At 44.9% G+C, this 60,948-nt stretch overlaps 1 protein-coding gene and 1 long non-coding RNA gene across 2 annotated transcripts; one reads left to right on the top strand and one right to left on the bottom strand.

Moving 5' to 3' along the window:
* Positions 1-1,295: 1,295 nt before the first annotated feature.
* Positions 1,296-47,991, top strand: LOC125396186 (uncharacterized). Its single transcript, XR_007230741.3, has 4 exons — positions 1,296-1,352; positions 39,334-39,445; positions 47,089-47,198; positions 47,757-47,991. It is a non-coding gene; the product is annotated as an uncharacterized LOC125396186 (long non-coding RNA).
* Foxq1 (forkhead box Q1) lies at positions 14,488-17,242 on the bottom strand. Its single transcript, XM_085699334.2, has one exon. It carries the CDS (start codon positions 16,531-16,533, stop codon positions 15,331-15,333), a length of 1,203 nt encoding a protein of 400 aa, XP_085555460.2. The 5' UTR covers positions 16,534-17,242; the 3' UTR covers positions 14,488-15,330.
* Positions 47,992-60,948: the final 12,957 nt, after the last annotated feature.

The raw sequence follows: 60,948 nt of genomic DNA, 5'->3' as shown, positions 1-60,948 counted from the left end.
GGAGGCTCACAGGGCAAATGGAAGGAAGACTGTGAGAAGGAGATGGACGTTTTCTGGTGGCACAGAACTACAATGAACAAAATCGGACGGAGGTGCCCTGTCTTAGGACTTATTGGGCCTATTTCAACTTTAACAGTATGAACCTAAAGGCACAGTTCTTCTGCTGAGAAAAAAAGGTAGTTAGAATCTGCCTATGTTGGGTCCATTGAGCTTGCTGAAGAAAGAAATAAGGAAAATAAAGGACTCTATAATATTTCCATCTCAGCGGTATTTCTTCAATGCATTCTCTTCTCTCAACAGACAAAAATTCCAATGGGAGGCTCAAGACATCTCGTGTAGAGCCTAGAGTTTCTGGTGTCCCTCCCATAGTTCCCTAAGTATGTTGGGTATTTTCCTTAAAGACCAAATGAGTTAATTGCACAATCAGTAACACGAGAGGTTTATATTTCTTGGCATGCTTGATGTGATATGCATGTTGGCAGAGTCCTACACGGCTTTGATTTGCAGCATAAATAATATAATCCTCTAGATCAAATTCCAGGTAATTTAGTTAAAAGGTCCTGAAGGACTGTTTCTTCCAAGTGTCTACCTCGTGGTAAATTGTGTAATTTGTATAATTATAAGTTGATTTGATGAGGATTGATTTCTTCATTAAGGGTGTAGTGTTACTAATATTAATGCTGATTACCATTTGTTGAGCATGCGGTCTATACTGTGTAGTGTGTATGTGTGTTTGTGTGTATGTGACACGTACTACATTACACATAAAATTTGTATGTATATCTTAATGTGGTTCTTGTGCCTCTTGTAAGATCTACAGCCTTGGTTCATCTTGTACTCACCACCTATGAAAAAAAAAAAAAACAGAAGTCCAGGTGGATCAAGTACCTCATGTGGCACCAAACAACCATCAAGTATGGGTTTCAGCTCTAACTAGGACCGTCTCATCTTAAATTCTATTTCTGCTCTCTCACCCTATCTCCTCCCCCAAAGCAGCCCAGATAGTGAGCACCAGGGCATAGCAGATTTTGAGACAGAGTTCCTCTGTGTACCCCTGGCTAACCTGGAATTCCTTCTGTAGATCTGGCTGGCATAGAATTTACAGGGAGCCACCTACCTCTTCTTCCTGAGTTCTGGGATGAAAGGCACGTGTCACTGCATTCTGCTGGAGCGTTAGTTTTATGTCAGCCTATGAGTATCGGTCTCGTTTGTTTTCCCGCTGCCTCCTCATGAGGTCGGTTATCTAACTGTTGTCATAGAAACCATAGCTCTAAGGATTCCGCAGATCTCCATTCCTGCCCCTGACTGCTATTCTTGCTGTTCTAAGATGTCCCCTGGAGAGCCCTGGGAAGGTAAGGGCGCTCTCTCTGTGTCTCTGCGTGGCAGCCTACAGTTAAGTCTGAAATGGAGAGATCAGAAGGCCAAGAGAGTCAAGAAAGAGGTCTCCCCAGGCTCCAAGACCTCCCAGCTGCCACCCTAGGCTACTGCTGACTGTTTTAGTCCTCTTCTTAGAGGACCTTATTCCTTGATTGTCGTGCTGCCCTTCTCGGGCTTCTGGATGTTGCTACTCTCCTGCCTCATCTCAGTATCCATTTCCAAACAGTTTTAGATGAGTACCCTAAGTGTAAAGTTTCATATGATGTCTTCAGACATTCATGTCGTGATACTTCATTCTCATTTTCTCCCACGCCGCCATTGTGCCCCTCTGCCCATCTCCTGTGAGTTCCCCTCCTTCTTGTGATAACTCTCCCTTGCTGCTGTCTTACCAGTGTATCATATCCCGAGATTTTCCTTAGTAATACCACCCTTCCCCAAATCCTCTTCCCCAGCGTCTCCTGAGTCCTTCTGTGTTAGTGCTCCCGAGAGGGCTCCCCCCACCCCGTTCCCTGCTCCTGTCCCCAGCCCAGCCTGACCCTTATCTGCTCCCTGTCTGGTTCTGCTCCTGTCCTGTTTCTCTGCAGTGATTTCCCCAAGGTCACTGTGGATCTTGCTGCAGATCAGACTGATGAAGGATAGGGACCTGGTTAGGAACTCCTGGCTGAGACCCTGGTTCTCTCACCGTGCGGTTTCTGCCTGGTTTCATAGTGTCCTCTCTTGCTTCTCTCCCTTCAATCATTATTTATTTGTTTATTAATAGATCCTAAGGATGGTACACTCTCATCCGTTACTCAGGTCTTAAACTCTTGCATGCCTGGCTGTTCTGGTCTCTCCAGTGCTCAGGAGCACCGTCTTCATAGTTTCAGCAAGGATATTAATCCCCATCACCTGACACACATGTGCATATGTGCCCAAAGACCCCCCTTTGCACTGAGCATAGGGTATTGATGACTCAGATGACATCCAGAGACATTCCATACTTTCCTCAAAATGCTGTATTCTTCCTGGTTTAAAAACTGTTGTAATTGATAGTCAAAATTATTACGATTTCATATGGCTCCCCTTTTATTTGTACATGACATGATGGCTCTGAAAAACTGTCCGTGCATGTGTCCACATAGTCAACTGCTCGGTGCCTTGATTGCATGAATGGCTGTCTCTCTGCCCACCCAGTGTCCTCCTCATAACCTTCATGTCCAGTCATCTCCCAGTCCTGGGGATGTACCTCCATCACTTGTTGAAACCTGCCTCCTTTCTATCCCCATGGTGCCTGTTGATTCAGATCGTCCTGACTCACCTAGCTCATGTGACAGCCTCTCCTGGTTGCCTTCACGCTGTAATTCGCAGAGCAGCCAGCGTTACTCCTGTGAGGTCAATGTCAGTTTCCAGTTATAAGCACTTTGGTGACTGCATTATCTTCAGAGCACATACCAAGGTCCTTCTAAGTGTAGCCTGCCCACCCCCCATTGCCTCCTTTCCCATGACAGAACCCAAGCTGGAGAGCTTCTGAATGTAGACAATGTGTAGTCCCCCGACGGTGTGTGCTCTCTTCTGACTCCATGCCACTCTTCACACTGTTTCCTCCACCCGAAGAGTTTCTGCTCCCAGCTCAGCTTAGTCGTGGTTCTGGTGTCAGCATAAATACAAGTGCTTTCAGAGTGCCTGGTGCCATGAGGGTGATGTGCCTCTCGGTCGCACACCTTGTATCTTCTCTCAGCTCCCTGTCGCTGCCCTACCGTGCTTGCCTGTTTACGGCGAGAGCCTTGGGGCCGGGGCCATGCTACACCCATACCCTAGCTCCTGTGCTATATGCCTGAAACATGGTAAGGTGCTCATGAAGGTTTGCAGCTGAAGTTGGGGCCAGAGAAGACCTTTATGCTAACTTCGGCTTTCCTGTTTGGAGAATTCAATTGAACTTCTTTGTTTTATCGCAAATGTATGACAAGTTCCCAAACCATAGATACAAAAGAAAGATATGAATCCATTATTGAAATGTACACAGAACTCTAACAACTAAACAGCAAGAAAACAAATAACCTGGTCTTAAAAATGGGCAAAACATTGGATAGCTGTTTCCCAATAGAATGCATACAAATGAGTAATAGGTATGTGATAAAGTGGTCACTACTGAACAGAGAAATGCAAATTAAATCCACAGTGATATATTATTTCATGACTGTTAGAATCGCTGCTATCAAAAGGGCTAAATACCTGACCAGCCCTAGAAACACACAAGTAACATTATACAGAGTATGCAGAATGTCTTTATGAATGTGTGCAACAATACTGTTTCAAATATATCATACATTATTATATTGTTACATATACATATGCAAACATATATAATGTATACATGTAACACTTAGTGTATGTATCACACATATACTATGATGTTGTTACTTCTATATATAGTGTTGTTACATCTCTCTATATAAAATATAATATATATGTAATATATAGATGTAACAACACTTAATGAAAATAGAGGCCATGAATTGGGAAGAGGTCAAGGAGGAGTATACAGGAGGGTTTAGAAGGAGGAAAGGGAATGGGAAAATGATGTAATTATATTATAATCTCAAAAAAAAGCTCAATTTAGAAATGTCTAGAGATTCATGTTAGCAAGGAAGCAGAGAAAAGGAACTCCTCTACACTGTTCACTGGAACATAAATTAGCACAACTTCTATAGACGTGGGACAGAGAGGCTCACATAAATTTAAAATAAAACTGTCTTATGATCCAGCAATCCTGCAATTGTACATACACCAAAGGCCATGAAACTGGCATGCTGAAGAAACGTGAACATTTCCATGTTAATGGTGGTCTGGATGTGGAATCTACCTAAGTGTCTACCATTGGATGGGAGGATAGAGTGCATGGTGTTTGGACGCAATCAGTATGCTAAAGCCTTTGGAAGAAGAACAAGCCTGTGTTTTTGACAGCCTGTATGGACCTAGAATTCCTATTTCCTTCTTCAGCAGTGCTTGCTAGATGAACCATCTTAGGATGGCTATGCTGTGCTGTGCTGGCAAGCCTGGCACCGGAGGACTGAGGCTGCATATTCTCACTTGTATGTGAAATCTGAAAAAGTTGAACTTGGAGAAACAGGATAGGGAATGGTGACTGCCAGGCCCTTGCTGGGAAGATGGGGGGAAGGTGTTCATCTGAAGTACAGAGTTGTATTTAGATGGACGTTCAGGCCATCTATCTACTCTACAGAACGGCGACTATGGTGATACATGGTGCATTTGAAAATTTTGCCAGGCATGGTGGTGCACATCTGTAATCCCAGCATTCAAAAGGCTGAGGTAGGAAGATTGTGAGTTTAAGGGTAACCTGAGCTACGCAGTGAGACCTTGTCTCAACAGTGACTGAAAAATGATGGAAAAATGAACAGAAGAAATTTGCTTGGAGAATGGCTCTTTAATGTTCTCCTTATAAGAAATGAGAAGCATGTGAAGTAAATGGGTATCTTTTATTATTTATTTATGTTTAATTTTAGATTTTCGAGACAGGCTTTTTCTGTAGCTTTAGAGTCTGTCCTGGAGCTAGCTCTTGTAGACCAGGCTGACCTTGAACTCTCAGAGATCCTCCTGCCTCTGCCTCCCAAGTGCAGGGATTAAAGGTGTGTACCACCACCGCCTGGTGTAAATGATTATCTTAATTAGCTCAATTTAATCATCTTATAATACATACATTATATCAAGTTATCACCCCATAAACTGTAATATGTATATGACAAAATAACTTTTGTTCTTAGCCTTACATGGCACCAATGCCCAAGCACCCAGGTCTTCCTTCCATGATCCCAGGTTTAATAGATCTGCTTCATTTATTGTGGCATCAAAAAAATCTGTCTTGCAAAGGAAGCTATCAGTCTCTCTCTGTCTTCCAGAATGATTTCTGGAATGAACCAGCTGCAGGAATGCTGAACCTTCTGGACAGCCAGGACCATCCATGCCTCATGCAGCCCTAGTTCCCCAGCTGTTCCTCACAGCTGGGCATAAGCAGTGCCCACTGTGTGCTAGACTCAGCTTTCTCTGCCTTGCATATAGCAACTTTTACAAGAACACAGTAAGGCCATTACCAGGGACTAAATAGGCACAGAGAGACGACAGAATTAATGTAAGTTTATAACAAGTATTACAAGATAGAGCTTGGATTTAGTTTGCAGTGGTCTGATTTCAGAGACATCCACCTCCAGATGACAGCAAAGGATGAGGCTAAGGCTTCTAACTCAGAACCTGAACGTTAGGGGTAACACGGTAACCAGCTCACAGTGTAGCCACAGCTGTTCAGGAATGGTGCATCCAGGGTGTCTAGATATTGAACATCCAGAAAGAATGCTGCTGTCAAATGTTTCAGATGCTACAAGTCAGAAACCATATTTCAAGTCAGTGTGCCCAGCAGGGGTGCTCAGTATTCACTCGGAGGACATGTCTTGCGTTACTGGGACAGAGTAGGGAAGACTGAAGGTCTATTGCTTGCTGTCAACTGCTTTGTCTGCTCTGGGTTATTCGTGAAGACACTAAGAGGAACCATCATGCCTAATGCATGGTAACTCAGACTTGTCAAGGAATCAGGTTCTCCTGTCCCCTTAGCCAATGTCTTCCTGTCCCCTAGTCACCTAAGGGCTTGTTGTAAAACAAGCATCTCACACAATCTTGAGTGTCCTTGTGGCCATCAGCTCTGGAAGTACGAATTCTTAGTGACCTCTGACTTGGCAGCCACCTTGGCCCTGCTACTCCAGGCTTCCTTCCCTCCCCGTAACTTGTATCAGTTAAATTGATTGGTGCCATGCTTCTTTTCTGAGTGGTTGCTTTTGAAGGCACCTTAACTGAATGAGGGGCTGGGAAGACAGATTTGTCTGTCAGGGAGTTCTTCAGCAACCCAGGGTGTAGTCTGGCTCTGTATTCCAGGTCAGAAAGCTGGCCACCTTAGCCCTTCCCTATGCTGTTCTTCCCTGGCCTCCAGCTCCATAGCCAAGAAGCTTGGGTGTATGACTTCGCTTGTAGCACTCACCCCTAGCTACCACTCCTACACTCAATCCCAGAGAACTACATGCTTGACTGCCAACTATTTGCTGATCAGGGAGTTACCTTTATCCCCAGGGGAGATGCCCTAGTGACTCAAATCATTTTTAGGAACAGAAGGAGAATGGGAAGAGGTGATATGTTCTTGTTGTCATTTTGACACTGGCAAGGGACCCCACAGGTCCAGGGGTGGGTTTCCTGGTTCCTGGGAAAGTGTGGTGATGCTATCTGAAGGTGCAGAGGCACAGATGTCTCTAGCAGACCATTCTAGGGTAGCATTTTTTTCTAACTGCTGTATTTCCTGAGCCTGGCAGAGCAGAGATTTGGGGCTGGTATGTTTGAGTGCACCAATCCCCCTTGTCCTTTATCCTGCTTCTGACTTACAGCTAAATCCAGTCTCCAGCTACTGGGCATTCTAGGTGATAGCATGGCTGTGGTTTCATCCTCCCAAAGGACAAAAAGAAAGGGAGGGGAGGGACTGAGGAGTCAGAGCAGTGACTGATACAGGAACTGGGTTTGAGAGGCTTCCTGTTGGCAGCATTGTTGATCTGGACACTGTGGTACCCTCATCATTGTTGTGGCGTCTGAATCTAGACTAGATTGTTCTACCATCTTCACATTTGTTTTCTATCTTGAGAAAACTGTGGACAAGAGCAAGATAATCTGTCTAAGGAGTTTCAAGGCATACTGGTTCCAGTTACACCCTCTAGTATTATTCACGGGGACCAATGGTCATTGGGAGGGGACCCATCGTGATTTATGTGTGGCAGATTGTGACATATTGATTATGTGAATTCTAGTAATTTCTAATTCCTAGAAGGATCATGCATCATTTCATTCAAGTCCAGCAGTGAGGGGTATAAGACAAAGCTTAAGGTTGCCAGCAAGATGATGATGCTCTTTGAAAACTGTGGTTTCTTTGTAGGATAGTATGTTTGACACAAAAGAAAAAGAGTCCTTGTGGCCAGCACATCAGTCCTCCTGGGCTTTGCCATTAGCAAAGGGGTGAAGGGGATGTCATGTTTTAATGGAATAGTGGCCGCCAGTGTCATTCACTCCCACTGCCCACCTTCCCTTTAAGTAGAATTTCTGCTCAGTTTAGGTTGCATGGCAAACTGGTTCCAGTGGGAGGGGTTGGGGTGGAGCTGGATTGGCGAGGCCAATAGGATAGTGTACGAAAGGGCTTTGGTAGTGTTTTTGGCTCTCTCTCATGACTCACAGTGCCAGCCACTTGCCATGGGCCCTGCTGGGGGCTGGCTCTGGATTCTACTGAATCAACACTGACTAAAGATACAGTGGTTTTCATTTCCTGTGACTCACTGGCCAAGATAGACTGCGGGGGCCCCGGTCTGCGAGCTCAGGTACTTCAGCTTTGTTCAAGGACACAGCCTGAGAGGAAAGCCAGTGTCAGCAGACCCCACTTTTCTTCCAGAAGGCATGTTGGGGTTACATTTGGGAAAACAGGGGCTCACACATTTTATAGGCAGGTGATTCGAACTCCTAAGTTGAACCAGGGTTTCTGAAGCAGATGCTGAGGTTGGGCCCAGGAAGGGAGCAGGAACAAGGCCCTCCACACATCTAGAGAAACATTCCTGGGCTCGTGGGTTTGCTTCAGCCAAAACCTCGAATGAGCCACTTCCGTGTGCGTTTGGCTGTGATGAGGCCTTTTATTGCATTTATAAACGTCCCCCGAGGCTATTACTCAAAAGGGTTCATCTAATAAATAGGACAACTAATAATTATTCTGTTTCAGATTGCTAGCTAGGTGTAACTTCTTTGAGGGGTCAAAAGTGTTATGCTTGCTCAACATTGCTGCAGCATTCTGACTCCTGTGGTTACAGAGCTGGAGTTCAGGTAGGGTCAGGAAACTGAGGGAGGCACATCCGCATGACGCCTTTCATATGGGGGCTCCCTTCTGAAAGCAGCAATAGATAAGGCTGTTTAATCATGTGTGAGGTGCCATAGAGTCCAGCTAGTTCATGCTCAGGTCCTCTTTCCTTACTTTCAGGGTTCTGGGCTTTTGGTCTGCATCTGGACATGGGAAGGATCCCTGGAGCCATTTTGTTTGCTTGTTTTAAAGAAACCTGTCTTCAGAAACAGTGCATCTTCCCGTTTGGACTGTCTGTTCTGCTCCTGTGTCTATCTTTTCTCAGCCCACACACCACTGAAGAAGAGTGTGTGTCCCATCTGTGCTTCTTACCCATGTACTGAGGAGTAACAGGCACTGGTGATACGTGCAGCTTTGCCCAAGTTAGGGCTGTGAGGAGCCATGTCTAACTTAAGAGGTATGGGAGAGTTTGTTCTAATTTCCTGAGTACCCACTAAAAAGATCCAGTTAACTGAGTTCCACAAAAGAGGGGTTATCTCCTTTAACTGTTTTTAAGGAACGTGCCTGGTTTAGGCACCATGCAAGTATTATCATTTCCAGAAGTCAGCGCGATTGAGGCATAATTTGCACCCTCACTTACGTTACTTAAGTGATTTCAGTGTTGGCAGGATGTGTAGTAACAGGACAACCATTGCAGTCAACATGGAGCGCAGCTCTACCACCTGAGAGTTCCCTCGTCCTAGCTCCTGGCAGTTGTGGATCTGATTTGGTCCTTTTCAGGGTATCAAGGATGTGGAGTGTACAGATGTCACCTTTCAGTGCCCTGGAGACCTTTCTGTGTTACCGAGCACTCGGAACAGAATTCTTAGCTGTCTGGTGCTCTGTGGACCATTGAGCTCCACTTTGGCTTCATACTCCTGCTGACTTCTGGGACTTGTAGTCTTCCAGCTGGGCACTGAAATGTCTGTAGAGACCCCTGGGATGAGGATGTTTCCTAAGAGGATGAAAGCCCCCAAAGCATCCTGGTTTCCTGACTGTGCCCGGTGATGACAGAGGAGCAGATTGAGATACCACTCATGTTTGACCTTTGAGTCCTGCTGGTCATTGACTGGCATCCTGTGGGCAGGGGGCAGCGTTCAGCTCTGGAGGTAGCTGTCTGATATCTACTCCAGGAAAGGCAAACCAGGATTCTGGGTCCAGAAGATGCCAAAGGGAAATGCGGGCTCCCCCAGAAAAATAGCAGTACCCCCCCCCCAGAGCAGTTCACTCTTCAGGTACAATTGTGTAACTTTGGATATATTTTCCTAAGTCTAAATATGGGTTATTAGCTGAGCTGGTCTTAGGGCATTTATCAAGTTCCCAGATTTATCTTTCTTAAAGTTTCTCACAATTAATGACTAGTACATTTTTAAGTTGCATCTATATAGACATGTGGACATACGTATTTCCATGTCCTGAGGCTTCTGAGTGCTACCTGTAGTCTTAAGGTGTGCCATTTCTTTAGTCCTGAGAATTGCCTCTTGAACAAAGGAAGGACCAACTTGATCTCTCAACTCAGTGTCTGAGTCCTAAATGCCTTGCTTATGATGAAGTCTGTTGGAAACAGCCCAAAAGTCTCTTAGCTTCTGCCTCTTGCCCCCTGAAAGTAGCATGCCAGTGTTTTATGCCTGTCTCCCCAAATTGAGACTTCAGTGAGAAGTTAGGATCTTCAGGAATGCATTGGGAGGAAATATTACTGTAAATACACATTGTACCAAGTCTGAATGACAAGATGGAAATGTTCTTTATGTTAACGGTCACTATAGATTCCGTAGTATCTGGGAGAACTCTAACCATGCCTTGCAATGCTGCCATACTCTGAAACGCTGCTGCACTGAAGTATGCACTTGACTTCAGTCGACTGAGTGGAGGGAAAAGAAATACTTGCCTATCATCTTTGACACTGCATGGGGGTTTTCACGGAGACCAATGGTGAGAAGCGTGGAGAAGTGTGTAAGACATGACTCTCCCAGCTGTGGTTCCACTGAAGGCCACAAGGGATGATTGCTTCCCTAGGGTGACCCAGCTGAAGTTCAGATGGAGCCTCCTTAGCATTTTTGTTTTGATCTCTTTCTTGAGTGGATTTTGCGTGGTGTGTGTGTGTGTGTGTGTGTATGAGAGAGAGAGAGAGAGAGAGAGAGAGAGAGAGAAAGAGAGAGAGAGAGACTTGAGCATTAATAGATTGCAAAATCTTCCCACCTTTCCCCCAATAATTAGAAACTGGCTATCAGAAGTAACAAATGCGTGTGAGGGACTCTGAATCTGCACATTAGCCAGAGCACAGGATAGGAGTGAAAGGTCTCAGTTGCAGTACGCTCTCAGAGTGAAAGTTCCTGAGCCACAGAGAGGTCTAGGAGAGGCAAGGGAAGCGTGGTCCATGTGGATGCTTATGTTTCACTGTAGGTCCCCTGAAGCAAAGGCTGATGCAGTTCTTTTTCCAGTCTGTGCAGGAGTTGACCAATGACAGGAATGACATTTGCTTCTAATCACTCGCCCATCTTAATAATGCTGAAAAGATACGGGGGCCAAGAGCTGTGTAGTCCCCAGAGCTTCGTGACCCGGAATCTTTGCCAAGTTGAAAGAGATCTCAAATCTGGGGCGAGTTACAGTTCTATGGTTTTGATCATGGCCTTCTTGGAAGATACTTATTAGGGCCATTTGTTGACAACATTAAGAATTAACAAATTATGTTGTTAAAGCATAACAAAAGTTTAATGGTCTCATTAGGGGACCTATAAAGTCTGTTACTTAAGAGAGGAATATTGTGGTGTTGGAAAGCACGAAATATTTACAGAAAGACTCTTTAGAGTCTAATTTCTAGAACCGAAGCAAAGCTCAGCTTTTGTGGTCAAAAGAATTACAATAAAATAGTAACAGAGAGAAGCAAAATCCTTTTACATTGGGTGACGGTGGACATCCCCTCCCCGTACTGTGAGTGTAAATATATTGAGTTAACTATTTTTAAAGTTAAAAATTGGACATAAAGGAGAGACATTTTACTTTCTTTTTAATGTACAACAGAGTTTGTTTTTTGTTTGCTTTTGGCTTGATATCTTGTATGGGATGACTGTGGGGAAGGTGTACCTACTCTCCTGCTTGTCCCAAGAGAGGAGGGACTTCTGGGTCACAGGCAGGTCCTTGTTGCAGTCTGAGGAATGTGCCCATGGGACTCAATAGAAGGGAGTAGAAATCAGTGTTGGCTCAAGCATGCACGGTGGAGTGAAGGGCTGGTCTAAGATGCCAGGGGCCACCTTGTGGGGGATAAAAGGGCAGGATGAGGGAAGGAGCAGAGAGTAAGTTTCTGGCGATGAGAGAACCACTTGCCAGTTGGGAAATTCGTTCATCGTTGTTGCAAAAGTGAACTGAGGCAATTTCATGTCGTTCAGCTGAATTCAGATCAAAGTGTGTTTGGGTCTGAAATCTCTGGAGAATTGTTGAAAGAATTCTAATTCAGGATTTGATCTCCAGGTCTGTCATTCAGAGTGGAATACTTAGATAGCTAGCCCACAGGTTGCTGTTTTTCTATAAATAAAGGAGTGTTTTTTTTCTTAGATTCAAAAATGAGTTTATTCAACAGTCTGTGGATTTGTTTTGTATGTTGAGTGTCAATAGACATGCCCAGAGGCAGAAAAATGTAATTTGTGAAGCTTCAAAGTGGGTGAGAGTGGACACAGTAAGCTTTTCTTGTTGATGCTCACAGGCCAGCAAAGCTAACCCTAGAGAGCTTTGTGGAGCTTCTAGCAGAATCTTTATTTGCTGGTGGGGTGCTTGGTTTTTGTTGGGGGGGATTGTATGAGAGTGTGTATGTGGGTGTCCGGATCTGACTCAGTTCTAGAAGAATCGTGTGCTCTTTATCCAGAAGCTGGGGGTTTTGGAGTGAACCATCCCACAATAGTGGAACCCGCCTCCCCAGCTCATTTAGGCCGCAGAAGCTCCCAAACACTGGACACTCTCGGCTAGCACTGGTCAAGCTCATCACCTTCTGACTGACCAGAACAGCATTGTGCAAGGGATCTGAAGACGGAATCGGCTGACTGGAAGGAGATGTCATTTTCCAGAGACTTCCGTACCTCTACAGGCTTGGTCCCTGGCTGCCAGCCGAGGTAGGAAGACTGAGTGGACTTGGGTCCTTCCTCTCCACCACGACTCAGTCCTTCACCTGCCTGGAATTTTCTAGGTGGTTGGGAGTTGAGCTGTCTGGTTTGACAGGAACTAGGACAGTTCTTTGAAAACCCATTTGAGCCTTTACCAGCAGCCCTACATCTCAACATGCTTGGCAGCCTTCAAAAGACATTTCCTCAACCAAACCTGATACCCACCCGTTTTAGTCCTGCTCTGTCTGCTCAGGGTCAGCTCTGGTGGGTCAGCATTGGTGTCCTACTAGCTGGTGTTCGTATGCATGGCAGTGGCCCAGCAGCAGGCAGGACTCAGGGCAACAGGAGTGGCGGTGGTGGAGGGTGATTGCGGGAGGGGGCAGAGAGAGGACTGGAGGCTACTGTGCGCTATGTCCTTGGTCCTGCTTCTGAAACTCCAAGCCCTGTGATCTCCTCCTCCATGCTGGTGGTGAGGGTTTGAAGCTGCTGAGCTTGAAGCTGATCCTACCAGCAAAGTGACCAAGCTTCAGCTCAGAAGATCTGTCTCTCTGTCTTGCAAAACTGTAGTGTGGCCTGAAATGAAAGTGTTTGCACAGTGCCCCACCCTATCCCTGCAGGGTAGCTGTTCTGTTGGCCCTGGCAGCCCAGCACCCCAAAAAGCACATTCCAGGGCCTTCTCCTTTGAGTTGTGGCAGGGGATATGGATCTGACCATGAAAAGCCCAACCTAGACAAGAAACACTCAGGACTCTGACAATTCCTTTGAAAACCCTTCAGTCCCTAGGGACAAAGGCTTAGGAGGGACCACAGTGTGTTGACTCATGGCGTATTCAAAGGGATTGTTTTCTTTTGAGGGTAGGAGAAACAGTTGTGATTTTAAAAAAAATATCACCTTTCCCTGTCTCTTTGAAATTGTTCTTTGTGTTCTTTGACATAAACGGCAATTTTACTAAGTGGCAAAAGACATACCATCTAAAGAAAAAAAGAGTTTAAGTATCAATGGGGACAGGATCATCAAATCAGCTTTTGTAACATAGTAGCACACTGTGCAGGTAGGGTGCCTAACTGGAGAGAAGGTGGGTAGAAGTCAGGTGACTGCAAACTAACCCCCCCTTCCCCCGCTCTCAAACTCATGGAGGACCATCTGGGCGCAGTGCTGAACATGATTGCTGGGAATGGAACCTGACCTCCCTTTCCTCATGTGTTAAATCTGCTCCAGTTTTATTCTCCCATCTAATTATCAGCTTTGCTGGTGCAAGTGTCTACCTTTTGTAACAACCAACCCTGTTAGTATCACTGCTGTGATTACCAAGTAGCTAGAGCCCTGATCAGTGAAGACTTGATCAGGGAAGGCTTGTTCCTCAGGTAGACTTAGGCATGATCTTTCTTCTATGCCTGTGCCAGGAGGAGCACCCTCCAACAGGTTCATTGCTTTCTTCACCTTGAAATGTTTGGATTCTAGGTCATCTTACTATCAGGGATAAGACAGGCCTTATTTACCCCAGAATGGAAGGGATGGCAAGGAGGCCCACGTTTCTTTCTGGATTTCTCACCGCTTGCACGGTTCTTTGGAATTCCAGAATGCGCAAACTGTTAGGGACCTGTTGCTTTTGAACTTACCAAGAAATCAATGTCCACACCCAAGTGTTCACACCCAGGCAAATGTTTTAGTTCACTAAGAGGTACTTTTGTTTTGATAAAAAACACTGACATTCAAGTTGCCCTGAAAATTGCCTGAAGACAATTTTAGTGTGTTGAATTAATTTTATGCCAAGATCCAGTTTCAGGCTTCAGTCAACTGACTTGAAAATGCTCACCTGACTATAAGCTCTTTGCATAGTTCAGCAGGCCTGCTTAAAGGGTCTTAGGGGAGCAAGACAGGCAGATCTATATCTTGTGCTAAGGGGAGCAAGACAGGCTAACTCCTGCGTGTCTTTGATCTAGGGAACCTTACTGATGGAAGGCCAATCCTGGATATTGTAAGACAATATCTGAAAGCAAAACCACAAATATTTTGATCCCAGTATGAAGTTTTCTGAGACTCAACTCTGAACCCATTTTTTGAGGGGGGGGGCTTGTCATAAAAATCTCTACCCCAATCTATCACCACAAAGTGTTTTGTAGATCAATTGTAAATTTTATTAAAAAAACAATCAGTATGCCTGGGCTTCATAAAATTTATACATGAATATATATACAGACACAAATAATATTAAAATAAAAATCACACTTGGTTTCACGTGGTGGTGGCCCTGGCACCCCACAAGCATAATGTTAACTTCTCCTTTAAAGAAATTGCTTGGCCCAAGGAGACCACAGTTAGGTAACCACTAATAAAGCTGTAGCCGTTGCCTGCAACATTTCAATTCAGGTTCCAAAAATATATAAATAATTTAATTACAAAACCCAACAACATTTCCCCCTTTTTTGGCACAGTGAAGCATTGGTTGGTAGCAGAGAAAAATGTCCGAAGACTGACAGCTCTCTCACATTCAGTCACGCCTGTGAATACCGCATACGCACACCCAACGGGCCCCAAAACCCCAAACAGTAGTCATATCATTTATCCCATGGAGTGGTTCCCTGATGTACTTTTTTCTTTTTTGAGGGTGGGGAAGATAAATCAGTGAAAGGTGCAACAAAAATAGTAGGAGTAGGAGGGAGAGGAAAGCTTTTATATAGCAAAGGACAGACTTGGCCAAAAATAGAAAAAAGAAAGGCTTTGATCCTCCTTACAAAAGACAAAGGAAACTATTCCGGACTAAGTTAAAACACTTGGGTCAAAATGTTTAACTTTAAGGCACGTCTGAAGGAGATTTAAAAACAAAAAAAAAAACCCAAACAACTCTATTCCTCTGGAGAGTGGAAGGTGCACAGCCTTGGAGCCTGCATAGCAACCTCCTCAACAAATGGAGTCCCGGATCCCACCCCAGGCCCTCTGCTGAGCTCAGAGCTCACTTCAAGCTAGCAGCGTCTCCACCGGGTAGGACAGGTGCGGGCCGGGACCGCAGGCCGAAGCCGCCTGCAGGGTCGCGGGCAGCCGTAGGGGGCAGTACAGGTGCGCCGCACCGCCTGTCTCGGGACCTCGGAATGGCTTGGTTGCGGTGGCGGCGGGGGACAGGGGTGTCAGCAGCAGGGGTGCTGCGGGCTGCACCTCGGCTCCGCGCGACGCCAGCTGCGTGGGCTCGCCCGCGCCGTAAGCACAGAGCGGCAGCAGGGAGCCGCCCGGCGCCGAGGGAAGGAGCGCGGGGTAGGCACGCAGCGGCGGGCAGGGAGTCGCTCCCCAGGGCAGCTGCACCCCTAGAGCCGTGTCGCCGTCGCGGCGGCTGCGGAACGGCTTGCTGAGGATGCTGTCGATGGCGAAGGAGCTGGAGAACTTGCTCGCCGGGCTGGAGCGCTCCTCCTGGCGAGCAGGCGAGCGCGCGATCGGGGAGGACCGGGCGGCTGGCGCGGACTGAGGGGTCTCGGCGGGTCCGGGTGGGGCTTCCTCGGGTCGCAGCCCCGACGCGGGGACTGTCGTTCGCTGGCTGAGGCGCTTGCGGCGGCGGCGGAAGACCCCATCAGCGAAGGTGTATTCGCTGTTGGGGTTGAGCATCCAGTAGTTGTCCTTGCCCCAGGGCCGCGAGGGGTCGCGCAGCACCTTGACGAAGCAGTCGTTGAGAGAGAGGTTGTGGCGCACGGAGTTGCGCCAGCCAGTGTAGCTGCCCCGGAAAAAGGGGAACTTGCCCATGAGGTACTCGTTGATCTCGGCCAGCGTCAGGCGTCCGCCCGCGGAGTCGCGGATGGCCATGGCGATGAGTGCGATGTAGGAGTACGGGGGCTTGGGTCGCCGCGTGTAGGGCTTGCTGCGTGCGCCCTCGCCGCTGCCCACGCTGCCCGCGCACGGCCCTGTCGCGGAGGCCTGCGCTCTGTCCTCTGCCACCTCGGAATCGTCCTGGGAGCTGGGCCCGCCACCCGAGCTCCTCTCGCCGCCACCGCCCTCCAGATCCCCCGCACCGCCGTCCGCCGCTGGGCTGTTGGCCGCGCAGTCCCCGTCAGAGCCTAAGGAGTCGTCGCCAGCCGCAGACAGCGGAGATGGCGCGTCGCTGCTGCCGGCCCCCTCCAGGTCACTGCCCGTCTTGTCCCCGTGGGCGGCGCGCGGGGCGAACACCTCCAATTTCATGCCGGCGCTGGTGCTTCTCGTCTGGCGCTGTACCCCTTTCCTGCGAGGTCGTAGGAAGCGAGTGCTGCGCGGGGTGGCGATCTCGCGGGTCCGAGGGACTGCTCCTGCCTCTTTCTGGTAGGCAGTCCTCTTCCACTGGAATGTTAATTTTTGGAGGGGTTATGAGTGCTGGATAAATTGAGGGTAGGAGAAGCAGAAGTTGGTGCAGTACTGTCCTTACTCCGAGGTTTAGAGATTTTAGGCGGAAAGAAAGAGAGGGATGAGGGGCCACCCGGCGGAGCGGGTGCCAGAGCAACCTCGGGATTCCGTTCTGGGAGGAAGGAACCGGCGCATCTGCTACCCGTCCAGGCGTTCAGAAGGATTTCTTCGTTGAACGTCCAGATCTCAGGCAGGCGTCCTCCAGGCACCGACAGGCACCGAGCTGACGTCCGATGGCGTACCCGCTACTCTTGAGGATAAGATTTCTTTAGCCTCGAGAGCCCGTGGAACCCAATCTTCGAGGCCACCGCGTCCGAAGCCGCCGTGCCACCGCCGGCGTCCCGGGCAGCATGTCCGCACTGGCCGGCCGCAGCAGAATCTCGCCTCCACCTTCGGTCCGGCCCAATATAACCCTGCAGCGGCTCGGCGGGGGCGGGGCCTGGGCGCCCACGGTCAGGGGGTGGGGGAACAAGGTGGCCGCCGCTCCCCCGGGCGCTCACCAGGCCGAGGCCACGCGGCGGCGCGGCCACAGAGTATCTCCCGGCGCAGGTTGTTTGTTTTGGGTCTGGCCGGCCCCGCCCTCCTGGTCTCACCAATAGGGAGCGAGCGCGCGGCTGGGGTGTGCGCCTGTGCGGCCGCCCGGCCCGTCCCGCCGCGCAGGTGGGAGCTCCTGGCCCGCAGCGACCACCCTGGGGGTTTCTGCTCCTCGGGGATTCACTGAGAGATCATGCTACTCTACCCCGTAGAGCTGACACATTTTGGTACCCCCATGGAGGACACCTAAAACGGCCGGGCCGAGGGACTGGGACTTTACATAGGTCTGGCCGCCATCCTGAGCTGCGTGTGGCGTGCGTTTTTGGTAGCAAGAGCAGTCAAAACCCAAAAGGGGTGTTCTTAAGAAAGCAAACCCCTCTGGTGATGGCTGAATCGTTTAACTGCAGAAACCTCACTGAACAGCCTTTGCATTGCCCTCTTCTTGGAGCCTCGTGCCCTTCTTATGATTCTTTTCCATGACTAACTTTTCACCTGTAACAATGAAAAACCCTGGGCTTGAAATTATGAGCCCTTTTGGTTGATCTTGCCTCTTGCTCCTTAGCCAGCCTCCGACTTTCACTTTTATTTTGTCATACCTGGCTGGAGGCTCTGGGGAGAGAGAACGCCCCATTCTTCTGCGGGGGAAAGACTGCGTTGTGAGAAGGGTGCCAGGCTCTGCCTGCACTTGAGTTCTTTTACAGAGCCCTCACCCTTACAGTTTCTGGGGTTGGCAATCAACAAGAATCACAGGAGGGCGTGTGTTCTGTGGGGCCTCAGCCAAGAGCAAAGAATGTTTACCGCCATTTGTCTTCAACTATCCTCTAGGATTTGCCTTGGCTTCAGTGGCACCGGTGTCATACAGGAAAGGAGGCCCTTTCTATCCCTGAGACTCTCTGGACCTGCGCCAACTCGGTGTCAATACTCCAAAAGAAGGGGGCCTTGGGCCGGGAAGAGTGCACTTCTGACCCTATGCCTACTGCCAGCTTCCTCCTTCTTCCTGCTTTTGTTGCAAACAGCTTCGAGGCTGCGACTATGTGGGAGCGCATCTTTGAAGTTTTTTATTACTTTCCACCCTTTGTGTGGAAAACGTACACTAGCTTCTCTCATCTTCAGTCAAGAAGCTGTGAAGGCGTTCACAGTGCAGTGGGGATGACAGTCAGGGAGGAATCTGATATTTTGTGTTATGGATTACATTACTGTTTACTATCTGGTGTACAGCTAAAACTGTGTGTGTTGGGAGGAATGGTCCCTCCAGTCCCGGAAAGGAGCTACGTTGGAGGGTTTTGCCTTAGCTCTAGCCCGAGAATGAATGGTTCCAAGGTCCTGGCCAGGGAAATGAGTTGGGAAGAGGAATTAGCCCAACAAGGAGGCAAGGCATTGTTTTGGCCAGGGATAAAAGATGTTTTTAATGAAGGTTGTCCTTGTTTGAACTCTGGGGGTAGGCAGGGCAGGATAGGAGGATTCATGCCTGTTTCGTGGAGGAGATACATCTAGGAGGGTTGAGACTCAGACAGGCCACGAGGAGATTCCAGGTCTGGGATCACTGGTGGTTGCCAGGTAGGGTAGCCCACCTCACTCCCAGTTCCTAAACACTAATCTAGAAAGAAAAGAATTTAATCCCTAAAACAATGATTTGTTTAGTAGACTGGGATAGACTCCCATTGGAAACAATGATATCCTGTTTTATGTATCAGGATAGTGAAGAACCTTGTAGTATAAAGACCACAGAGCCATCTAACTGTTTTCTCTCTTCTCCTCTGTTTTAGACCGGTTGCATTCTACAAGACTCAACACCTAGAAACTGGGTTCACTTAGTCTCATAATTCTTCTGGTTCAGTGGGTCCCCAAGAGGTTTCCTGCTGATTGTACTTCCTGGACATGAAGCACGTGTAGCCCGGAATTATGGAAATGACTGGGTTTCTCTCCTTGTTAACCTTTGTCAGCAGCCATATTGAATCTAAAGGGAAAGTAAACTTAAAGCAGCCTTCAGTTGGAGACCTGGGACCCCAGGCAAATGTGCAATATAATTTGACTAAGAAGAGAGAAGCTTCAGGTATAAAGAAAGGGCTACAGCCAGGAGTCCCAGGGTAAAATGTTAAGTAGTTTCTGGGGCTCAGAGAGGGCCTGGATTGGGGACCAGGAGTTGGGTAGTCGAAAAGGGGCTCTGCAAAGACAGACAAAGCCTGGCCCTTTTGTTTCCCTGGATTTGGTGTAAACACTGAAGAAGGGCAGTGCTTGGGTGGCTCTCTGTTCTGGCCACGTCTTTCTAGTTTGGAGGGATAGTTTATCTTGTAGATGCTGAGGATTTTGAAAGCATTGGTACAGAAACCACTGTGGGCATGACAATAGTGGGTAAGGCCCAGGTAGCTTTACATATCCTTCCCCTACTTCTTTTCAAAAGCCTTCAAATAGTATCAAGCCCATTTGTTTGTCTTGTCTTGGTTGAGCAGCCTCCTTTTGGTCCTCTGGCTGGAGACATGCTTGAATCCAAGAATCCTGGTATCTGCCTAGGGTGATTGACCAGATGCCAACTCCAGTTTGTGCTTCATGTCCAGGGACTACAACCAGCAGGGAACTTCTTGGGGAGCCACTGAACCAGAATTACTGGGCTAACTGAACCCAGTTTCTAGGTGGCGGGTTTTGCAGAATGCAAGTGGAGAAGAGAGAAAACAACTAAAGAAAAATTGGGAAAAGATGAAAAATAGATTATCTAGGTCAAGACAGAGGCTAGAGATATTTGAGAAAGTGGCCTGATTCTGGAACCTAGAGACAGAGTCCTAATTACTGTAGCGTGGTGTGGGAAGGTATTATCCAGGAAACAAAGAAAGCCCTGGGCTTCTTTATTACAATAGGATCCCAGCTTTGACCCTGGGGACGTTGATCCAGCCTTCAATCCTGACCAGATCTCGGAAATTTTCATTGCTCAGATTTAGTCCAGTTTTGTTATTGTCTAATATTTTTTGAACTTTCAATTTGAAAAGCAGAATAGACATCTTTGGAGTATCTTTGCCATAAGTTAATGCTGGTCCTTAAAACTCTTAACTTTAGGGTTGCTATTTCCAGAGTAAGTTAAAAATCAGACCTTTCCTGATGCTTATCATGGGAAGAGGCCTGCATCTCCATGAAGATTAAGTGACTCTCACTTTTCAGAAGAGTGCTGGCATGTTGATGTTATAGACTGGGAGGATGGCTCGGGCAGTAAGATGCAAGTATAAGGACCTGAGTTCAGTTCCCCAAACCAACGTGAAAATAAAAGCCGGGTCTGGTGCAAACAATTTTCATTCCAGCACTGGGAGGGCAGAGACAGGTAGATCCCTAGGACTCACCAGGCAGCCTACTTGGTTAGCTCTAGGCCAGTGAGAAACCAGGTCTTAAAATGAACAAACAAAGCAGGTACCCAAGAAGTCGCCTTTAGCCTCCACACTCATTTGCATAGGCCCTTTCATACCCCCCCCCCCACACCTATGCACAAGCACACACATGAACATACACAGACACACAGAACAATAATATGAACACCAACATTATTACTAATAATATCCTCAGTCACCAGAGTTTACTCTTCTAGGTGCTTTTTGTGTCTTCAAGTTTAAGGAGATCATTTTGGAGGGAGAGACTGTTTTTGGAATCCCGGATGGTGGATTTTCTGGGGCTAACCCAGAAAAGTTGCCAGGTGTAAAGTAAAACCAGGAAAGGGGAAAGAAAGTTCCTGGGTGAACAAGCCATTTCCTTTGGCCATTTACTCCTAATCTACGGCCAGCACCCCGACCTCTATTCCGGAAAGAGAAAGTCAAAAGCCTCCCGCTTGGACACCTGGTGGGACTTGATAGTGGAGTTGTCCGGAGGGACAGAGTATATTTAGCAGATGATGTAAGAAAGGTTGTGATGGCCTGTTGGTGGAGGTGTAGGCAAGCCAACCCCGAAGCTGTGAACATGGGAGAGCTGTCCCTGTTACTCATCTGTCATGTGATGGCATGGGTAGGGGAGAGATGGTCCCCCCTCCCCACAGTCATCAACACCTGAGGCAGGTGGGAGAACTGGCTCTGAGGTCCTAAGAGTGGGAGAGTTGGCCCTGCCCCTCATCAGCTGCAGCACTCAAGAGTGGTCCCTACACCACTCCTGGACAGCACAGTAGAGCTGGCCCTGATAGGGTAGGTGCAGGGGAACCCACCCTGAGGATGTGAAAGCAGAACTGGCCCTGCCCCTTGCTCACAGCTTGCAAGGGGTGAACTAACCAGGGCAACACAGCAGAGCTCATCCTGATGGTCAGGACAAGGGAGAGCTGGTGGGCTGCCCAACCCTGCACCTACCCAGGCCCAGAACCAGGGATATGAGTTGACTCATCCCAACATCCACCACATCTGTCATCTGCTGGAGCACATGAAGGGACCAGTCCAGCAGACCTAATGCTGCAAGATCTCCATGACACAGGGCAACAACAGCGTAAACAAGAGGAGTCCCAGTGAGGGCCCAGCATTGAGAGTGTAGCAGACACTAGAGTCCTTGAATCAGACCAATGACTGTAAGGAACACTTGCAAGTAAAGTTACATAGATAAAAGGATTTACTGTGTGATCCACTGTGTCATACTACAGCTTCCATGAGGAGATTGATTTTTCTATATTTTTCTTTTACATTTTATTTTATTTAGGGTGGGGATTGCAAGGGTAGAGGGCAGATACAAAGGGATGGGGAAATGAATGGGATGAAGTGCATGATGTGAAAGACACAAAGAGTAAATAAAAAAGAAAGTTAAAAAAGAAGGAAAGGTTGTGGTGAAGTTGTGAAGAAAATTATATTTCTATCCATCTATCTATCTATCTATCTATCCATCTATCTATCTACCCATCTATCTATCTATCTGTCTATCTATCATCTATCCATGTACAACTATGAAGAATCCATTTATGTACTTGTTATAAAGAATTGGGAACATATTTAAAAGAGGGAGGGCAGAGAAGAAAAGCTTCATAAAATGCCATACAGTCATCATCTAGATCAGCATTTGTCTGTGAGCATCTTGACTGTGCCTTCCCCACCGCATTTCCTGTTTTTTTCTGCTTCGTTTTGTTTGTTTGTTTGTTTGTTTGTTTTTTCTCTCACAATGATGGGGATTGAATCCAGGGACTGCAAGTGCACTTTGAAACTAAACTATAACCTAAGTTTTTGTTTATTTATTTTGTTTTTTTTTTTTGTTTCTGAGACAGGGTTCTACTTTGTAATCCATGCTGGTATAAAGCCAGAGGAAGCAAGCCAGTAAGCAGCACCCCTCCATGGCCTGTGTATCAGTTCCTGCCTCCAGGATCCTGCTCTGCTTGAGTTCCATCCTGACTTCGTTCAGTGATAACCAGCGTTGTGGGAGCATAAGTCAAATAAACCCTTCCCTCCCCAACTTGCTTTGTGGTTATGGTGTCTCTTCATAGCAATAAAAACCCTAACTAAGTCAAGTTGGTACCAGCATAGTGGGGGTATTGCTGCCACAGACCTGACTGTGTTTTTTAGGAGGATTTTGGAACTTTGGGTTAGAAAAGTTCGTGAGTGTTGAGACCTCAAGGGGACGTTCTTGATGTGGGAGAATTGTCTGTATTCTGTCAATCATATTTTAATAAAATGCTGATTGGCCAGGCAGGCAGTATAGACGGAAAAACCAGACAGGAAGTAGTGGTGATGCAATGAGAACAGGAGAATTCTGGGAAGCAGGGAGGTTCCTCTGACATTCCTGTGCAGACCACTGAAGAGGCAACATGTAAGCTGTCACACTGAGAAAGGTACTGAGCCATTATGGCTAACATAGATAATGATAATGGATTAATATAAGTTACAAGGACTAATAAGAAGCCTGACCTAATGGGCCAATCAGCTTTATAATCTTATGGAGTCCTGTGTGTGATTTTTCTCTTTGGGCTTGCCGGCTGTGGGGTACTGGGTGGGACGGAAACCCCAACAAGCCAGCCCCCTCATGTTACAGGTTCTCTAGGAGCTTAGAAGATCAGAATGTTGAGAGCAGTACAGAAGACGGAGGCCTGGTTTGTGAAATTTGAGAGGGAATATTAAAGACTCTCTCAGGGCCATTCGTTGTGTTGATTTACGATTCTGTGATTCTGGTTAGCTGGGCCTGAAGAATCAGCTGGGGTTAACAAGACACCAGAACTGCCGACGCGAAACCTTTACGTCGCTGGGACAACTGATGCTGGTCGGCTGGAGCTAGGAAATTAAAGGTGATGAAGAGGAGGTCAGCATCACTGAGGAGAAACCTGGAAAGCGTTTCCTGAGAGCACAGAGAAGCTGCGTTCCAGAGGCAGTCCAGGCTGTACCTTGTGCTGCCAGTAGGACTCTGATATGTAAGGCTCACCCAGGAGTTCTGGTTTTAAAGGCTTGAAGGGGTCATGGAGAGCAGCTAAGGCTTGGCACTGTGAGGGGCCAGGAGAGGCCACTGGTGAAGGTTCAGCCTCAGTTGAAGGTCCAGGACTGAAGGGGTCATGCAAGGAAGTTGAGGTACCAGAAAGAACGACTCTGAAAGGCTGTTGGTAGAAGTGCAGCCCAGTTGCAGCAGAAGACCCCTGTATTTTGGAGATGCCAGCCCCGTAGGAGGACCACCAAGAACAGCAACACACTCCACTCCACTGTGGAGGAGAGCCTGCTGGAGCTGGGTAGACCAGCTGTGTGCTACAGAGGTCCGAGCCTGAGACGTGTCTTAAGCTCTTTGGAGGGTCCCAGAAGGTCATGAGTTTATCCCAGATAACTGGACATGGAGTTATTTATACTGTTGGAGTTTAGTTTCACCTGCTCAGATTGTGACTGTGCCCTGGTACTTCACTCTTGAATAGGTGTTTAATTTTGATTTTTAAAGGAGCCCACAGAGGAAAGACTTGAACTTTTAAAAGAGATGAAACATTTTAAAGAGACTGAAATTTTAATGTGTTTGAATTTGCAAAGATTGGGAATTTTAAAATTAGTTATGATTTTAACGTGAGATCTTGGGGTGAATAAGAAAAGAAGGATGGCAGCTTAACAGTGATGTGTTTGTATGTCCAGCTGACAAGAGGTCAGTTGTACTGGCTGGGTTTCTGTGTCAGCTTGACAGAAGTTGGAGTCATCAGAGAGGAATGAGCCTCAGTTGAGGAAATGCTTCTATGAGCTCCTGTAGGGCGTTTTCTCAATTAGTCATCAATGGGGAGGGCCCAGCCCATTGTGGGTGGTGCTAACCCCAGGCTGGTGGTCCTGAGTTCTAAAAGAAAGCAGGCTGAGCAAGCTAGGGGAAGCAAGTCAGTAAACAGCACCCCTCTGTGGCCTCTGTGTCAGCTCCTGCCTCCAGGTTCCTGCCCTGCTTGAGTTCCTGTCCTGACTTCCTTTCAATGATGAACAGCATTGTGGAAGGGTAAGCCAAAATAAACCCTTGCCTCCCCAACTTGCTTTATGGTCATGGGGTTTCACCGCAGCAACAGAAACCCTAAGGAAGATACTCAAAGTGTAAGCCTTAGTAAAGATAAAAACGCGGGGCCAGTGAGATGGCCCATGGGTGAAAGGGGAAGCCTGGCGACCTGAGATCCGCCCCTAGAATACGCAGCAGAGGGGAAGAACCGCAAAGCCGTCTTCTGACCTCCACCACTCTCTGTGGCAAGTGCACATACAACATACGCATGTGTGCACATGTGCACTCTCGCACGCATGCACACACACATTCATATATGCATCATCATGTGCTAGGAGGCCTTTAATATATTTGGTATAAATCCATTTCAACCTTCGTGGGTTCCTAGTGATATGATACTACAGGATCAGTTTACATTTACCGTGCCAAACCTGATATGTTCTATTTGTTTAAGGACTGTTTGCATTTATCTATTGTATTTATATGGTATGTATGTGTGTGTGCAGGCATATGTGCGTGCATGTACATATGGTATGTATGTGTGTGTGCATGCACATGTGGAAGCCAGAGATCTACCTTGGGTTTGATTCTTTAGCTGCCATCAACCTTGTGGGGTTTTTTGTTGTTGTTGTTGTTGTTGTTGTTGTTGTTGTTTTGGTTTTTTGAGACAGGGTCTCTCTGTAGCTTTGGAGCTTGTCCTGGAACTAGCTCTTGTAGACCAGGCTGGCCTTGAACTCACAAAGATCTGCCTGCCTCTGTCTCCCGAGTGCTGGGATTAAAGGCGTGTGCCACCACCGCCTGGCATGTTGTTTTTTAAAAGCAGGAGCCCTCATCTGGCTTAGAACTCACGCATTAGGATAGGTTGGCTGGCAAGTGAAGCCCGGGGGATCGAACTGTTTCTGCCTCCCCAGTGTTGAAATCATGTTTGCCTCTATGTCATTCTGGAGAATGAACTCAGAACCTGGTGGTTGTGGGGCAAACACTTTACAGACGGAGCTGTACTCAGCCTTGAGCCCTCTTACTAACAGTCAAAGTGTATTTAGGCTAAATATGGGCTCTACCCATGTTCACTGCTCCTGGGACAGTTAGTGCTTCTAGGGCTCTTCAGTGGGCAATGCTAGGGAGAAAGTTTTCTCCTTCGAGAGAAACAATACGTACATCGTATTTCTGGAGGTGTGAATAAGAATGGTCCCCATAGGCTCATGTCTCCAAATGCTTAGTCACCAGGGAGTAGAGCTATTTGAAAGCATTACAAAAATTAGGAGATGTGGCCTTGGTGGAATGGGGTGGCCTTCCTGGAGGAAGCATGTCACTGGGGATGGGCTTTGAGGTTTCAAAATCCCATGCTAAGTTCAGTTTTCTCTCCCTGCCTAGAGATCAGGATATAGCTCTCAGCTACTGCCCCAGCACCGCCTGTCTGCGTGCCGTCATGCTCCCCACCATGATGACAACGTATGCTAAAGCCTCTGAAACTGTAAGCAAGCCCCAGCTAAATGCCTCCTGTTGTAAGAACTGCCTTGGTCATGGTGTCTCTTCAAAGCCATAGAACAGTGACTAAGACGGTCTTTTTTCTTATTTAACTAAAGGTTTGTGGAGTAAATCTTTATTGATTTCATCTGTTTTTTCCATGTTGCCTGTCACGCCAGCATAACTGTCTGTTTACTTCATCACTCTTGTGCATAAAAATCTCAATTCTAAATATAATACTTAATTCTTTGAAAAATTTCATAGAACGTGTTTTTACTTATCTCAGTTTATCTATTATTATTTTGGGAAATCATCCCAATTAAATCAGTAACAGTGTGATAAATAAAAGCCGCCGTCAGAGTGCCAAGGCTTTCCTTTCTCGCTGTGTTTGGCCCTTAGGGCGTAGATTCCGTTGGCCACATAGTCAAATTGCCAAATCTGAAGTTATTTGAGATAATTAGCCTCTAGTGCTTAAGCTGCCCGCTTGATATTCAGTTAACACTGGTTGCTGCTTTACCTTTTTTTTTTCCATTCTCCCCAGCTTGTTTCATAATTATGTATTACTGACCTGGTTTTACAGTCAAAACTGTGAGAGGAGGCATAGTCACAGAATTCGTGTTCATCCTTGTTTCTCTACGCCGTCCTTCATCTGTCCACAGGAAGCGATTAGATGACAGATTTTACTTTTCATGGACTGTCACATAACATGTCACAGAACTAGTAGCTTAAAGGACATATTGTTATTTTCTCTTAGTTCTGAAAGCTGGAAGTCCAAGATCAAGTGTGAGCAGGGCTGGTTCCCCCCCCCCCTCCCCCCCCCCCTCCTTGCAGGCGGTGTCTTGTTCCTGGGTCATCCTCCCTGCGTGTCTGAATCCTTAACTCCTGTTATAAGTGCACCAGCCACACTGGATCAGAGTCCACTCTCACCCTAAAGACCCCCCTCATCTGTTTTTGAGACAAGGTCTTTCTGTGTAGCACTAGATAGTTTGGGCTGTGCAGACAAAGGTGGCCTTAGACTCATAGAGATCCGCATGCCCCTGCCTCCAGAGCACCGGCGTTAAAGGTGCTCACCATCACCCTTGGCCACAAGACCTCACTTAAGCATAACCACTTCTCTCATGAGTCTTGTCTAATGTGCTCTCATTCTTAGGCACCAGGGATTAGGCCACATCAACATATAAATGTGGTGATGGCAGAATTCACCCTCGGACACAGCCCGTTTAAAATATTTAGGAAATACAGCATAGTGGTATTTCCCTTGCTGTGCACAGTGTCAAATACTCATTATAGTTATAGCCCTCTGTGCTTCTCTTGGCAAAACACTCTGGATATTTCTCCACAGCAGTCAACTTAACCGGTCCTATTTGGAGGATAATGTTTTAACTCTCAGTTGGCTCATAATTTCCTGACTGTGTACATTGGCTTTTCATTCAGTCTTTTGACTGTAAAGAAGGCAGGAGAAATACATACTTGAGCCATAAAACAAAGAATTGTGTAAGGGCAAATGGCCTTCAACTCCTCCTTCCCTGTGCTAGCCTCTACTCCTGATCTTTTTTTATTAGGCCCACCTTTTTCCAAATAATACGGAAACTTCATTGAATTTGCTAACTACTACTGAGTCTGGGACTTAGCAGGTTGTATTCCATTCTATACACATGGAACTATTATTTCTAGACATGTAATTGTCAAAATCTCAATGGCAATGATAAAATGTAGCTTCTGTTAAATAGTGGGATGTCAGATGGGAGAGATGGTGGGGTGGGTGAGTGAAAGGGCTTACAGTCAGGCCAGATAACCTGAGTTTGATCCCTAGGGGTCACATGGTGAAGAGAGAGAACCAACTCCTACAAGATGTCCTCTGATCTTGACATGTGTGTGCCACCCACTAAATAAATCCATTTAAAAAAAATTTTTAAATGACATTCTTTTTTTAACTTGCTCAAGAAAAGCAGGAAAGAGACCAGCCTGAATCATATCAATCTACACGTTGCTTTTAAGGTGACACTCAGAGTAAAGCTGGTTTTGGTGGGACTGCCTGGAGACAAGGCAACCTTGGGTCTCCCTGAAGGAAACAAGAACGACTTTTTCATCAACCACAAAATAAGGATGCTTCTGTAGGGCTTTGATTACATCGAAGCTAGTCATAGTCTAAATTTACTTGTAATCAGGCCCACAAATCTATAGGTACACATCTATGGGTTCAAGTAAAACTAGATTAAAGTTATTCTAGAAAAACAATTGTATTTGAATAAACATATGGGGATGTTTTCCTTAGGTAGTCTTTCCTACACAATGTAGCAACCCAGCTACCTAGCACTTACCACATATTAAGCCTTGTAAGTCTTCTAGAGATGGTTTAAAGTATACAGGACAAGGTGTGTGCAAATAGTAGGCCTTTGTTGGTAAAGGACCCAAATTTCCTTGAAATCTTAAGAGTGTTTGCTGTAATTCCATTCTGAGTGTCCTGGTCCTGGTGAGCGACTCCAGGTTCACTTTGCTTTTTTTGGTACAGATCCAGCACTATCAATTTATCTAAGGAGCATTCTTTGTGATCATAAACAGTTTTGTTGTAAAATCTGGGCCCTAGGGGTTGTCAGGTCTGAGACCATGGCAGTTCTGAGGAGTGACTGTGTTTCTTTTCCTCATCATGTATGAGTCAGACTGATATTAGCTGTGAACATAGGGCCTTTACAGCAAACCCGAGTGTCTGTCCCGGTGCTCAGAGAGTGGGCACAGAGCGGTTTTTACAAAGCACTTTCTTTCGCGACCTTTTGTTTGTAATTCTGCAAGGTTTTCCTCTCATTAGATCAGACGAATTGTGTAAGACTTGGAAACCGGAGAGCAGAAGACTCGGGGACTGGAGGAAAGTCCTCTAGTCAGAGCCTCCTGCCTCCAGTCCCTGGTAGTTCCCACCTGCGCTCCACGCCTTGGGCACAGTGGGGAGAAAGGTCTCTTTGTCCTTGTTCATGACACCTGTGCACAACCAAGGGCGTTGTTTTTCTAGCAACTTTCGCCAGAGCTATGCAGGTCAGGCTTGCCCGTGTTTTACTGTCAACTCCATTTCTCAGCGATGCCTCAGAAACCACGGAACAGCCTTGCCTGCTGTGATCTTTGGTGGTATGCCCGATAAGCCTGCGCGTAGGTGTCCTCCCAGAAGCGGCTCTGAGCTATATGGGCAGTCAGGCTGGTTCCTCATACAAGTCTGTAGGTAACCCTTGTCCTTCTGGAGTGCTCCCAAGATCTTTAATATATTTGGTAAAGTGCAATATTAGTTGCTCAATCTCTATGTTGTTTATTTTTGGAGTACTGTGGAATTAGTACTCTTCCCTCTGCCGACATGCTGCAAGTCTACTCAGAAGCAACCTTCTCTTTTGAGATAAAATATTTGTTTAGTGTGAGATTTTTGGTCTCAACTTTCTGGAAACTATGTTTTCAAAGCTACTCCAGCCATCTAAACTTGGGTGTGGTGACAACTTCTAAGCCTTGATGTGGCCACACTTTGGCTTGTGGCCAGATGAAACCTGGTTATTCTGGGCTTCTCTTTCTCAGTCCTTTGAGGGAAGTAAAACCAAACTTGATTTTCACCACTGAAGGAGAAGTTTAGGAGCCACATACCCCAGACTTAGGGACTAACCCCGTTTCAAGTTGTTACACCTACTGACTAGTTGTTTACACCGACCAACGAAGTGTCAACGAAACCCCGACATCTCAATCCCAGTTCTGGTCTCCCTGACCACCTTTAAAATAGCACCCAGGAAGATGGCAAGCTCTTACAACCCATTTCCTGCCTATCAGTGTGACACTGGGTTCCCCTGGCATAGCACACAAATGCTTGGAGTGGGGAATGGCGATGGATGTGTCACAGCAAGGGCCTGGAGTCCAGGGATGTCCTAAGCAGTCCTCAGAAATCTATATAAGAACTGTCTGCTTTTGTACAGGAAGGTTTCCGAGACTCAGCTCTCATTGGCTGTGTGTGTGGGGGCTCTTGAGAATTAAGTCCTTGGACTTCAACACTGAGATGTGTGTGAGAGCCCAGGGGTCCTGGGAGGCGCTGAGATACCTGGGTGAGCTACTGTCCTGATGTGCTGCAAGGGCTGATCACAGCAGAGGGTGGCGGGAGGATTGCTGAGGGGGGCACGGACACAGCTGAGGAGCTTTGTGGTCACCCCAGAGACACACCGGGAGACTGGGTTCAAAGGTCAACATGTGTATGGTTCAAGAGAGGATTTTCTTAATCTTTTCAGACAAGTTTGCATTGATGGCAAGTAGAGATAAAAAAGACAGCTCCCTGCCCTGTTACAGTGCTGCTGACAGCTCCCTTAGGGGACTCTTTAAAGTAGCGTTTACAGTGGAGACCGGGGCTCTTACCCTGGAGAAACAGCATAGGAGAAGCTCAAATACACAAATGAGGTTTTAAGGGGCTATAGTTTTCCTTTGGAACCAAGGTCACCTCAAGATAATTGTGAGTCCCTTCTGATGTTCTCTTGATCTTGTTTGTTTGTTTGTTTGTTGAGACAAGGTTTTTCTGTGTAGCCCTGACTGCATTGGGGTTCACTCGGTAGACTAGGCTGGCCTTGAACTCAGAGATCCACCTGCCTCTGCCTCTGCCTTCTGATTGCTGCAGTTAAAGGCGTACACCACACCACCCAGCTTCTCTTTATCTTTTAAATGATGGCTAGACCTGGTTGGTGGGAGATGTAGAGATTGAATGCCTTTCTTTGGTCAGAAAGCATAGAGTAGTCACAGAGAACATCCTGCCACCTAGAAGGACGGTGGTGTAACTTTGCAAAAACGAAACATCTTTGGTTGGGTGTGGGTGGATCACTGATTGAGGACTACCTTTAGGGTCTCAAAAGTCCCATTGAGGGATGAGCTGGCACAGGCAGAATAAAGTGTCAGAAATAACTGAAAATGTCCACAGCGAGAGAGAGAGATGTCACCCTGTCCCAAGTGGTGACTATGTGCTTACTGTCTGGTACGTTTACCTCTTCACATATTTCAACACGGTCAGTCCTCATGAGCAGTGCCAAGGAAGGTACTGGCCCTGGGTTTATACTAACAAGGAGAAGAAAGCACAAGCTGACTTGGCTAGTGAGCAGGGACGGGAAATTCGCATGTAGGATGGCTTTCTAATGAGCATGGGTTTCTTACTCTTCCTAGCTCATACACTTGTCCAGTTGCCGTATCTCTCCGCAGTTGCAGCCTCTCTGTGGGAGTAAGAGTCACAGCAGGGACTCCATTAAATATGATAGCATTTTTTTGAAGCAATCTGGAGACTGCGGCATAGCATATGATTTTAGAGCAATGGTTCTCAGCCTGTGAGTCCTGCCTGACTCCTTTGGGAGCTGCATATCAGATACTTATAGTACAGTTCTTATAGTGGCAAAACTTCAGTTATGAAGTAGCCATGAAATAATTGTATGGCTGGGGGGTCATGTATTAACCACGAGGAACTATACAAAAGGGGCACAGCATTAGGAAAGTTGAAAATCACTGTTTAGAATACGAGAGTGATTAACAGGGATGGTTTCTCCAGAGTTAATTCTACTGGCACATGGTTATTTATTTAGTGTCTTACCTTTTTTTGAATATCCCTAGACTTGAGGGCTGACAGTAACCAAACTTTTACACCAGGGCACATATCAGGCATGCCCGACCCCCAGAAGTTTTCAGTCTCTCCTGGACCAGGCTGTTCTGAAGGCATCTGTCTGCCTTGCTGCTTCCGGTGGAGGATGCTTGTGCTCTTGACCTTGGCAGAGGAAAGGAGAAGAAGTAGAAATTTTGATGTTCTGTGCTTTGGTCCAGACTGCTAGCCACACTGTACTGAACTTCTGGGGGAACAATGACTTTGCAGATTCTCTGAAATGATGCCCAGGGCCTCACCCCAACACACCCGAGCATCTACTAGGTAAGTGTATTCTCTCAGCAGCTGACAAGGGTTGATTATTGCCTTGGAGGACATTGTGACCCAGTTGGGAAGAGCCACCCTGGATAAAGTGAGAATGCTTAGGAAACATCTCAGCAACATGCGGAAGGTGTTGCAGGACAGAGTGCTGGTGTGAACCAGGAAAGAAACACCCAGATTGCTTCCTAGCTCTTTGGCTAAGGTTTGCTGGCAAGGTGTGTTTTGGGAAAGTTCTGGAGTTTCCCTTTTCTGGAAGTGGCCTGGGTACTGACTGCCTACCACACCCAGTGTACTGGTGCTGCAGGATGACAAATCTCACTTTCTAGAAGGAAACTGGGGACCTGGATTTTGGGAAAGGAAGAGGTACATGCCTCCACCACATGCAAATTCAGCCCTGGCTGGTTGCCATTCTTCTAGTTCAGCACGTATTATTTGCTGGCACATCCAGACAATCACTATATATTATTTCATTCATTCCTGAATGATGAGATAGGCATGGATACCAGAGCTGAAGGAATAAATGATGCCTGCTCCTGCCTGCTCCTAAGAAATATCACGTGTCACTTCTATTCCCCACCCCCAGGACAATCTCGGAGGCACTGCCACTGTCATCCGAGAGCTCTGTAGGTGTCACTGTATCAGTAGGTGTCAAGCATAAAAAGAAAGGTACCTATATCAGTTAACTGTTCTGTGATTGTGATGCAAATGCCTGAGGTTTGAATAAGGCTTTGTTTTGGCTCATGGTTTCAGGGGCTTGAACTCAGAGTCATTGGGCCTCTTAGTTTCAGAGACTGTCTAAGGGACTGTTTCACTTCACTTTGGGTAGTAAACAGAGGAAACTCCCAGGAAATGGGTCAGAGCAAGATTTAGATACATCCCTAGTAACATACTTCTTGTTAGGCCCCAACTCCTATCTTTTACCATCTTCTAATAATGCTATCATATTATGAATTCATCAAAGTATTAAGCAATCCATTAGGTCACAGCCCTCATAGTACAGTAGTCTATAGAAATGCCCTCCCAGAGTGATATGCTTTATGTATCTCCCAGATATTCCTTAATCCAATCGTGTTCAGAATTTAAATCAATCATCATAATGACTGGGGTCCCTCCTGGTGCATGATATTTCTCTTTATAAGCTTCATAGGCTCCATGTTCCTGGAGCTGGATTCTTGCCTAGATGTCTAAAGAGCTTGATAAAACTTGCAGTGCGTGGTCTGAGGCACTGGGGTTAAGTGTGTACAGATATGTATTTTTTTATATGTGAGTAGGTGTCTTAGTTAGGGTTTTTATTGCTGTGAAGAGACACCATGACTACTGCAACTTTTGTACAGGAAAACATTTAATTGGGGCTGACTTACAGTTCAGAGGTTTAGTCCATTATCATCATGGTGGGAAGCATGACGCCACGCGGGCGGACATGGTGCTAGAGAAGAAGCTGAGAGAAGTACATCTGGATCTTCAGGTAGCAGGAAAATAGATGGACACTGGGCCTGGCTTAAGCATTTGAAACATCAGAGCTCACCCCAGTGACACACTTCCTCCAACAAGGCCACACTCTTAATATTGCTGCTCCCTTTGAGCTTTTGGGGCCATTTCCATTTGAGCCAGCACAGTAGGTATACCTGGATAGGTTTGCTGTGGGACAGTGGTCTTTTATTCTGTCACTCGTCTTATTTTTAATAAAATGCTGATTGGCCAGTAGCCAGGCAGGAAGTATAGGCAGGGTAACAGTGATCAGGTAGGAAGCAGAGGTGTGGCATTGAGAATTATGGGAAGAGAAAAGTTTCAGTTCACAGTCGTCACCAAGATGCAAAGGAAGCCAGACACAGAGCATGTAAGATGTGAATGCTTCGCTGAAAAAGGTACCAAGCCACATGGTTAACACAGACAAGAATAATGGGCTAATTTTAAGATGTAAGAATTAGTTAATAGGAAGAGCCTAAGATACTAAGCCAATCAGTTTATAATTAATGTAGACATCTGTGTGTTTATTTGGGACTAAATGGCTGTGGGACCTGACAGGACAGAAACCTCAGTCAACATAGGTTGGTACATATATGCATGCACACATATGTTCACATACATTTGTATACAAACACATACATATGTATACATGTACTTTTATGTGTATGTTTATGCAAGAGGGTTAGAGAAAAGTAGATCTGAGTGTTGGGAATATGTATGAAGGTATTAGTTGAGTCTTGTCCCCTTATTTATGAACAATTTTTGTTACTGACCAACTACTTGCTTTTGAGAAAGCCACTGAACTTGGCCATTAGTTTCATGAAATGTTAAGTACAAGGACTAGACTGGATAATCCAAAGATCATATTCAGAAAAATCAGTAATTCCAGCCCAAATGCCACAGGGCTTGGGAGACTTCATTGAAAGCAACTTGATGGCTACAGGCTGGCTATCCTGGCACATTTGTTGCAGAGGCACAGCCCTTCCTGTCTCATGTCCTTGAATGAGGCAGACTGAGTACGCTTTATCAAGCCAGTTCTTCTTAGAGTTTTATTCTAATCCTTCACGAGAGTGGGCTTGTTGGGGGCATCTTGATGCTTGCTCCTGAGCAACAGGTGATTTTTCTTCCTTAGGTGGGTGCAGTCCTCAGACTGGTTTGTATTGATAAATGTTTACAAGCAAGCTGAGCTGCAGCCTGACCTCTAGGGAGGCGGAGACCCTGCATGGGCAGCCTTCTTGCTGAAGTCTTTAGGGAAGAGGGTTGGAAGCTCAAGGCCTCTGAAGTTCAGATTCCATAATGAATTGGTGAGTGTTAACTTCATTTTAAAAATTATCCAGAATTCTTTCTTTTTTATCATTGCATATTAATTGTACAAAATGAGTTGTTTTGACAGGTCCACACATGAATGCGATATATTTTTATTGTATTCACTATTGTGACTCTTTCTTACCCCTTACTCTTCTTTCCCTCTTTCCTGGCATACCCCATTGCGCGTTCATGTATTTTCCCTACTGGATTCCTCATCTTAAAGAAAGCATAGGATACAAGTCTTTGTGGGTCTTATTTCACTTAACACAGTGACCTCCAGTCCTACCCATTTTCATGCAAGCAACACATATTCAACCTTAGCTGTGGCTGAGACTTTACTTAGTTCTGTTTTATGCATCTTTTCTTTATCCACATAACCTTTGATGGGTATCAGGTGGATTTCATAGCTTGTTTACTATGAATGATACCACGGTGAACATGGGTGTGCAGGCTTCTCCGTGATAATCTGACTTTGGTTCTTTTTGGTGTAACCCAGGAGCTGTGTGACTGGATCAGGTAGGAATTACGAGTTTTGTTTCTGAGGAACACCTGTTTCCATAGTTTCCTGGAATAATTTGCACTGCAATTTATTTATTAGGCAGCTGGGATGAATTAGGGTATCTTAACCCCACTCCACCCCCACTAGCGTTTGTGGTTTGTTTTTCTCATTGATGGTCATGCTGACAGATGAAGAGAATCTTAATACACTTTAATTTATATTTCCCTGAACACGGTGACTATGTTTTCATCTATTGATTGTTCGTTTATACTTCTCCTGAAAGTGTCTATTCAGTCCCATTACCCACTTACCATTCAGGTTTTTGTTCTCTGTTTTTGTAATTCTTTTCAGTGCTTTGTATATTCTAGATGTTAATCCTGATTCCCTGGATAGCTGATGAAGATTATTTTCCATTCCGTAGCTCTTTCTTTACCCTGTTGATTGTGTCCTAGTTATTAATCCTTGCTCATATTCCTTGAGTTATCGGAATCTTACTCAAAGCATCATTGCTCCCCTTATGGCCTGGGTCGCAGTTCTAGCATGTGTATGAATGCGCACACATACTGAAAATGAAAAAGGAAAAGAAAGTTTCAGAAGTATTTCTCAGTTGAATATTTTGGGTCACAAAAGTAGTGCAAATATTTTTGGTCTTCTTTCACAGTGGATTCCAGAGCTCCTGGGGAGGCCTGCATTCTATTGACCTAGCTGTGAGAGGCTGGTTGGAAAGGAGTGAGCCCATGTTGGACCCTGGTTTCTGCCCACTGCCCTGCAGTGATGAAGTAACATATGCTGTAGCTTCTTTTGACCTTGCATCACCAGGGATCAAGTTGTGCTACTTTGAAGGATTCAGGGGAAAATGCGCACAGAGTACTTAGCCAAGGGTGCAGGCTAAGGTGTGACATGGTGAGAGCGGACGGGCTGCAGTTGGCATGACATACCTGGGCGCTGGCAAGTTGTATGGCTTTCAGAAACTTCTCAGTCACCCAAACCCCAGTTTCCTTCTTTGCTAAGTAGGTGACAATGTGGATCTCATTAAGTGACTCTAAGGACGGAGGGTGTGTCAGCAGTGTTCTTTAAAGGAAGTGAATAACCTGGGAAATCCTACTACCTCTAAGTTTGCCCGGCTTTACACAGAAAGAGTATACCACAACCCACAGAGCTCAAAACTATGGGGAAGCCATGGGAAGGGTGTCTGGGAACACATGGTAGGTAGAAGTAAAGGAAAGTAGGTTTTAGCTTTCCTAGTGAGTTAGAAAGATGGCCTATCTCATCTTACTTTCGGAGTGCTAATGTTAGGGAGTCTACTCAGAATGAATCCAGTATATCAGTTCAAATGTAACTCCACTGTTATTCATAACCAAAGACAATGACAGACACTTCAGTGGCCTGTGGAACACAGAGGCTGCCATGATGCTGTAGACTCCAGGCCCGGGCTGCAACAGAAGGCTGCAGGTGCCTGGCGTGGTCCAGGTCACTGGAACTGAGCCGCCATGGCTGTAGTCTTGGGCATCCCTGGCAGGGCCTCCTGGGATAATTTTGGAGTCATAGACCCTGAGGTGTTAGTTTAGTAATAGAATCCTACACTGTAGTGAAAAGAATGGTTTAAATTTGGGAATGAAAGTATTTTGGGCCTTATAAATTGCCACTGCTTCGTAGAACTCCAGTTCTTGGGAGATGGTGGAAAACATGGGAGGGAAAGTCTCAGAGAAAGTTCTGCAGAGAGAAAACCCTTAGAAAGGGAAGATTTCCCATTACAGGGGAGACATTGCTGGAGGACTCCATCTTCCTGTTTTCTCTCTTATTTATTTTCTTTCTCTGTGGCTATCACCTTTGTCAGTCAATCTTCTTGGACATGGTTGGGCTACTAGTGGTATTTGCCCCATAGACTTGAGGTACCCACTTTCTTTAGTACTTGTGATTTTGAGACTTAATTGTGAATGTAACACAGCCGTTGCTCACATCATGGCACCAATAACGAACAAAAGTGAAAGCACACTGAGTGAGTATCAGTGCATTCCATTGGAGAAAAGCACACTGAGTATCAGTGCATTTCATTGGAGAAAATGGCAGAGGTGTATACCCTTAATATACAAAGAGTTATTTCTGACTACAAGAAAAAAAGATGAACACCCCAGTTGAGACACAGTGGGCTCAGGACAGACATATGAAACTCATCTATGAAGACATACACAGAAGGAAGACAGGGTGAGGCACACTTGTGATGCTATCAAATGTAGGGGTCATAACCTATGCCCCAACCCAGATTGGGCCAGAGTTTTCTCTTCAGGAGATCCAGGGGCAGAGACTGGATTTTTACCCTATACTGTTTTAGAGATTATTTTAAGACTATAAGAGACTATGGGCTGGAGAGATGACTCAGCCATTAATAGCTAGGCTCACAACCAAAAAGTATAAGAATATAAGAGACATCCACATTTTCCCCCTAGGGGGTACCAAGTGGGTGAAGACTTCATGCTTTCATGATTACATAAATCATGGCAGATCTCAACACCCTTGTCTCTTTGTTCCAAATGATCTCACAGAACCCCAACAGCTCAAGGAAGCCCCAAACCTTTAGGGATTCCCCCAAACAGTTCAACAGCTCTCCACTTTTGCTTGAAGGAGCCTCCAAATTGACAGGCATGACATCACTGTTAGATATGGTTCTGTCTCTTTAAGACACTCCTCACTCTGGAAAGTTAAGCCAGGCTTCCTCCTTGAGCTGACAGGCCCTACACTGGTCACAGCAGGTAGGAAGCAAACCTAAGACAAGAATATCCAACCATGTCTCCCTGAAGCCTCTGGCTCAGCAATGTCAGAGCAGGGCTCCCTATCTCTGACGTCCTTGACTTTGAGTTGGCTCCCAGTGCCTTCTCCAGCTTTCGGATCCACTGCCCCGGTGAGGAGTTCCTCTGTTTTACAACAACACCCCAGTACTGTTCAGCAGAAGAACACCAGAAGACAAAATCAGTTACCAAATGACAGCTACCTCAGATGGTTCAAACTACCTTGAAACTGCTCAGAAGACAGGAAAGCAAAGCTGATCAGGGAGAGACTTCCCAGAGCTCAGATTTTCTCACGAATTCTAAACAAAGTCCAAATCCATTTTTCTGCCTCACCAAACACCAGGTAGAGCTAAAGAACAGATGATATATCTGATGTGCAAAGAGGAAACTATCCCTAAAACATAAGGTCTGGGGTGGCAGTACAGTGATGTCACGTGGTGGGGCTGTAATGACTAGTACTGATTGCCAATTCGTAAGAGGGTCGGCCAATGGATGGACGTCTAAGCTTGCCAGTGGGAGACTGTTCTGATTACATCAGTGGGGGGAATGGTCTACCACGGTGGGTGGGACCAGTCCCTGAGTGGGGGATCCTAGACTGTGTGTGAGTGGAGAAAGTAAGCTGGTCTCTAGCATTCATTTGTTGCTTTTTGCTTCTTTATTGTGGATACAATGTGGCTAGCTGCCTCGAGTTTCCGCCCACCAGAAGAAAAGAACTTTAACCTAACGGTGAGCTGAAATAAACCCTTTCCTCTTTGAGTTGCTTTCATCTGAAAATTTTGCCTTAGCAAGAGGAAAGAAGTTAAGATACAGCTTTGGGAAAGGGTTGCCTAATTCTCAGTGACTGTCATGGTCTCCAGTGAGCAGACCACTGTAAGTCTTTGCTTTTGTTTTAAAATAGGGGAGCCAGAGAAAAATATCATTGATCACCGATTGATAGTAAATGTGGCTTCCCAGATAGCACCCATATACTGCCAGAACTGCTGTGTAGCCACCTGTTGGGTAGAAGAGACATGTGTGGAACAAAATATTTTAAAATGCTGGCAGTGTTCCCTTCTTGGGATCCAACTTTATTATTCTGTTTTTATGTGAATATTATCTTTTTAATCAGCAGAGAAGAAAGCGAATGGCTTTTTTTTTCCTTGAGCAGCAGCCCTGTGCGGAGATCTACACGTAGATTCTGCTCATGTAAACTGACTCGAGGTCGTGTTCCAAGAACCCATCATCAGCACTGTCTTCCTTCTCTCTCTTCCTTGTTTGTCACTCAGAAGTGTTTCTCCATTCCTGCCTCTGTGACTCATTCGAGAAGACATTAGAAGCTATGTTTTGCAACACCTTTCCATGAAATAGAGAGAACATCAGTGCCCGCTCCAGTAAGAGGTGTGTACTCACTATCCTTGCTTCATCGATAATGAAGAGGTTGTGTGGATTCCTGAGGCTCTACAGGGGTGGAATGAGTCAGAAAGAACTGGTCAGTCCTAGACATTCAGGTGCTATCAAAGACTAGCCCCAGGGCCAGTGACATCCGCAACCAAATAAACTTGAAACTTCATTTGCTTGTTTGGCTAGAAATTACAGCAGAAGGAGTCTTGCTCCATGACCTGAGCTGTCTCATCGGGTTGGAGACAGAGACACTGGTACAGTGTACAGCACTTTCTTTTTATAATGTTTTATGATGAAGGTTTACTTTTTAAAAAGTATTTGTTTTTATATGTATGAGTATTTTGCCTGCATATGTATTTGCGCATCATGTACCTGGTGCCCTTGGAGGTTAGAGTAGGGTGTCTGATTTCCTGGGACTGGGGCACCAGGCAGTTGTGAAATGCTATGTGGTTGCTGGGAATGGAGCCGGGGTTCTCTAGAAGAGCAGCCAGTGCTCTCAACCAATGATCCCCCTCTCCAGTCCTGGTGCCCCATTTTTAATCGCTACTCCCCCACACACATTGTAAAAAGAATTAAGAATATGTTGCTATATAATGACTCAGATCTCTTCTGAATCAGTCACTCTTGTCCATTCTGTTCTTTCTCAGAGACTTTGGGGAGGAGGTTGGGGACTCAGTTGGATTTGGAGGATTCCAGGCTGCTTTGATCTGACTCTGCATACAGCTTCACATTGTGCATGGGCATTTTGGGATCCCGTGTACAGAGCTGGAGAAAGCAAGAAAGGCCGAGAGCGGATGTGCTAGGAGGAGTCTCTGCAGGAAGGAGAGAGGCTTGAGGTGGAGTGGGGTGCAGGTGGTGGTGAGCAGGTGTGCCTGGAACATCTCAGAACACTTGTTTCCTTTGATGCCTCCTATCGTTCTCTTGTGTCTGGGAGTGAAACACTAGAATGGGAGGTCGGAAATCTGACTTTCGCCTTCTTAGAATGTTCTGGCAAGTTTGGTCTCAGCTTTCCTGCCTGAGGGGGATCTTCCCCAGCCCACGGCCCAATCAAGGGTGCTGTATCCATTGTACCCAGCTGAGGTCCAAACCATTGTGATGTTCCCAGAGTAAGTGGCTTCAGGGCTCCCTGAGCCAGCAATGGGGCTGACCCAAAGGTGCAGCCTCCCAGGGAGGGGCCATCTGTCTCTCAGCAGGGGACGTCTGGAGCAGGTGGGTTCTTAACCTTTTTTAGCAGGCGGGCCACTTTGGAATCCGATAAACACAGGAAGCTTGCCTCTATATGACAATTGCCAGCCCCCTTTTGTTTTTAACAGGCGAAGAAACAAATGCCTTGTATGAAGCCCAGAGGGTCCTAAAAATTATAGTTCAAACACAGAAAGGAGCCCTCTAGGAGACCTTCCTTTGCCTGTTTGCTTTAGGCTTCCCAGATTTGGCCTGTTCATTCTTTCTGATAAACACCTTACAGTTTCTCCTCCTTCCTGGAGCTGTTTATAATTACCAGTGTCTGACACTTGATTGCATGGAGTGTCAAAGCCCCTCTGCCACTCACTCACCCGTAGCCCCCTGCTGGGCTGTCTAGCCTGAGAAGTTCCACAGTAGTCAATGGGCTGGTTTTTCCTCCTAGCACCATGTCTCTGGATTCTTCTTGAGCTTTCTGCTGTTTCTTTTACCATGTCTTGTACCTGTATCTGTCAAATAAAGATACTAATACGTCCCCATGGGATGGCTTGTGTGTTCAGAAGTAGACACTTACTTCTATTATTAAGTGCTTGTTTTATTCTGAAAGTCTGTCTATGATTTAATCCACATGTAGGGTGAGGGTCTATTCCTTCTTTTCAGTTTCTAGAACAGATGGTTAACTGTGGCTGCTGTGCTTTCTTACTCCTCAGTTGTGATCAGATCAGATTCAGAATCCTGGGAAACCACATTGGCTTCCTCTGAGCATCCCGCAGGTGCTCTCTCAGTCTTGCCCGAGTGTCCAGACGTGAGCACCCCATGCTCATTTCTACCATGAGAGTAGTCAGCCAGCAATCGGCTAGACCAGATGTGCTGGCTCCTTAAACAAGATAATTGAAATTTGCCTCTTTCTGCTAAGTTATTGCACTGCTTTGACATCTAGCAAAAACAAAGTCTGATAGAAACTTAGAATTTTTACATGGATTTCAGCGAGCACTCGTCTTAGGTCTGGGTTGCTTCAGTGTGACGTCACATGGTCCACTTATGGCCTTGCTCTGTGTTATAAGGAGTGGAAAGAATGACTATTTCCACTGTGATTGCTGTCATTCATAAATTTACATCCAAGCATTTATAATTTAGTCCATGGCAAGACAAGTGTGTTTTATAACATCATGGGAAATCTCCTGTGGCTCTTGCCCAGGAACCTGAGAGCAGAGCCCCTTTGTGGGTAAATTCCTTGTTGTCTGAGAGCCCAGGCATTTTGGTGTTTAGACTAGCTGGCTCAAACCGAAGACGTTTTGCAAACTCTCAGCTCCCAGTGTTCAGAAAGTAGAAGCCACTGGACACAAAGATCTACAGAAAGATAGCTTAGCATGGTCTCCGAGGGCCAGCTTCAGAGTGGTGTGAGTTGTACCTCAGAGGCCAAAGAGGGCTTTGTTCAGCCCGTGTCTTCCCAGAGGACCCCGTTCTTCTGATCTGTGTCAGAAATAGCAGAAAGGGAGAAAATAACCCTAACAAATGCAGTCAGTCATTAATGAAAGCAATATCGTTCTCAGGACCTTGTCATTGGGGGAAGAGTGTGGATGTTTCTATTGCCTCAGTGAAGAGAAGATGCCCTGGTTGGTGAAGTTCTGGGTTCTGTGTGGGCTGGAAGATAGATGGAGTTTTCGTCAGTATTTAATGGGGCAGAACAAAAGCCAGAAATAGGCCCTGAGAAACCAGAACAGAATGATGCAGATCGGATGGCTTGCTTATTCAGCTGCAAAATGTACGGCCTTCTATTGTGGTCACCCCCCACCCAGGGTGAAATGTGGTGTGGAGGACAGACAGGAATGCCCCATGGTGCAGAGCAGCCTCTGTTGTCCCACTAATCAGTGCTATTCAGCACATGACAAATATTTAATTTAGGGGGAAAGCAGCGGACCACATTGTTGTTACCGATATCAGGCAGCAACAAGATTAGCAATAATCCCTACTAGTAATGGCCAGAAGGCCCAAATTAACAATGAACCCAACCCCAATATGTTTGCTGTTTCCCCACAAGGTGAAAGGAGACAACCCAGGTTGGATATGGCTGCTCCTCTAAGCCAGAAAGATCTAGACTCCTGCTTTCTGGTCTTCTATTTCCCACATCCTAATCCACTGTGGATGCTTGAGCGACAGCCGTTGTATCTACATTTCAGGCAGCAGGAGGAGAGAATGGACAAGAAAGTGGCGTCTCTCTCTGTACAAAGTATTTCCCAGGGTGTGTAGTCACCAGTCCTCTGTTTATCTTCAGTGCAGGTTGGGCAACTGCTCTTAAGGTTACTGTTCTTGTTTGCATATCTGTTTCGTCACTCCTCTGTGTATCTACTCATTCATCTGTCAGTTCATTCAACTAGCTTTGAGTAGACTTTCTTCCTCAGGCAAGCTGTAAGAGGTACAAGTCAGGTGTCTCTAGTGCCTTGGTGTGGATTGCTTCAACCAAATATCGTACACAGTGGCATATCAACACAAGACGTACCTTTCCCACAGCCCTGAGGCTGGTTATGGTAGGTCTGTGCCCAGTATGGTGAGGGCCTGCTTCCCAATACACAAAGTGGAAGGAGAGCAGGAGAGCTCACCAGAGTCCTTATAAGGCTCAGCCAGAAAGGCTCATCCCTATGGTCATCTCCTCCCAAAGTAGCTTCTCCCAACACCACCACACCGAAGGCTAGCTTTTTAGTACATGGATACTAGGGAAAGACAGACATCTGGACCAGAGCCACCTCCTTGGGAAACCACTTCTGTTTGAGAGTCAGCACCTCTCCTGTGTGCCTTCAATGACTATATGTGCTTATATCATACTGTCAGACAGCCATTGGTCCTTCCTACAAAACAGTGACATCTTTAGGGAGGAACCAGAATGCACTGTGTCTGTGTGCAAATGTGTATTTAGTTGTTCACAAATACATGCCCCTGCATGTGCACACACACACATACACACATTCACACACACACACACACACTCACACACACACACATAAGATATGTGGATGACAGGTTATTCAATGAACAAATGGAATCAGTCTATTCAAAGAAGCTTAGCAAAGTTCCCTACAGTGATTCCTTTTTCATTTTTAGGACCCAAAGCACAGAATCATTAGAAACAGTCTTAAAGGAACAACCTGTTATCTGGTTGCCAGAAGCAACAGGCCAGAGATCCTGAGGCCACTCAGAGCTATACTTAGCCTATCTGTTGGTGTGCTAGTGAGGGTTAGGTTTCCCTGGGGTGGCAAAAGGGTTAAAAGTAATATCTATCTTGTGTTGAGAACAATTCTCTAATGGTTAAAGTTGGTAAGCCTCATGTTTCTGGACACAGAATGAGAGCAGATATGTCCAAGAGTGACTAGTGTATGCTGGCCTTTGTGTTCAGAGTCTAGCGTGAGGGATCAAGAGAAGAGAAACATCAGTTAATCCTTGAAGATAGGAACTGATGGGCATGAGTGCATGTAGCTTCTGTGAAGCATGTCATCAGTGTGAGATGTGAGCATCCCAACAGGAACAGCCTGACATAGGGACCGGACACTTGGCTAGGACATGCTGTTACTCCTAACTGGATTCAGTAGGCGGAGTCAGTTCTGAGCCTGGACGCTGGGCTCTCCTTTGGGTTATTGATCTTATTAGATTATATAATTGGTTCCAGAAAATAAGAACCAGTGTGTAATAATAGGAGCGTGAAGCAGAGGGTCTTAGCCATCACGGAAGGGGACTTTTGAATTATACTTTGAAGCATTTCGAGGAAGTTTTTGAGACCTGTGTCAAAGTATAGAAGTTATGGACAGAAGCACTGGGGTGAGTTTTCTGGAAGTCTGGGACTGATGCTGGTAATCAATCATGGTGATCCAGAAGTTGGACTCAAACAGGAGGGTCAGAGTTCAAGTGTCAGTTCTGTCGCTTAGAACCCTAGGGGTATCCATGTGTCCTTTGGGAAGCTTCAGTTTATTAATCTGAATAGTGATGTAGTATTAGGAGGTACCCCAGAAGACAGCTCTGAGGGCGAAGTAAGCTGTAGGACAGGCTACCCAGTGGGTCCACAGGTGGGGCGTGGTCACATATCATCTGAGATGTTTGAGCAGGGACAAGGTAAGCTATTGAGACCACTGTGCATGGGCTGTGTTTAGTTTGAAAGGACACACACAGACACAGACAGACAGACAGACAGACACACACACACACACACACACACACACACACACACACACACAGAGAAAGAGAGAGAGAGAGAGACCACATGCCACATTTCCTTTTTCCTAAATGTTGGTAAATTGTTATCTACATTTATATATTGCAAGGACCTGGAGGGTATTTGATAGCTCAGTGTAAGCTTTTACAGTTTGAATTGTAAAGTGGTTTGGTTACATTTTTTCTTTCACTGTGGCAACTCAGAGTGGGAGGGAGGGTCCTGAGGTCCAATTCCAAGTCCTCTCCCTTTATTCCCCCACCAACCCACAGCAAGCCACCTACCTTGGGGCCCCTCCTGTGTAAGGAAGTCTTTGGTCTTTGGGTGGTGATGATTCCAGGTCACTTCTAGTGCCAGAACTGGAGTCTCTCCCTTGCTGCTGGTGAACCTAACATTTTTGGCACAAGGGAGGTTTTGGCGATTGTACAACTTAGTTCTCAGAATAGTTTCCACGAGCAGAGAGAAAGCAAGTTATTTTTAGTTGCTTTTTAGGCATGACTAAATACTGACCACTGCTTGCAGGTACGTTTGGTGATGGAATCAACCATGTGTGCAGACTACACATCAAACCTACAAAAAGGACCACAATCAGCATGTCATACTTTTCCAACATTGCATGGCTGGAGGCCCAGGTCAAGTTGGAGACCAAAGGGTTCTAAGTGTTCACCCAGGGCTCCAGTGACTTCCAGGAGAAAATTGTCACATAAATGCCATCGAAATGTTTCAAAGACAGCCATGTTGAAGAAACCGTATGGGTGTAGCTTCTGACATTCCTAGGAGTCGCAATCCCATAGCAAACTCCCCATTCCTCTGGCTGTTACAATCTCTCTGTCCCTCTTCTGCGATAACCCATGAACCTTAGGTACAGGAGTTGTGTTGTAGATGTTTTGGTTGGGACTGGGCTCCACAACTCTGCATTTTGATTGGTTGTGGTTTTTAAAAGAATGACCCCTGCCTATTGTAAAGGATAATTTTCTTGTTGAAGGGTGAGGACCACACTTATCTGTGGGTGTAAGGACTCCACACACACACACACACACACACACACACACACACACACACACTTGATGGTTTGAATGAGAATGGCCCCCATTGAATGGTCCATAGAACTATTTCTGAAAGATTAATAGTTGTGGCCTTGTTGGAGGATGTGTGTCATTGGGGTGGGCTTTGAGTTTTCAAAAACTCATGCCAGGCCCAGGGTCTCCTTTTCCACCTGCCGCCTGTGGATCAGGATGTGAAGCTCTCAGCTACTGCCCCAGCGCCATGTCTGTATGCTTTGTACTAACCCTCTAAAATTGTAAGCAGTGCTTTTTCCTACAAGAATTTCCTTGGTCCTGGTGTCTCTTGGCTACAGTAGAACAGTGACTAAGACATGCATAGGAAAAATCAAGGGAAAGAAAAAGAGGTTATGAATTTGAAAGAGAGCAAGGGAAGGTAGATGGGAGGCTTTAGAAGGAGAAAAGGGAGAGGGGAATTGATGTAATTTACTATAATCTCAAAAAATAAAAAAAAAACATTTTGAAGAATTGTTGTCAGAGGCTGCTTGTTTGTTCCTGGTTGCTCAGCCCCGAAATAACCACATAGAAACCATACTATTTGCAATACTCTTTGGCCAATAGCTTAAGCGTATTTCTGGCTTTTTAAATTTTAAATTAACCCATCTCCATTAATCTGTGTATTGCCTCGTGGCTGTGACTTACTGGCAAGGTTCCAGCTGGCAGCTCCATGGGTCTCTTTGACTCCACCTTCTTTCTCCAAGCATTCAGTTTAGTTTCCCCTGCCTAGTTCTATTCTGCTAAGCCACTGGCCAGAACATCTTCTTTATTCATTAACCAACAAAAGCAACACATATACAGAAGGACTTCCCACACCAAAAAGTCATTTGGAAGCATTCAGAAGTAGCAATTATACACAAGTTCCTTGACCAGGGCTATCCTTTTGTGTAAGTCCATTGTGAGATACAACTCTCTTAAGTAAAATATTTATTTAAGGTGCTAAGTTATCAGGGACATGGACAGGTACCTGCTTCCCTTAGTGATCTTGGGGCTCATGGGAGTTGTGGTTCAATGGCCAGTATTGAGAGAAGTTGTACCATGTACCAGTTTCCTGGAGGAAAGATGTAAATTCAAAACCTAAAGTGTCATTTCTATTGAATGGGAATTGCTTTGAAATCATTAGGTCTCTGTGATCTGGGGACATCTGTGCACATTGTAAGTCCTGAGGACTCTGACTTATAATGCATATCTTCACTGTCTTCTAGGACTCCAGTCCCTTGCTATTGGGGAAAACCTGAGAATTCTTTTGTACAGCCAACATGAAGAAGCCCTGGGTTAAACCATCCTGGCACCATGTCCCTCTGTCATCTACAGAGTGAGTTAAATGAGTCCTGACTATGTCCCTACTTGTTTCTACATGTCTTGAGTCCACTGTTTCTGAATCCTCTATGCAATGGAACCTCACTTGGGAGAGTTTCTCAGGGGAATCCCCTTAGTGGCTGGCTAGGTCCTCTGCATTCCCTCGTGTGATTTTAGATATTTTCTTCAAGTTCTGTGAAGACAATTCCAAGAATTTTTACTAGTTTTGTACTGAATTTGTAGATTGCTTTAGGTAGCATGGCTATTTGGACATTACTAATTAGCCCAGTCCTCATACATGGGAGATTGTTGCAACTTCTAGTGTCTTTTCCAGCTTCTCTTTTCAGTATTTTGAACTGTGGATTAAAGGTAGTAGAATTCTTATTAATATGAGATAGTAATCTTACATTTTTAAATGAGAAAATTATTTTGACACACACTGACAACCATTTGAGATTATGTATGTTTTCAGGAGACCTTTTTCTAATAAACCGTTCTTAAGCCCAAGCCCCCAGAGTTGTCTGAGGTGTCGAAGCTCACTATGAACAATTTTGTCTCCTTTTGTGTTCTGCAGCATGCTCTTGCACATGGCACTCCCAATAGCTGAAGACAAGAGGATACACGTGTTTGAATGAACACAAGTTTTCTATCTTCCTGTAGGTGTCGAGGAAGACTGATTCATGCTTATGGGAGACACAATGGAACATATGATTCAGCGTGCATCATGGTCTCTTTCATTTTGTTATACAGAGTTACACAACAGAAGTTCTCATACAAGTAGTTAATAAACTTTGAAGTATTTTAAATGATATTTAATTTGTTTATTTGTGGTGTGTGTGTGTGTGTGTGTGTGTGTGTGTGTGTGTGTGTGTGTGTGTAGATTTCATGTGACGAGGCATTCATGTAGAAGTCAGAGGATGATTTGTAGGAATCGATTCTGTCTTTTTACCACGTGGGCCCCAAGGATCAAACTCAGGTCATCTCAGGCTTAGCAGCAAGTGCCTCTGCCCTCTTATCTCGCTGGCCTCTATACTGTACTTTGAGCATATTGCCCTCATAGCCTGCTATCTCTCCTTTCTTGTGCCTCTTTCCTCCCGTTAGTCCCCTTTGTTCTGCTAGATAATTTTGCTTATACTTTTATGCCATATGTACATACACAATTTTATATACCTATAAAGTCCAGGAATGAGAAAAAAATCTTACAATATTGTCTTTCTGAGACCACCTTAATTTACTTAATTTGACTATATTCAGTTGCATTATTTTTTCAGAAAATGACACAACTTCGTCCTTTTCATGGCAGAAAAATTTCATTGTTATATAAACTGCATTTTTTTGTCTGTCTGTAGATGGGTATTTAGATTGGTTCTGTAGCTTAGCGGTTGTGAACAGTGCTGGGATAAATGTCAGTGTCTACGATAGGTTGATTTGGAGTCTTTGCACTAAATACCCGGGAATGGTACAGTTAAGTCATATGGAAGGTCTATTTTTAATTTTAGAGTTATTCTGTAGGTCTTCTATTCTGTTTCACTGATCCATGTGTCTGTCCCTGTGACAGTACCATGCTGTTTTTAGTCCCATGACTCTGTAGCACAACTTTCAATCATGATAATGATCCCTCCACAATGTTCTTTTTGCTATAGTTTGCTTTGGCTAGCTGGGGTTTTTTTGTGCTTCTACATGAGTTTTACAATTTTTGGGTGAGTTTTTTTTTTTATAAAGAATGACATTGGGATTTTGATAATGAGTGCATTGAAACCATTAAATGCTTTTGCTAGTGTAGCCATTTTCACAATATTAATTCTAATTCATTAGCTCAGGAGGTCCTTTCATTATCTATTATAATACCTTCATTTTCTTGCTTCAGTGTTCTTAAGTGTTTTATCATAGAGATCTATCTTTGACTTCCTTGGATACCTCTATTCTTAGATATTTTTTAAATTGTCAGTGGGATTGTTTTTCTTATTTCTTTTTCAATGTCTTTTTTAAATCAGTATAAAGACTACCAATTTTGTGTTAATTTTGTGTTCTTTTACATTGTTGGATCTGTTTATCAGATCTAAGCATTTTCTGGAAGAGTCTTTAGGGTTCTGTTTTAAAGTTTCTATTGTTGTGAAGAGACACCATAACCATGCTGACTCTTATAAAGGAAAAAGTTTAATTGGGTTGGCTTACAGTTTCAGAGGCTTATAGTTCATTAATCTTCACGGTGGGACATGGCAGCATGCAGGCAGATATGGTGTTGGTGAAGGAGCTGAGAGTTCTTTATCTTGATCCTATAGACAACAGGTCATGAACTGAGTGTGCCACACTGGGTGCAGCTTGAGCAAAGAGATCTCAAAGCTCATCCCCACAGTGGCACCCTTCCTCCAACAAGGCCACACCCACTCCAACAAAGCCACACCTCCACTAGTGCCACTCCTTTTGGGGGCCATTTTCTTTCAACCATCATAATCTCTTACATATGAGACCACATCATCTACAAATAGATACTTTCCTATTTGTATCTCTTCTATTTTCTTCTCCAGTCTTACTGCTTTTGCTAAGACTTCAAGCTCTGCATTGAAGAAGGGTGTGGAGAGTAGTGTGTTTCTGAGTTTAATGGAAATGCATGTGTTCCCCCCACACACACTTAGTAGAATGTTGGCTGTAGCTTTATTGTACAAATTCTTTATTATGCTAGATATATGACTTCTATTAAGTTCAGTGCTCTTATGATGAAAGGTTATCAAATTTTATGAAAAGCTTTTTCTGCATCTCTTGAGACAATTGTGTGATTTCTTTCTTTGAGTTCATTTATGTATTAATCTTTCAGGTTCAGTAACCCCCACATCTCTGTAATGAGGCTGAATTGATCATGGAGAGTGATTTTTTTTATATGTCTTTGAATTCCGGTTGCAAGTATTTTGTTGAGAGTTTTTTCATCTGTGTTTATCAGAGAAATTTTCTTTTGCCATGTCTTCCCCTGGTTTTGTTCTCAGAGTAATACTGACATTGTTGGATACATTGCTTAAATCTTTAGCCTAAAGTTCTCGCCTTCCTCTACCCTCATGATTCATGCATAAGCGGTGCTTATTCCATTGCTGATGTCTATCTTGTCTACTGATTCATGATGCCAAATGGAGCTCATTTGTTCTGGTCAGTTTTTAATTTATTTTTATATTTCCAGTTTCCGAATGTTTTATTTAATCTACCTTGTCTTTCATCTACCTGATAGTCTGTTTTCCACTTGATTGATTTACTGGTGAGGTTCATATTTTCTTATTATTTTTATTTTTGTCAGTGTTTAAATTTTTTATTTTATTTTATGGTGTCATTTCTGAGGTAAAATATATAAATAAAACAAAATAAAATAGAAAATAATAATAATAATAATATAGTGGAAAAGTCCCTTATGAAACAAGAAACCTCCAAAGATTCCACTAAGTTCATTTTCTATTGTCTATCTACTGCTGGATATGCATCCTGTTTTAAAGAGTAGTTTGTTTCTTCACTGAGACTCTCATGGAGGAAGCTAAATTTTCATTTGCAAGTGGCAACAATTGGAAATTGCTTCTTGGCAGGAATAAGGGCTTATGTCTACTTCTCTTTTCAGCTCTAGAACTCCATCTGGTGCAGACCCATGTAGGCCCTGTGCGTGCTGCCTCAGTCTCTGAGTTCATATATGCACTGATCATGTTGACATCGAGAGCCTTGTCTTGGTGTCCTCCATCTTCTCAGGATCTTTCATTCTTTCCACCTCCTCTTCCTGTTTTTTTTTCTGAGCCCTGAGGGTAGGGATTTCATAATGACATCTCATTTAAGGCTAATTCTTCCAACATCTTCCACTCTCTGCATGTTGTTGTCTGGCTGTGGGTGTCTGTATTTCTTTCCTCTTGCTACAGGAGGAAGCATCTCTGATGATGGCTGAGCAAGCCAGTGATCTACAATACAGCAGTATGTAGTTAACAATCATTTGATTGCTAGGGTTTTTTTTTTTTGATTTGGGGACAAGTAGTATTTGATTTTCCTCTATGTTCCCTGAGTTATCTAGTCTCAAGTTCTAAGTCAGCTAAACAGTGTCAGGTATGGGTTTCTTCTCATGGAGTCAGCCTTCAGTCAAATCATATGTTGGTTGGTTACTTCCACAAACTTTTTGCCACTAATGCCCTAGAATATCTTACAGGCAGGACATCATTGTGCATCAAAGGGTTTGTGTTTGGAAATACACAGAATACCTTCCTGGACCAAAGACACTTGCCCATAGAGGTAACGACTCTGTACAGGTGCCAACTTGACTTCCCCATGTTCGATGAAATGAGTAGACATTTTCAGCAATGGGGTCTTGTTGTCAGTTTGTTGAGAGCAACCTATGGTTTCGACAATAGCCTGGGTCGTTTGGGATTCCCATGGGACCTCTTTGATCAACAACTCAATTAGAATATAACCCAGTGCGGGTACTGGAAGATTGATTCACTTGATGACAAGAGATGGTGACAAGAATGATGTCTCCCTCATTCTTTGGCAATTTCATTTAGATTGCATATATATGGATATTTCTACTGTATTAGGTTTCCATGCTGCTGCTCAAATGGCCCCTAATTTTAGATCCCTCCCTGTACTCTCTCCCTTTCATCCCCACCTCCCACTCCTTACTTGATCCTCATATTCCACCCCCTATCATGCTTCCAGAACTATCTATTCTGTTTGTCTTTCCTAGGGACATCTATCTGTGTTTCCCACCCTGTCCCTTACTCTATACCAAACCTTTGTGGATCTGCAGATTGTAGTTCACTTATCCTTGCTTTAATATCAAATAACCATACATAAGCAAAAATATGCCATATTTGTCCTTCTGGATCTGGGTTACTTTCTTCTGGATTATTATTTTCATTTTTAGTCCTATCTATATACCTGTGAATTCCATGATTAGCTTTCAAATGTCTGAGTGACACCCCATTGTGTAAATGTACCACATTGCCTTTATCCATTCTGCCATTGAGGATTATTATAGTTATTATGAATAGAGCAGTGGTGAGCATGGTTGAGCATTGCTTCATCTCTGTGCCAGGGTGAAGCATCCTTTGGGTATGTCCAAGAGAGGTGTAGCTAGATCTTGAGACAGGTCAGTGCTCTTCTACCTGGGAGACCACCAAACTGATTCCCATAGTTTTTCTTTTTAATTTAAATTAGCTAATACCTATCTGTTCCTTGGTGGATGAGTTTTGAATCATTTGTCTTTCCTGTGATATTTCATGCAGCAAGCTATGCTGCTGGGGTAGACATTGTTCACAATTCTAGTTCAAACATATTAAACCATATTTGAGGTAGGCAATGTCTCAGTGGAAATTAGACCAGTTACCTTCTGATTGAGTTTTTCACAGGCCTGTGATGGGCAGAACACAACTGAGTATAGTTCTCAGTTCCCTTCTTGATGTGATCTCTGGCCCTGCAGTGTTGGGTTGGTGAGATGAGGGGAGGGACCTTACTATAGGTTCCCACTGATCTTCGAAGCAACCTGGAAGTAGCTGCCTCAGTCCCTTGTCCTTTCTGCCCTCAGAAGTGTGTTGAGACCCTGGTTCCACAGGCTCCGGACTTTGTTTCAACACTTCCCTCCAAGAGTGTGCAGGTTTATCGTGGGGAGGAAAGCATGTTAACCGTTGTCTGGCAGTACCTCACTTTGCTTCAGTCTTCAGCTCCTAGGAGTCATGACAAATTATATATCTAGTCCTTGGCAACCAGCTACCTGTTTTGGAAGCATGGGTGTGTGTAAGGTGAGACACGTCCTCCTCTGCAATCTCCACTGGCCTTGTTGGGTCTCTCCTTCTGACTGATTGCTACTCAACACTCTGTAGCAGCTCCTGCCTTGTTTGCCAGGAGAGTTCACTTGGTTTGTGTACTTTTTCAAAGCTATTTTGTCATATGCATGCATGCTTCTACCTCTGCTTAAAATATTTTGTATATTGCTGTAATTTTAGGATTGTATTGCACTATACATTTCTACCTCTGATCAAGATATTTATATATTGTTTACACTTTGAAGTCATTGTCCTCATTTGCTACACATTTGTTTAAAGATTGTCTAATTTTTTATATGAAGTCTTAGTCTTTAAGCTATATGGGCATTAAAAATTACAGGTCAATAGTCATCCATATTTGTCATACTTATAGTTAGACTAACCAGATTATTTAAATGCATAGAGATTGTATTCCACATAGATAGGTAATCTTCAAATACTTCAAATAACTGTAGAATATGCCATTTAAATGACTTAAGATTCTGTTGTCATGAGACACAATTGCTCCTGGCATCACTGATCTATTCCTGAGAGAATGTTGGGCACCAAAGACACTCCACTTGGAACTTGTTTTACTCTTGGCAAAAGTGGCCTTTGGGCAAAGAACTGCCCCTGCCTTGACCACTGACAAAATGCTTGGTGTCCAGACTGGTCAAGCAGGATGCAAGCAAAAAAGACTGCCAAACCTTACCAAGACAGGGTAAGACAGTTTTTCAAATTTCCCTGCCTCTGAAAATGGTCTATCAGTTACCCTAGGCCTTAGACAAAGTTGGTTGCCCCAATGTTGCAGATGAGATTTGGGTGATTGCCCACGTAGCTGGTTGTCTCTGTCATTTCTTGCACCTTTTGGAAATTGCTTGATTGTACTTCCTGTCTACTCACGTAATATTTTCCTTCTCAGGTCTTTGACGGGATTGAAGACAAGATAGTTATGGTTACTTTCCTCTCATGACTTAGCCAAACCACTTTTAATATAAGACTTAGACTCCTTAGGATAGGATAGTTATTGAAACATGTAGCATATGTTTCTTGTTTGATGTTGTTCATGCTGGTTGTATTTCTAATTTTTATGTATGTTTTTGCCTCTTCTCTTCCATGGACAATACTTGATATCTGTTCTTATTGTATATAGCTTTGTATTAGGCTTAGAGCTCTCTTATTTCGACAAAAGGGGGATGAGCCATGGGAACTCCTTCAGCTAATTGTCTTTAAGATAACCAACCCACTTTGTGCGTGGTCTTATATACTATAAATACAGTTGAAAAGCATGTGTGGGTCTCTCAGCTACTGAATTCGGTTTCAGTATCGAGCATTTACAGAGGACTGCGCAGATCACTACTCTTTCCTGTGAGTTTATCCCCAGATAAATAAACCTTTGTTATCATCCATTCCAGGTTATTGTGGAACTCTTCTGTACGCCAACAGTGATACCTTCAGTACATCATGTATAGCGGAGGGCACAGAGGTACATAGCTGGAGCTCAGAGTGCTCCTCAGATGGTAGAACAAGTGAGACAGATGAAGTAGAATAAGGCTGGTGATGAAGAGCTCACATAGCTTCTTGAAATATGGGGTGCTGTAGCCGGCTTCAGGCCCACAGACAAGGAACTGCTGTCTGCAGGTTTAGGTTATGCCATTTCTCCCTAGCTGTCACCTTCTGCTAGGGAGAAAGCTTAAAGCAAGACCTCTGTTCTGGCCGCACACTGGTTGTCTGCTTGACTTATCATGTGACAAATGAAGAGGCTGTTGCAAGGGTACTGAAGAGGGCAACTGTACCATGTCAACAATCCACTTGAAATGGGTAGTGCTGTCTATAGGTAAGCATTGTTTTAGGGAGGAAATCGCACAGAGGAGCCTGCCTAATTGCTAGCATGACTGGATCTTGGCCCCTCTAATTAGCTCCTACAGGTGCAATTGGTTTGCAAGAACAAATTTGTGCTCAGATGCAAGCTTTCTTGCTGAGGAGTGAGGAAAAATGAAGACAGATTGAACATCTATAAAGACTGTCATAGATATTTAGTGATGTCAAGCCTAGGGAAATTTATTTTGCTTTCCATTGTTATATAAACAACGTGTTTAAAATGCTTTTCTATCTTCTTTTCAATTTCTGAGACTTCTCACTGTTGGGAAATTCTCAAACACTGAAGCCTGTGAACAGAGGAATCAAGAGATAGCGGCACCCACAAAAGGAGTTTCTGGGGACCCATGAGCTTCTGAAATAACAGTGTGATGATGCAGTGGGTGGGCTGCATGAAAAGTAGACTGCACATGTGACATTAGTGCACGATAATGAAGTTAAGATAGCTATCTCCATCCCCTTAAATATTTTCAAAGTTCTAATACATATAATTACATGTTTGCGAGGACATGTGATATTTCAGTACATGCTGAGTATATGAGGGTGCTGATTGTCTTCTCCTTTTCATTGTTTGGAAGCCTCAAGCTCTTGTTTTACAGCTCTTCACAAAATACACAATAGGTTGTTGTGGAATACAGCCACCCCATCCATGTTACAGAACACTGGGATTTTATCCCTCCAATGTAACTGTGTTTTGTGGCACCTATCATCCAACGAGCTCCCTCTATCCCCCTCACCTTTCTCAGCCTGTAGTAAACCCTATTCTACACACACACACACACACATATATATATTTAAACCATCCACATGTAAGAGAGAACATGCAGCATTTTTTCTTTCTGTTCCTATTTTACTGAAGACAATGTATTAGTCAGGATTCTCTAAGGAACAGAACTGAGAGAATGAAGAAATGTATGTATGTGTGTGTGTGTATATATGTATATATATATACATATGAACATGTATACACATGTATATATAGGAACATGTATACACATGTATGTGTATATGTTAGAGATTTATTAGAGTGGTTTACGGACTAGTCTGCAAACTCCAACAAGTCCTGCCTCCTGACAGGAAGGCCAAGAATCCTGTAGTTTAGTCCCATGCAGATGGTTCCGTAGTCCAAGGGAGGCCCTAGAGGGATGCCACTTTTCAGTTCCTATTGGAATCCTAAAGAAGTAGGTTCTACTGTCAGAGAAGAAACGGGTCAGGATAGATGCCAGTGAGAGTCAGGGCAGACAGGAAGAAAAGCACAAGCTGCCTTTGTCTATGCCCTTTATGTGGGCTGACACCAGAAGGTGTGGCCCAAGTTGGGATTGATCTTCTGACCTCAAATGATCTGGATTTAGGGTGGCTCTTCCACCTCAAATAATCCAACCAAAAAAATTCGTCGCAGGTGTGCCCACTTGTTTGGGCTTTAGTTACTTCCACACGTAGTCAGGTTGACAACTGAGATCAACCATCGTATTTGGTATTTTCCAGTTCCATCCATGGTCCAACAAAGGATAGGGTATAATCATTCTTATGGCTGAATATTATTTTTGTGTTATCCTATATTCTCTTTATCCATTTGTTAACTGAGAGCCATTGAGGGTGACTTGATATTTTAGACACTGTGAGCTGTGAAACTAATAGACATGAGTATGCAGAGATCTCTTTTTTGTGTTGATATTTTGAAAGAGAATTTTTATGGCTAGAGGCAGAGTTCACAGTGCAGGTGGGTTGCCATGCAGGTCTCATGCAGGGAGTGAAATGCAAAAATTCTGTCCCTTCCCACAGACGAGTTGGGGGTGGTGGCAGATGTTGGTGGATGGGTCCCAACTAGCCCTTAGAAAACAGTTCTAATAGGGATGTTAGATGACACTTTTGTGACTCTTTAACCAGAAAGATGCAAATGCAACAGTCAAGACATGATGTGTACAACCCAATTCTGCATCATACAGTGGTTTTTAAGCTCTGGATGGGAAATACTCACTTATTCTTGTCATTCATGTTTATAGATGCCACAGATTAAAAACATAACTTATCAAACCATTAAATGATTGACAGCTAACTCTATTAATATTTTTTAACTTTCTTTTGTCTAGAAATTGATCAAATAGTTCAATCACTGGTTATAGGCTATGTCAATTTCTATGGGTAAACACCCTGACTTACTTTGCTTTTTATTGCTGCCATGACCAGAAACAACATGGGGAGGAAAGGGTTTAGCGGGCTTATACATCCTGATTACAGTCTATTGCTGAGGGAAGCCAAGACAGGAACTCAAGCAGGGCAAGAACTTGGAGGCAGGAATTGATGAGAGCCCATGGAGGAGTGCTGTCTTCTGGTTTGCTCTCCTTGCTTCCTCAGCTACCTCTTTTAATAACACCCAGTCCCACCTGCTTGAGAGGTGGCACCACCCATAGTAGGCTGTGTTCTCCCACATCAACCACCAATCACGAAAGCTCAGTATAAACCAACAACAAATCAAACAAAAAAGCCCCAAACCAAAACAACAACAACAACAACAACAACAACAACAACAACAAACCTACCCATTACTCAGGACACGCTCTCACCATGCCTGGTTTCATATGATCAATTTAACAGTTGACTTAGCGAATGCCACCTGTTCTTGGAGAGCTTCTGCAGGCTCCACAGGAAGAGTGCCACACAGCAGCACTCATATGATGTGGGGCAATCAGGAAAATTTGGAACAAAGGAAATATGTGGAGAGGAGAAAAGACAAAAAATGCCTACTTGTGCCTCTTTCAAAGGGAGAAGCAGATGTATGAAAAGAGAGAGGAGAGGAGAAGAGAACAGAATGGGAAAAAAGTCCTCAAAGCAGCAAGCTGTGGGAAGGCTCATCTGTTTTTGCTTTTCCTAAAACAGTAGCTACAGTAATCCTGTATCCATATGTCACCAGATCTCCTTGGTGATAGATTGATTTAATCCCCTGAGCTTAGTGGCACAGTCCTGTAACCTTAGTTACCCAGGAGGCTGAGGCAAGAAACTTCACACATTCAAGGCCTGTTTGTAATATAGAGTGAATTCAAGACTAGCCTGGGCAACTTTAGTGCTGAGAGGAAGGAAGGAAGGAAGGAAGGAAGAAAGAAAGAAAGAAAGAAAGAAAGAAAGGAAGGAAGGGAGGAAGGAAGGAAGAAAGGAAGGAAGAAAAAAGAAGAAAAGAAGAGGAAGGGAAGGAAGGAAAGAAGGAAGAAAGGAAGGAAGAAAGGGAGGGAGGGGAAGGATGGATGAAGGAAGGAAGGAGAAGGGAAGGAAAAAGAAGGGAAGGAAGGAGAAGGGAAGGAAGGAAGGAAAGAAAGAAGGAAAGAATAGAGGAAGAAAGGAAGAAAAATAAATAAATGAAGAAAGGAAATAAGTAAGTAAGTAAATAAGTAAGTAAGTAAGTCTAGGTAGGCATTTCAGAAGCAAGTGTTTGCCAAATTGTGTGAGTCCCTGGGTTCAATGTCAGAGAGGGAAAAGGGGGAAGAAGTAAGGTTGGGGAAGCCCAGGATCATATCATTTGAGCTGAGACACAGATGGTATAGATTATGGAGTCAAACAAGGTGAGGTGAGAAGAGAGTTTAAAGACCCACTGCAGTGCTCTTTGTTAATAGGAACAAAACAAAACCTACTCAGCAATCAAAGCACTACAGAAGGTTCAGTGAGATGAGAAACACTTACTTGTCAGAACTCCCAGGAGACAGGCTGCTGTGCTTGGAAGAACGTGTTGAAGCTTGAGCAGGCCGTTGAACATCTCAGAATGACCTGAACTTTTGGCCAGGATGATAGGTTCCACTTCCTTCTTTTCTGTGGGGGAAGAAAATCCCTTCAGGGCCTCCTGTTTCCTTCCAATTATTGTTTGATCGTTGCTGGTTCTCCAAGGCCTGCATGATCAGGTCTGTCATTTCTAAGTTGCTCAGGATCAACAGGCAGAGAGTCCTTCTCTCTTCAGAGCTCATTCCTATATGGCACACAGTCATCACTACCATAGAGGGAGAGCCTTGCACACAACATCATGAGGAGGGCTTCACACAAATGATTCCCATTAATCCTCATACAATTTGAGGTTGTTAATATGATGTTCCCATGCAATAGAGCTAAAGGGAGGCAGGGCGCATCTGTAGGGAGGGGCAAACTCATAGGGTGGAAGGGGTAAGACAGCAATTTTAAAGGCCGAAAAGAAGGTTGGACCACTAGGACCACTTGCCGTAATGTGGCTGTGGCGTGTCACCTCATGTTTTGGGGGCTGGAAGTTTGGGCTCTAGTGTGACAGCGTTGAGGTTGTGGGACCTTTAAGAGGTGGGGCGCTGTGAGATGGTGATGTCATGAGGTTTCTGCTCAAGAAAGGAATGAATGTTCGTCCTATGAGAGTGTGCTGTTAGAAAGCAAGGCTAGCCTGTGTTTTATGGCTTCTCTACCATATCATGGTGCAGCTGAGGGGCCTTCACCAGGATGCTGGTGCCATGTTGACTGGATCCCTCAGTCACCAGAATTACAAATCAAGTAGGTACACGTGGTTTTTTTTTTTTTTTTCATCTTAACCAATATCAATACTCTGTGGTAGCTACACAGAATGGGCAACTTACAACCACTGGGTACACTGACTCCCAGTTCATGTTGCTTTTCCAGCTCTTCCCTTTCCATCCAAGCCTGCCCTTCCACACTCCAAATCTGGGAGATCTTTATCAGTATTCCATGGCTTCTCCAACCAACCACTCTCCTTCCTTTTTGGATTGCCTTAGAAATTGTCTATAATCAATCACTATCCAAATGTGCCCTTTCTTGCCTGATATCATACCCCATCCATTGCTCCCCCCCCCATAAATCAGAAGTTGCTTAGGAGAAAGCAGTTACGTCTTTCAACTCTTCTTTCCCATAGCATCCTTGGGCTGGGGTTTGAGAGCAGGCGCTTATCCTGAACCTGTTGTTAGGTTGGTTTGGGTCTTTGTTTGGTACCGCTCCCCCATCACCTATGACACAGGCCACTGAGCTGGAAGTGGGAAAATGGAGAACATTTCTTCCTTCACAGAACTCCAATTCCAGTGTGGCGAGTCAAGCAAGCAGCAGTTGCTAGGTGGTGCAGCCAGTGCTGCACCATTGGTTCAGAAGGAGCTCAGGAGAAGAAAAGAAGATTCACCCAAAGGTTCCCTCGAGCCAGTCTAATCTGAAAGGATGAGAGGAACCCAGGACTTTACAGAAAGAGAAGACTGGGCTACAGCGAGCAGACATCTTGCAAGATTATACCACATCTTCCTCAGTTTGACTTTCAGTTAGCTTACTTCAGCTTCCATTTAGTACCTACCTCTGTTTCTTGTCTAATCTCACAAAGGTGTGAGGTATCTTTGCTCAAGTGTAGAGCTAGTAGAGATATAGGAAGACCTGGGTACTCATTAGGGGCTCCACCGGTGCGGGACTGAGTATAGGTATGTCTGGCCAGTGAGACAGAAGGATTCAAGAGATCATTCTGAGGTCCAAGAGATCCACCCTTGACCTGGAATCATGAAATCTCCTCTACCTCTGGTTACTTTTCATCTGCTGATGTGGGCAGAGGTCCCTGTTCCATGACACTCTAGCCTATTCTTTGCAAGGAGCAGGTAAGAAGAACAAGATAGTTCCATGTCAGCATGATTTTGGACTGTGTCGCTCTTCCGAGCTGTACTAGCAAAGGGTTTTGTGGGTGATGCTACTTAAAGAGGTTTTTGGGAAGTTTTGATTTCCTTTGGCATTTTGTGTCATACCTGGGTCTTTAGATATGTTGGCTGTCAAATGTCAAAGCCAGGATTTACTGGATACAAGGAACTCTGGAAGATGACTAAGAGCCCTGGGTGTCAGAGATACCCCATAACTTCTCTGTCTGTTTGGGACTCAGACTACCTACGTAGCTCATTACATCAGAACTGCCAGTTCCATTCCAGTCTCACGATGTAGTAATGACATCAAGGTTAATGCCATCACGAAATAATTATCCACTGGATTAACCAGGACGACACTGAAGAAGCCTTATGTAACCCGTCCGTCATATTAATGTGTGTTTCCTTCCATGATAGATTTATAAAAGCAAACTACATTCTGCTTTGTGAATTCATGTGTGTTTCATACTCTCTTAAGATTTCTAGGTTCAAGAAGGAAGACCCATGGATA

The sequence above is a fragment of the Myodes glareolus genome, chromosome 14 (genome assembly GCF_982192425.1).
Source record: "Myodes glareolus chromosome 14, mMyoGla1.1, whole genome shotgun sequence".
NCBI classification, from domain to species: domain Eukaryota; kingdom Metazoa; phylum Chordata; class Mammalia; order Rodentia; family Cricetidae; genus Myodes; species Myodes glareolus.
The sequence above is the reverse complement of the archived record's forward strand: the minus strand, read 5'-3'. Positions and strand labels throughout refer to the sequence as shown.

Coding starts and splice junctions, on each gene's coding strand:
- Foxq1 (XM_085699334.2), bottom strand. CDS start 16,533: ATGAAATTGGAGGTGTTCGCCCCGCGCGCCGCCCACGGGGACAAGACG.